Source organism: Notolepis coatsorum, assembly GCF_963971535.1.
Source record: "Notolepis coatsorum genome assembly, chromosome: 20".
NCBI lineage: Eukaryota > Metazoa > Chordata > Actinopteri > Aulopiformes > Paralepididae > Notolepis > Notolepis coatsorum.
In genome coordinates this window covers 7,028,271-7,100,359 of record NC_140184.1, presented here as the reverse complement: position 1 = coordinate 7,100,359, position 72,089 = coordinate 7,028,271, and the positions used below count along the sequence as shown (strand labels likewise).

Genomic DNA, 72,089 nt, shown 5'->3' with positions numbered 1-72,089 from the left:
AGTGGCCCCTGGGAGTCTTGAAGGCGGTCTTCCACTCATCGCCCTCTCGGATACGGACCAGATGGTAGGCACTCCGGAGGTCCAGCTTGGTAAAGACGGTAGCCTGGGTGAGAGGCTCGAAGGTGGAGTTCATGAGAGGAAGAGGGTACTTGTTCTTAATGGTGATCTCGTTGAGCTGGCGATAGTCGATGCAGGGTCGAAGGTCTCCGTCCTTCTTCCCAACAAAGAAGAAACCGGCCGCCACAGGGGAGGAGGAAGGCCGAATGAGTCCTGCTTCCAAGGACTCAGAGATATATTGATCCATCGCTGCCTTCTCAGGGACAGTCAGACTGTAGAGGCGGCTGCCGGGAAGGGGAGCCCCTGAGCGGAGGTCGATGGCACAGTCGTAAGGCCAGTGAGGTGGAAGGGCCTGAGCCCTGGACTTACTGAAAACCTCCTCGAGGTCGTGGTACTCGGGGGGTATGGTCGAGAGGTCCGGAGGCGGCTCACAAACGGATCTCCGGGGCGAGGGACAGGACGCCGCCTGAAGACACTGGGCATGACAGGAGGAGCTCCACCCCCTGATGGTACCGGAGGACCAGGCGATGTGGGGCTCGTGCAGCGCGAGCCAGGGCCGGCCCAGGACTACTGGGACAAGAGGGGATCTGGTGATAAAAAACTGGAGTCTCTCAACGTGGTTACCAGCAATGGTGAGCAGGACAGGACAGGTGCGTTGAGTGATGTCAGCCAGGCGGTGTTGGTCCAATGCGAACACCTCCAATGGCCTCACAAGGTCCTCTAGTGGAATGTTGGCCCGGGTAGCAAACTCGAAGTCTAGGAAACTCTCGTCAGCACCCGAGTCGATGAGTGCCTCCACCGTGGCCCGTTGGTCCGCCCAGGCCAGGGTGACGCTCATCAGACGGCTAGGTGGTGCACGGCTCTGGGAACGAGAAAAACGGCTCACCAGGATCTCCCGGGGTCCCGGCGAGCCTGGTCTTTTGGCCGGGTGGGGCAGTTGGCGATACGGTGTCCCTCCCGACCGCAGTAGAGGCAAAGGCCGGACCTGAACCTCGCCTCCCGTTCAGCTTGGCTAAGATGTGAACGTCCCAGCTGCATGGGTTCCTCCCCGGGCACCGAACGGGAGGGGAAGGAACCACCAGTAGTGTTGGGAGCAGGGCGGACCGCAGTACCGTCACGAGTACGGGGGGTCTGGGGAACCTCTGGAGGACCCGGTCGGGTTCTCTCACGTCTTCTCTCCTGGAGGCATCCGTCGATGCGAATGGCGAGGCTGAATAGGTCTTCGAGGGACTCAGGTTCCTCACGGGTCGCGAGCTGGTCCCTTACAGCGTCGTTGAGCCCCCTCATGAAGGTGAGACGAAGCGCTTGATCGTTCCAGCCGCTTTCCGTTGCCGCCAGTCTGAACTCCAGCACGTAGTCGGTGACCCCGCCACTGCCCTGCCGGAAGGTGCCCAACCGAGCTCCAGGGTCCTGGCCACGGGCTGGGTGGTGGAAAACCCTGCGGAGCTCAGCCACGAAGTCTGGGTAGGAAAAACAGAAATCAGCCCCCATTGCCCAGGAGGCAGTAACCCACTGGGCTGCCCGGCCTGAGAGCAGGTTAGTCATATAAGCCACTCGGGCTCCCCTTGAAGTGAATCGGCTGGGTTGATGACGAAAAACCAACTCACATTGCATGATGAATGTGGCACAATCCTCGAAGTTACCATTGAACAGCCGTGGTTCGGAGAGACGGGGCTCCCGAGGTGCGGGATCGGGAGGCGCAGGGCCTGCCACAGCTCCGGGTGATGCTCCGGCCGAGGCTCCTGAAGTAGGTGGGGTTAAAAGCAAGGTGTTAACGGCTTCACTCAGCGCTTGTAATTGGTGGAGAATATTAGTCTGCTGATTACCCTGGGCTGTCTGCAGGCTAGCCAGAGAGCCAAGGGACTCCTGAATAGGCAGGACCTGGTCTCGGAGCTCCTGTACAGCAGCCGCAGCCGCACCTAGCTGTAGGCTGTGGTCGTTGGTTAACTCAATCTGGACCGCCAACGCTGTTCTGACCCTGTCTGTGTCGGCTGAGGTCGTCATGGTCGGGTCGTAATGTTATGGTTTGTAACCGACCTCAAACGCAACGGCACAGACAGGAAGTTCAGAGTTAGCCAAATGCTAGGGCGTATTTATTTACAGAGTCAAAAGAAGGATAAGTACAATAATCAAACAAATAGGGAGACTGCCTTCGGCAAAGTCATCTGCCGCTCTGCAGAATCCTCCTGGTGATAGTGGTGGGGAATTGGCATGTGACGTTGTAGCGGCTCTGCAGATACTCCCAGCAGATAGTGGTGGGGAATTGGCATGTGACGTTGTAGCGGCTCTGCAGATACTCCCAGCTTTCGCTCAAGGTGGAAAACAGAGAGAGAGAGAGAGATATCAGAAACAGTCCAACGAAACACAGAGGCAGTGTGGTTCCCTCCTCCCTAGCTGGGTCCAGAACCAATTGACAGTGACGGTCTTCAGTGTTCCCCACAACACACAATTTAGAATAATCCAGAACCAATTGATAGTGACAGTCTTCAGTGTTTCTTCAATACACACAATCAGAATAATCCAGAACCAAACGATAGAGACAGTCTTCAGTGTTTCTTTAATACACACAATCAGAATAATCCAGAACCAAACGATAGTGACAGTCTTCAGTGTTTCTTCAATGCACATGTCGTAAATTAATTGAATCAAAAAAGTATGGTACAAGTAAGGGTTTTAAGGAAACACAGGGTTATAGCTAAAAGAGGAAGGACCTCGAGTCAAAAGTAAACAGTAAGGAATGCATTTTTGTTAATGGTTGAGCTAACTGTCCCCACATCCCCCCTAGCGAGGTTAGTGACACCAGGAGGAGGGGTTGGTGTATTTTAGGGTAGGAACAGACCAAACCACGGTACTATTCTCCTCTAGGTGACAGTTTAAGTCTTCTGCCAGGAAGACAGATAGATGGTTACAGGGTCGCATTCCTTAGAACAGTTGGTGGTAGATGTGAGTAGGAGATATTAGAGTCGTAGCAGGAAATAGCGTGCAGCTGGTAAAAACACAGGTTAATGACTTACAAATGTAGAAAGTTAAAACTCTAAAAAAGCAAGTTATTAATCAACTGATAAAAATAAAGGGCAAATTAAGGAAAAGCAAGCACAAGGAGACTAAGAAATGGACTGATTGTCCACTGAGAAGTTGAATAATTTGACTCAGGCGTAAAAGGAAAAACAGCCATAATTAATACAGATCACTGTCAAAAGAAAATAAGATTCTAGTTAAAGATAGTTAAAAAGCCATCACTAGAGAGAAACTAAATTAAATAAAACAGGATTTAGAACTTAAAATAAGTAAAAACAACAGTAAGGGCCTGTTCTCATAAAAACACATTACATGAAAAAAAGGGATTTGCATCAAACAGTATACAAGACTGTTATAAGAAACTGGCCGCAATGATCTATAAATCTGAATTATAAAGGAGTAGATAGTCGAGCACAATCTGGAAATATAACAGTAAAAAGCAATAAGTAAAACTAGAATAAAACTATGTTTCTCATCTGTTGAAAAGTAGTGTGTGTGCCCTGATGTAAACGTTGAAAAAGGGATTTTACAAAGCTAAATCCCGTTGGCAAAGTGGTGTGCTTGTGCTGTGTTGTACCCATTCTGCAATCTGTTAAACAAAGTATTCACTCATATATTTTGATCAAACAATAACTGTTTAGTCCTTGAAAACGGCCCGAAATAAGTCACTTCACCTCCTTATTTGGAGAGGAAGACAGTCTCCTAGAGTGGTAAAGCCAATCACATTGGAGTCCTTGGCATGTGAAAGCACATCTCAGGGACTCGACCACTGGGGGAGGGGTTTTGAGTCCTATATTTACCACAGATCTGGGACCTGAAAAACACACAACCACGGAGACCAGGAGACCACGTCAAGGCACGGAGAAACATCATCTTGAGACGACCCCCAAACCTATGCTGAAAAACCTATCCAATCGAGACGTGCTGCCGATGCTGTTATAGAATAGAAAAGTTAACGAGAACTTTAAGCTGTTTTTGGATCTTCCAATAAACGACGGCGAGACTGTCTTTGTACCCTAAAGCGCCTGGCTCCGACTCCAAATCATTTATAAGACAAACTGAACAGAACGTGTGAGTAACAACTGCAAAGATACTATACAGAGATCCACTATACGATCCTGAGACTTTAGCAAATAGAATCATTGAAAAGACACGTTAATCTGGCGCCGTGACTACCGGTCTGTACATCCGAACGGGACCCAGGACAAGGACAACAGAACTTCAAAAACTCTCAGAGCAGAGCAGCGACGCCTGACTACACCATCCTCGAAGCAACAACAACCAGCAGAGGCCAAACGGTGAGTTGAAGATGTGTCTGTATTGTCGGGGTTTGTTTGGGCAGATTTCGAACAGGGGTAGAGAATGGTTGCATTGGCGCGATCGAATTAAACGATTGAGCGCACAGCCGTATCGGCACTAATGAAATGAAGGGGATTGGCGCGATCGGGTTGGACAATAAAAAAGTTCAGGTCGCGCACTGCTGAGGGGCTAGAGGATTGCGCCAGGTTAGGCGACAGAGACTCTTGTTTAGAATCGTAGGTTCAAATGCAATGACAATAACTGGAGACGTCTGGTTTGTACGTTGCTAAAGACAAATCGACGTCGTACGAATCCGTTTAGTTCTTACGGAACAAGAGCTCTGGAGCGCGTAAGGTAGTCCTCTTAAACCTCGGAAAAATTAGCACTTGTGCACTGGGGGGTTATAAAGATCTGCGCTTATGTTCGAATTAAAAGAAGGGCACTTAGAAGCATTATGAGTTAGTATATAAAGCACTGTTTAGTAGCGGGGCTAATGAGGACCTGTGTGAAGACGTGTAACTATATGGTTAAGGGATGTAGATTGTGATATGCATTAATTCCATGTGATGTAACACCGATGCGCCAGCTTTAACATTGGCGTCGCGAGTTGCTACGGCGGGGACCGTACTAAGAGGTTGCCGTTGGGAACCCGGGGGCTAATGTTAAGTGCTACGTGCTGTGTTGAGCTGCCCAGGGCTGAAGGTTATTATAGAATTGGATGAGAGAATGTGTGTGATTGTGGCGTTGTATGAAAGAAAATGGGGATGAGTTGTTTTAAAGGTTAGGAATGAATGAAATGAAAAGGTAATTTTGTAAACAAATGAAGTCCCGTGACGAAGCCTCGCGTGTTGCTATTCTGGTGTCCAACGAGATCTCAGGAATGGCGGACGTGACGTAGTTTCGGGGATGACGTCTGCAGGATGCCGGCCTGCAAGACGAACTACAATTCGGTGCGGGGGATTCTGGGTGTTGGGGTTAAAATTGAGAGGGCACGTGGTCTGGCGTGCTACGTAATGGTGCACGTGTTGTTAGAAGGTTGAGGGCGCCTCCTACAGGATGTTTGGGGGTACTGTGGTGCAAAAGAAGTGATGTGTGGAAAAATACAGCAGGGGGCGGTGTTATCATAGGAATTAAAATAGCTTCTGTTGTGCCACGGTCCCCCTGGGTGTGTTGTGCGGGATGCTCTCGATCTCTCTCGCCTTTGAGTGCTCCCTCAACTCCCTCCCTCCTTTCCTTTCCTCTCCTCCCTCCCTCCCTCCTTCCCTCTCTTTCCTCCCTCCCTCCCCCCCCCCCTCCCTCCCTCCTCCCTCCCTCCCTCCCTCCCTCCCTCCCTCCCCTCTCCTCTCCTCTCCTCTCCTCTCCTCTCCTCTCCTCTCCTCTCCTCTGCTCTCCTCTCCTCTCCTCTCCCTCCCTCCCTTCCTCCCCTCCCTCCCTCCCTTCATTTCCTCTCCTCCCTCCCTCCCTCCTTCCCTCTCCTTCCTCCCTCCCTCCTTCCCTCTCCTTCCCCCCCCCCCCCCCCCTCCCTCCCTCCTCCCTCCCTCCCTCCCTCCCTCCCTCCCTCCCTCCCCTCTCCTCTCCTCTCCTCTCCGCTCCTTTCCCTCCCTCCTTCCCTCTCCTTCCTCCCTCCCCCCCCCCCCCCTCCCTCCCTCCTCCCTCCCTCCCTCCCTCCCTCCCTCCCTCCCCTCTCCTCTCCTCTCCTCTCCGCTCCTTTCCCTCCCTCCGTCTCTCTCTCTCTCCCTCCCTCCCTCTTTCCCCCCCCCCTCCCTCCCTCCTCCCGCCCTCCCTCTCCTCTCCCTCCTCTCCTCTCCTCTCCTCTCCTCTCCCTCCCTTCCTCTCCCTTCCTCCTTTCCTCTCCCTCACTTCTCTCTCCCTCCCTCCGTCTCTCTCTCTCTCCCTCCCTCCCTCTTTCCCCCCCCCCTCCCTCCCTCCTCCCGCCCTCCCTCTCCTCTCCCTCCTCTCCTCTCCTCTCCTCTCCTCTCCCTCCCTTCCTCTCCCTTCCTCCTTTCCTCTCCCTCACTTCTCTCTCCCTCCCTCCGTCTCTCTCTCTCTCCCTTCCAATCTCCCTCACTTCTCTTTTCCTCCCTATGTGGTGCAGTGTGCGCAGCAGAGGTGTGGTGATACTGGAAGTTTAGTGTGAACTCCCCCTCCCCTCCCTACGTGGCTCCTTCCCTAGGAGTACCCCCCCCTCCCTACATTGGTGCACCCTCCCCTCTTTCCCTAGATGCCCCCTTCCCCTCCCTTCCTAGTCTCTCGTTCCCTCATTCCGTGTATGCTATGGTATGTGCCCCCCGCCCCGCTGTAGGATTGAGATATCAGTTCTCTCCGCCAGAGGGGTGAGACCCCATGCGGAAATGGTGCGCTTTTTGCCCCCCCCCCCCGTCCCTTCCTTATCTCTGGGTCCCTTTTGGGGGGATCCGGTCTGGGTTCTGTGACACTGTGGGCGGGGTCTAGGGTGCTAACAGGGTTGGGGTGTTGAATGTGGGGATTAATTGGGCAATTAAGGTTGTCTAATGCATGACTAATCTGACCAGTTAAAGATGGTGAAAGGCCAGACGGTGGAACGGCGGTCTGCACCACAGGGCTGGTTCGCACGGACAATCGCAAGAATGAGGGGAACCAGTGCGCCATCTGCATCAACAGAGATGACTCGGGGTGCCCTGGTCAGATCAAAAAGACTTATGAGGGAACTTCAGGAGGTCAGACGTCTGGGTGACAGTTTCATTACAGCAGAATTGGTTGGGGATGATCTGTTTAGCTGGGAGATTAGGTTGTTTCAGTTGGATGTGGACTCCTTGTTGTGGCAGGATATGAAGGAGGCTAAGACGGAGTTTATATTGTTGGGTGTCTCTTTTCCACAGGATTTTCCGTTCTCTCCACCTTTTATGAGGGTACTCTCCCCGAGGTTAGAACATGGTTATGTGAGCAAAGGTGGGGTCATATGTATGGAATTGTTGACACAAAGTGGTTGGTCTAGCGCTTATACCATGGAGGCTGTCGTAAGGCAATTTGCGACTAGTCTAGTGATGGGTCAGAGTCGCATGGTTAAGGGGGGAGAGGGAGCAGAAGGGGCGTCTTTGAGTCAGAAAGAGGCAGAGGCAGTTTTTAAAACACTGGTGGAGACCCATGATAGGTTTGGCTGGAGATCTCCACCGAAGTCGGAAGGTTAGGAGGCAACGCCGACCGCCATTTAGACATAGGTAGTGTTGTGGTATGTGGTGGTATTGTTGTTTCGCCCCCCTCTTGTCGGATATTTCTTCCCCCTCCCCTCCTGTCCTAGCTCCTTTCCGAGGTGCGTCACTCCTTCCCTAGTAGTGTACTCCCTCACGGGGCGTTCCCTCCCTTCCGGTCTAGCATAAATGTGCTCTGGTCTAGACCGGGTCTCCTCTCCTCTGGGGGAATTGGGTGTGCTCCCTCCCTCCCGGGCCTTTCCCAGTGTGTGTCCCCATCCCCGGCCCGGGGGCGCCTTTCCACCCCCCCCTCTTCCACTCTCCTATTAGGAATATATCGGAGGGTTGGTTAGGGGGAGAAGTAGGAAGGGGTCAAATGTTGTATAGTGAACAGTTTGTAATAAGGGATGTTGTTGGTTGTTGTCTGTAGGGCGTTGCAGGGAGAGTGGGGAGACGCGCAGCAGGAGGAGGGAAGCGGAGATAACGCAGAGGAGTGCAGGCCGGTCCAAGGATGCTTGGTTTGTCTAGGCGTGCGGAGTGCGTGTTGGTTTTGGGCGCTCTGATAACGTGTTGGTTGCTTGTTGTGGCGGGAGTTTTGTTTTATTTTTGGCCCCCGGCACCCGAACTTATAAATATAGACGTGGACAGGCGAGACTTGCGTGAGCCTCACACGAATATGTTTATAAAAATAGCAAGGGAGGTGGCGAAAAGTGCAAATAAAACTGATTGTTATGTGTGTGGCCTAGCGCCAGAGTCGTCTGCAGCAGGTTTGCCGTTGATGGCCCACCCAGTCACTGAGTGTCATAACTCTGTGCTGAGGGGTTTTAATCTACCTTTCCTATGTAAGGGTGTGAGTGAGGAGAGACAGGAGGGGTATCATAAGGCAAAGGGTTTGTTAGGGGCAATGGCGGAGCAGGCTGTGTTGGATGTTACGCCTATTCCAGTGGCAGTTAGGCCAGAAGAGTTTACGAGGTGTGAAGACGGCGAAAATGGTAGGTATATGGGCACGCTGGGAAATTGTGTAGGAGGGGTGAGCCTGGGGGCTGCGAAGGTGGCGGCACGGGCACCCCCAGGTACGTATTGGATTTGTGGGGACAATTAGGGAGGGGATTAGGCACCCCGAACCTCTAGTTGTCAACAGGCGGCAGTGGGCTCGCAAGAGTCTGGGCGCACGTTAAACACAATCCTATAGTGCTGGGGAGAAACTGAAGGCCCTCGTGCGTAACGAGGTATGAATCAACATACCACTGTGGTACCGTCTAGTCGGCCCTGATGTCGCATGTAAGGTAAATGTTGGCACGGGGTGGTACGTGGGCGACAGTCCACACCTAGGAGTAGGGCGGTGCACCGTAGGGGGCACAGCTCCTGCCATGAACAGGCAAGGCTGGCGAAAACGGTCAATATTTCCATGCCCAGAGCAAGCGGGGTGGGGACAAGACCGTCGGTTTCTAAACTGGGTGGCTGATAGGTACTACGGACGGTCAGCTGCTTGGGGTCCTGACTTGATGACGGACTATGAGGTCGCTATCGACTGGGTCGCCAGCCGGTCAGGAGAGCGTTATGACCCCTGCTTATAGTCACAGATAGCGGGACGGGGACCGTGAGTGACTGGACAGTATGGGCATAAATGCACTTGGCTCAATGTACAGTCAGGCCACGGTAACCTTACTAGCCGATACAGGGTTAGTAGGCGAGCTGTGCTTCTGTGATCAGTGTTTTTGAAAAGAAAATGCTGGGAAGCAGAGGGATGAGGGGTGTCAATCCAGAGGAATCTGAATTGTCTCTCCTAAGATTGGAAAGGGACCCAGCCTTAAACTGCACCTGAAAGTAAGATAAGGGGACTTCTTCTGTTCATGTGAGGAGACCTTAGCCTGGAAGTGGAGGCCTGTATCCTTGGTTGGGTGAGAGGGGGTCCAGTGTAGGCGGCAACGCGGCCCTGAAAAAGCCGGTTTCCCCACACGTGGTATCTCCTGATCCTGGAGGGGAGAGGTGCATCTAAGTAGGGCAAGGAGTGCATCCGAACGGGAGGAGGGTACTCTTAACTGGAAGGAGGTTAAAAGGGTCAAAGCGGCATATGCAGCGTTACCGGCAGGTTGGAAAGGAAGGTGTGCGTTGGGATATCTGGTACCGGCGATGAGGATAACTGATGTTTTGCCGACGCACCCTAGGGCTAGGAAGGCGCGAGCTGTGAGTGCGGATCATTTTTTTAGGGTGGCGCTTCCGGCGTATGGGACATATGCTAATTGGCAGGAGATTGATCACTTGGCTGCATTGTTTGAAGAGATGACGATCACAACGACTAAGGGGTTTAGCCTAGAGAATGAGGAGATGCGGTCGTTGAGATTAATGGAGATGCAGACAAGAGCGGCAATGGATTTCTTGTTGTCAGCTTCAGGGGGTACGTGTGCGTTGATTGGTCAGGAATGCTGTACTTATGTGCCAGCAAATGATGAGATAGGGATGCCAGATGTGATAGAACATTTGAAGAACATTACGAGGGATCTCCATGAGACTCGGGGGACATCGTGGGAAGATTGGGGTCAGGAGCAGTTGGGGTATATGGGTTGGGTGATAGTTAAGTACGTTCTCTGTGCAGTGGTGATATTTGTGATATTGGTCGTGTGTGTGTCAGTGATTAGAGCATGCTTTGGGTATCTGATTAGGACTCTCTGCGCAGCCGGTCCGGCGGTGGAGAAGTCACTCCGCTCGGCTGCACCTGTTATGACTAGGGTAATGGCGGTGAAGGAGGATGACGAAGGGGGCCGAGCGGGGGTGGGCGTTCCGTTGGTGCAAAGGTACCATGAGTACGCCCTGTCTGTCGCTTTTTGATCTGGGCTGCTGGACAGTCTGGGTCGAGGGGTGGGGGATGGGGTGTGCATGGGGTATGATGTTGGGGGACGTGCCTGGGGATATTGTAAAGGTAATGTTGTTTTTGTGAATGAGTTTTGTTTCCATAAATAGGTACAAGGAGGAGGACTGTGTTGATTTGTTAGGTCTCCGGGGTCTGGTGCTGAGTCTGTACGGTTATGCATGATCGTTTAGCAGGGCACTGGGCTTCCTGGGGTGAGTGACAAGGTGGGGTGCCTGGGCGTTGACTACCTTGTACCTGTGGTGAGGTAATCCTGTCCTCTGTGGGGAGTCTGTAATGGACGCTTCGAAAAACAGAGGGTGGGGCCTCGCGGCGTGCAGGGAGTGATGTCGGAAGGTGCGTATAAACAATGTTAGTGGACACGTGTCTGAGGAGGACAAATGTCCACTGGGGGGAAGTAGTATTGAAAAATGGGAACAAGATGATTGAATGAAATGTGATAAGGGCTGAGACACTAATCAAAAACTTTGTGATTTTCGAGGTAAAACAGAACATTGGAGCGGGAGAACGGGGGAAAACATCGGAAAGCGGATATTCAACGAAGGAGGAGTCAACATAGAAGCGGAAATAAGGGAGTAGACACCGAAAACGCAAACACCACTGTCAATCACAACATCTCTCAGAAATTTGAAAAAATTGTATGAATTAAGTAAATGATTATTCATACTGTTGATAACCAATCTCTCAAAAATTAGATGTGGTATGAATGTTAGATAGAAGATATATTCATACTGGAAAAACGGAGTAAAGTGAAATTCCAGTTGAAAAATTAAAAAGAACTGTTGTATTTTGTGCTCTATTTTTTCAGCAGTTCTGCCAGGCAACAAGGGCACCACAAGTCAGGTAAGACTACAGATCACCAGTGAAAAGGGAAAGGAGAGAATAGACAGGGCTACAGGTACCGTTAGCGGTTGTTCGAGTAGGAGATAGTCACACAAGCATAGACACCTACACTTAGACAGGGAATACAAAGATCACTCTTGCCTACTGCCATTTTAAAAATAAAAAAATAAAATAAAATAAAATAAAGTACATGAGAAGAAGAAACGGATATAGAAAAATGACAACAGAGGCAAATAAAGATGCGAGTACACCCATTGGTTGGATGGAGGATACCCCGATACAAGTGCTTGTTAAAAATAATCCTTACACAGAGGACAATCCGTATTATGAGAAAAAACTTATTAAATTATCAGAGAAATGGAATAAAAGATGGACACGCATCACCAAACCCTGGCCTATTGAGGGCTCTTTTGATTTAGAAATAATATCAGATCTGACTGCTCTAATTAGGACATATAGAACGGAAGAGGAAAAAGTGGGAAAGCTGACAAAGAGAGGGGAAAAACGCATGATAGAAATGGACACCTTATCAAAATTCGCTCGGGAAGCTGAGAGAAGGAAGAGTATGGTTGAGGACAGTTTGACTGTCAATAAGGAGGCCCTGCCAATAGAGGAGCTAGCTCCCATTCTGATCACTCCCCTGGCCCCTAAAAGGACAATAGTCATCTCCCAAAAAGCACCTGAGGTAATTATAGCACCTCCACCATATGCCAGCAGGAATAGGGAACCAATCTACCCTATCCTGCCTGTAATAGACATGGAGAGCCAATACGAGATAACCAATAATAACGGCAGTAGAACAGAGATGGGACGGGCAGTGACCACAATCACCCTAACACCTGAAGTAGACGAAACGGACCAGGAGAGAAGAAGGGAGCGAGACGTTCAGTCCCACAGTATTCCTTATCCCAGGGCGGCGGAGAGATATCGAGACGAGGAGAGATATCGAGACGAAGAGAGACATCGAGGCATATACACACCACTCAGTTCCGCAGCCAAAGAAATTCTCTGGGCAGAAGGAGAGGGACGTCGAAGCGATGACATCAGGGAGATAGACGACAAAATAGATAGTCTGTACGTCAGGAGTCGCAGCCACAGAGGAGACTATCCCCGGGAGAGGTCAAGACAAGCTCCCAGCTATCACCGGTCCTATTCCCCCGAAGGCCGTGAATACGCGGAAGACACAGAGGACGAGGACCAGACATGGGAGCCCCAGACCAAGTATCAGGAGAAAGACAGAGAACGAGAGGAAGAGGAGAGAAGGGAGAGACTCATCAAAGTAGGGACGCCGAAGACCTTACCTGCTCAAAGATACCCTTCAACACTCTCCGTGCCCTCACCTTCCCTAGAAGAAAGCAATCGGCGGATGAAACTGACGGCTACCATGGAGGAATTAAAGCGACGACATCATGGGATGAGTAAGGAAAACCGAGAGCTGGAAGCACAGATACAGGCCTACCAAGAGGCAAAAGACATTGATTCCGAGGGATACCGAGCAATCGGCGAACGCTGGAGAAGGGGCACCGAAGCACGAACAGAATTGGAAGACCAAATGAGAGAAGCAAGAGATGAAATCAAAATGTTGAAAAAGGCGGAAGAAAAAAGAGTGACCAGATCCACTACCCGAGAGTCTACGGTCAACATACAACCCTTGATGATAAGACATCAGGGATTGGAGTACCAGCCATGGAATGCTTCAGACATGTCCCAAATATCGGAGAAGTTGCCCTCCCTCCAGAATGGGGCTTTTCCATGGATTGCCAAGCTGGAGGAAATAATGGTAGGCCAACAGCTGGCTATCGGCGATGTCAAGCGACTACTCTCTCACAAAATAGGAGTCGCTGGCATGGAAGAACTACTAACCAAGGCTGCCTTGGTGCGGTATGTGGTGTCTGGAGCCCACGACCAGGACCTCTTCGCCGCTCACCGAGGAGCACTGTGGCGGGTCCTGCGAGAGACCTATCACACCCTGATGCATCCAGATAAGATCCACATTGGTGCGTTGGGACCTGATACCCCCCCCAGAGAGTATGTGGCACAAGCCTACGCCACCTGGAGAGACATGACCGGCCAAGACCCTGCACAAAATCCAATGGGAGAGGCGATGCTAAGAGAGAAAATACAGAAGGGCCTCTCCAATGAGGTGAGACAGAAATTGAATGAAGTGGTGTGTCTGGGAAGCCTTCCGTTAAATGCATACCTGGAGAACGTGAGCCATCAAGTGGAGCTGCACAGGAAGAAGGAACAACAGGCCAAAGACAAAGAAACGGCAAGTCAGCGAAAGCTCATGTACCAACAGCCGGTCGAGGCAGTCAAGATGGTAGAGTACCTCCAAGCCCTGGTACAAGCCACACCACCCAGAGCCGAGACGGGGAATAGTGGACAACTGAACAACCAGGAAACAGCACAGCCCACAAAACAGGAAGCACCGGCACCCATACAACAACAGAATCAGCGGGGATCGAACTGGCAGCCCCGAGGAGGGAATGGACGTCCAAGAGGAGGATCGTCTGGATGGCCGGCATCGGTTGAGTGCTGGACTTGTGGAGAACTCGGCCATCTTGCCCGATACTGTGACAAAGGGTGGCTAGCCAGCCCCAGGGGTCGAGGAAATAACAGAGGAGGTGGCCGAGGAAGAAACGGCCGACTCCAGGATCAGTGGTACGGACCGAACCAATACCAGACCCAAAACCAATACCAGACCCAAGACCAAGGCCAGACCCAAGACCAGAACCAGCAACAGAACATGGGCCCAGTAAATCCATCCAGGGGGCCGGAACAGATGTTCTGACGAGGCCCAGATAGTTCAATGGGGGGGTGCCAGCTGTCATTGTCACACTTAAGGGAGGAACCAATAGTGCACGTAGCGGTGAATAATAAATCTGTCAGGATGATGGCAGACACCGGGGCGGCGTACACTGTGGTCCAACTTAAAGATGCGACACACCTGCCCATGTCCGGTCGATATGTACGGACCATTGGATTTGAGGGAATAAAAAAGCTGATTCCAGTGACAGAACCTGTCACCCTGAAGTACAGAGGCAAAGAGGCGACTGTTTCCATCTTGGTCTCCGACACCGCACCCATCGGCTTACTGGGCAGGGACGGCCTTGGTATGCTGGGGATGAACATTCTATGCACGCCTGATGGTTGTGTAATCGACGTCCCAGAAGACCAATACTATCAAATGATGCAAAGGACGGACCCCCGACCACCGGAAGTATACTGGTTGGGGAACCTAAGCCAGGAGTTGCTCGGACCAGCGTTGGAATGGGAGACCTTCATCACCGCCAATATGCCATCGGCGAGGAACCCAGAGACACCATACCACTGCACTCTACAATACTATAAAGATGCGGATGAAAGACAAGCCGAGGAGTGGATGAGAAATCAACCAGAGGAGGTGCAGCTCAACGCCACCAGCATAGTGATGGGTCCCCAAGGAGCAGCAATACGGCTTGCACGAAGCAACTATCTACAAAAGGAACACGAGATCACAGACAGCGTTCCCCACGTGACGCTAAAAGTGACCGACTCGTGCGACCAACAACACATCGGAAGGATGATGAAAGAGGCAGAAGGAATAAAGTTCGAACAGACGACGGAGAACCGACTCATATGGATAAGCCCGGACAAACGGTTCGTCAAGATAATGATTCAAGGCACAGGGATGGGACGTCCCCAGACGGTGCAGCTGTCACAGGAGACAGTAGAAGAAACCCCCCAGAAATTGAGCCTCCAGGAGGAGATGATGGGGGCCATACCAGAAGTGCTGTGGTCAAAACATAGCACCGACATTGGACTGATCAAATCTGCTCAACCAGTGAGGGTGGAGCTTAGACCAGGAGCAACCCTGCCCTGGAAAAGTCAGTACCCACTGAAGGAAAAAGCGGTGGCCGGAATTGAGCCACAAATCAAAGGACTTCTAGAAGCTGGAGTACTACGAAAGACAAAGAGCCCCAAGAGCAACACGCCGTTGCTGCCAGTGGAGAAACCTGACACCTCGTACCGTCTGGTACACGACTTGAGGGCCGTCAATGAGGTTTTAATTGACTATCCCGCCGATGTCCCAGATCCCCACACACTACTGACATTCATCCCGCCGCAAGCTGAGTATTTTACGGTTATAGATTTGTGTAGCGCCTATTTTAGCGTACCTTTGAGCAAAGAGTGCCAGCATTTTTTTGGTTTTACCTATAAGAATGAGCATTATGAGTACACTAGGCTCCCACAGGGATTAAAGCATTCCCCACACATCTTTAACAAGATCTTGAGAGAGGATCTGGACGGGTTAGACCTGAGATTGAAATCCAGAGTCATTCAGTATATGGACGACATTATCTTGTGTGCCGACGATCAGACAACATGTCACAAGGAATCTATCGAACTATTGCAACTACTAGCAGAGAAGGGACACAAGGTGTCTTTGAAAAAATTGCAGTACTGTCAACCTAAAGTAGCATATCTAGGTCAAACGATTTCAAAAGGCCATCGAGCTATTACAGAGGAACATTTGGTGGCTATTAAGAAAGCTCCAAAGCCAGTGACTGTAAGACAGATGATGATGTTTTTGGGAATCGTCGGGTATAGTTCCACTTGGGTGGAGAATTATACAGAACTAGTAGGGCCTTTAAGAGCTATGATAAAAGTTTGCGGAAATGATAAATTGAGTGCTAAAGTAACCTGGACTGAGGAGGGCCTGAGGGCATTTGAGACCATAAAGACCCGTATGTTAGCTGCCCCGGCCTTGACTTTGCCTGATTATACCAAGCAGTTCATACTGTATGTCTCTTCCTCTTCAGATCAGAGGTATGCATGCGCAGTACTGGCACAAAACACCGGAGTGGGGATCCATCCACAACCAATAGGATACTACTCCATCGCCTATTCAGAGGTGGAAATGGGAATGCCTCCGTGCTACAGAGATTGCGCCGGAGTCTTCCTGATGTACGAGAAAGCTGCAAGTATCATGATGGGGTATCCAGTCAATATTATGGTAGGACATGCGATCCAAAATTTGTTGGAATCTGGTAAATCTGCACTAACGATACCCCGTCTGAAAAATTATTACAGGATTTTGGAACAGGAAGATGTTACTTTGACTAGGTGTTCCATAGTGAACCCAGCGCAGACCCTTCCTAAGCCTGAGGATGGAGAACCTCACGACTGTGTGGCGGCAGCTGAGAGGTACTCCAGGCTTAGAGCTGACTTGCAGGCTTTCCCGTTTAGCAGTCCTGATTTGGAACTATGGACAGACGGCTCATGTTACAGAGTTGGAGAGGACCTAAAAGCAGGTTACTCTGTAGTAAAATCACAAGGTGATGGGTTTGTCGTAGCAAAGGCCGAAGCCTTGACACAACCCTGTTCAGCTCAGCTGGCGGAACTAGTCGCTCTGACTGAAGCGTGCAAAATGGCAGAAGGCAAGAGCTGTAATATCTACACGGATAGTAGCTACGCACAGAATATCAGTTTTCTCTACGGAGCTGTGTGGAAAGGGCGAGGTTTTAAGAGAGCAGATGGTACCGCCATAAGACACTGTAGTCAGATAACCGATTTGTTGGAAGCAATAATGAAACCCAAACGAATTGCGATTATCAAATGTGCTGCCCATCAGTCTGATGAGTCTAAGGTGACCAGAGGTAACAACATGGCAGATGTCGCTGCCAAGCAAGTGACAGGTGCGGACAGAGCAGGTAAGGTATTGGTTATCACACATGAGGTGGAGTTGGAAGATAAGATTACTTACAAAGATGTTTTGACCTTTCAGGAAGAGGCGAGTCAGGTGGAGAGAAATCTCTGGTCAGCAAGGGGGGCTAGTAGAGATGGGACAGGTTTGTGGCGGAACCATGAGGGACTTGTGGTTGCACCAACTGGCCTGGTCGGACTGCTGATCCAAACTGCGCATGAGTTCTGTCATGCCCACCGGAGAGAGGTGAGTAGGAAAATTGAGGAGTATGGGTTTTGGGCGCCAAACCTGCTACGGCAGATTGATTGTGTAATAAGTAGATGTGCAATTTGCTTGAAGAACAATGCACGCAGAGGGATCGTTGTGTCTCCGGGACACATCCCCACCCCAAATGGCCCAATGAGAGAACTTGTGATTGACTATGTAGACATGATAAAACCGATTAACCAGAAAAGGTACATTCTTGTCGTGGTGTGTCGATTTTCAAAGTGGGTGGAGGCTTGTGCGACAAAACATAAGGATGCTGCCTCAGTGGCTAAGTTCTTATGCCGTGAGATAATAAGCCGTTACGGTATTCCAGATAAAATCTGCAGCGATAATGGAAAAGAATTTGTGGACAAAACTGTACGTTTAGTTCTCCAACAGATGGGGATAAAACAGCGTTTCGGGTCCGTTTACCACCCTCAGAGCCAGGGGGCTGTGGAACGCATGAACGGGGTACTTAAGAACAAATTGGTTAAGATCTGTCAACACACCGGTCTAAGCTGGCTGAGCGCGTTACCGTTAGCATTAATGGCTTGTAGATCTAGCGAGATCCGGGGCCTGCGTTTAACTCCGCACGAAATGTTGTTTGGCCGATGTATGGTTGTGCCCGGATTGCGCGCAGCAGGGAAAGGTCCGAGTTTGGATATTCTAGACCACGAGATGCGTGAGTACGTGAAGTACATGTCAAAGCTCCACGGGGCAATCTATGATTATGTCTCTAGTAAACGAGAGACAGAGGAGGAGGAGGATAGGCGGAATGTTCCCCAGATAGTACCAGGGGACTACGTTTATGTTAAAGTGTTCAGACGCAAGTGGTATGGAGCGCGGCGGGAAGGACCGTACGAGGTCGTAAGAGCTACGGAAAGAGCGTTACAGGTAAAAGGATCATCAATGTGGTTTCATCTTTCGCATTGCGTAAAAGCCCTGCAAGATGGGCAAGAATTGGAATCCGAACCCCTGTTCATTGATCAAGAACAGGAGGAAAGGCACGATGAAGGGGAGAATGAAGACGATTATGGGGAACCAGACCGAGGTGAACATGATGGTCCCTCTAGGGGAAATGAAGGATTTTTGCAGGAACCAGACAGAGGAGATCATGAATTGGAATTGGAAAATGATGATTTTTCCTCTGTGGATTTTGGCGGAGTACCAACAGCGGAACCAAGGACGTTGGAGGAGAGAGCGAGTAGCGCAACTGCAACAAAAGAGAGACGGCCAAAAAGGGTTATTAATAGACCTCAGAGGTTTCAGTGAGGAAAACTGGTAAAATTGCAGCTAAGAGGAAATAGACCTCAGAAGGTCTTTTGCGAAGGAGAAAATTAGTTTTTATATGTTTATGGTTTAAGTCTCCTTCGGGGTTTTATTAGAAATGTTAGTCTTCTATTTTTGTGTGAAGTAGAATCTTTTCTTGCAGAGGCCATTACACAAATAGACACAGGTGGTAAGTAAGGACATGGATAAAAATAGTCGTAAACAAAAAGAAACTGAGAATGGTACGATCATCTCTTTGCATAGAGAGACGGACCTAGACTGGATGTCATAATAATAACTGATAATGTGTATAACTGTGCAAGAAGAAGAGGTAAGTGAAATTTTGGATTTTTTGAATTTTTGAAAATTTTGAAAAATTGTTTATATTTTATGGAAATTATATCATTTTTGATTTTGGAAATTTACTGGTTACATAATGAGGGTGGACCCCTCAGAGAAGGGATTGTCGTAAATTAATTGAATCAAAAAAGTATGGTACAAGTAAGGGTTTTAAGGAAACACAGGGTTATAGCTAAAAGAGGAAGGACCTCGAGTCAAAAGTAAACAGTAAGGAATGCATTTTTGTTAATGGTTGAGCTAACTGTCCCCACATCCCCCCTAGCGAGGTTAGTGACACCAGGAGGAGGGGTTGGTGTATTTTAGGGTAGGAACAGACCAAACCACGGTACTATTCTCCTCTAGGTGACAGTTTAAGTCTTCTGCCAGGAAGACAGATAGATGGTTACAGGGTCGCATTCCTTAGAACAGTTGGTGGTAGATGTGAGTAGGAGATATTAGAGTCGTAGCAGGAAATAGCGTGCAGCTGGTAAAAACACAGGTTAATGACTTACAAATGTAGAAAGTTAAAACTCTAAAAAAGCAAGTTATTAATCAACTGATAAAAATAAAGGGCAAATTAAGGAAAAGCAAGCACAAGGAGACTAAGAAATGGACTGATTGTCCACTGAGAAGTTGAATAATTTGACTCAGGCGTAAAAGGAAAAACAGCCATAATTAATACAGATCACTGTCAAAAGAAAATAAGATTCTAGTTAAAGATAGTTAAAAAGCCATCACTAGAGAGAAACTAAATTAAATAAAACAGGATTTAGAACTTAAAATAAGTAAAAACAACAGTAAGGGCCTGTTCTCATAAAAACACATTACATGAAAAAAAGGGATTTGCATCAAACAGTATACAAGACTGTTATAAGAAACTGGCCGCAATGATCTATAAATCTGAATTATAAAGGAGTAGATAGTCGAGCACAATCTGGAAATATAACAGTAAAAAGCAATAAGTAAAACTAGAATAAAACTATGTTTCTCATCTGTTGAAAAGTAGTGTGTGTGCCCTGATGTAAACGTTGAAAAAGGGATTTTACAAAGCTAAATCCCGTTGGCAAAGTGGTGTGCTTGTGCTGTGTTGTACCCATTCTGCAATCTGTTAAACAAAGTATTCACTCATATATTTTGATCAAACAATAACTGTTTAGTCCTTGAAAACGGCCCGAAATAAGTCACTTCACCTCCTTATTTGGAGAGGAAGACAGTCTCCTAGAGTGGTAAAGCCAATCACATTGGAGTCCTTGGCATGTGAAAGCACATCTCAGGGACTCGACCACTGGGGGAGGGGTTTTGAGTCCTATATTTACCACAGATCTGGGACCTGAAAAACACACAACCACGGAGACCAGGAGACCACGTCAAGGCACGGAGAAACATCATCTTGAGACGACCCCCAAACCTATGCTGAAAAACCTATCCAATCGAGACGTGCTGCCGATGCTGTTATAGAATAGAAAAGTTAACGAGAACTTTAAGCTGTTTTTGGATCTTCCAATAAACGACGGCGAGACTGTCTTTGTACCCTAAAGCGCCTGGCTCCGACTCCAAATCATTTATAAGACAAACTGAACAGAACGTGTGAGTAACAACTGCAAAGATACTATACAGAGATCCACTATACGATCCTGAGACTTTAGCAAATAGAATCATTGAAAAGACACGTTACACACAATCAGAATAATCCAGAGGGGTTTGGTTCCACTCACCCAAGCGCAACGCGTAAAGCGGGAAAAACGAGGCGCAGCTCCAAACGGGGAACAAGGTTCTCAACAGCGGTTCTCCACAGAAAGGTCCTGGAGAGAAAGTAGACCAGGAACAGCAACGGGGAAAAAACAGGCAAATGCAGTTGTATTCCAGAACGACCCGACAACGATAGAAGGAAGGTCCCGGTATATAAAGCCCTCTGGGGCGCTAATCACAAACTATGACAGCTGCGTGATGAAAGTGGCAATCGTTCAAAAAGCGTGCGGCGGGGAATGCACCAATCAGCACCATACCTCAGGAGAGCGTGTGGCGGGGAACCAACCAAACCTCACAGTTTCACTATTTAAACGAGGCCTACTTGAGTTAATATGACTGTTTCACTATATTTAAACAAGGCCTACTTCAGTTAATTTGACTGTTTCACTATTTAAATGAGGTCTACTTGAATTAATATGACTGTTTCACTATTTAAACAAGGCCTACTTGAATTCATCTCACTGTTTCACTATTAAAGCGACTTTGGGTCATTGAGAAGCGCTATATAAATCAAATGAATTATTATTATTATTAAACAAGGCCTACTTGAGTTAATATGAATGTTTTACTATTTAAACGAGGCCTACTTGAGTTAATATGAATGTTTTACTATTTAAACGAGGCCTACTTGAGTTAATATGAATGTTTTACTATTTAAACAAGGCCTACTTGAGTTAATATGACTGTTTCACTATTTAAACGAGGCCTACTTGAGTTAATATGAATGTTTCATTATTTAAACTAGGCCTACTTGAGTTAATATGACTGTTTCACTATTTAAACTAGGCCTACTTGAGTTAATAGTCAATTCAAGTCAAGAGTCAAGAGTTTTATTTGTCACGGCATACAAGTATACAATGAAATGCGGGTGGTCTTGCCCGCAACGATGTGCAATACAGTAGTACAACATATAATAGAATCCAATAAAACAACATTGTGCAATAAACAGGTAACATAGTGGGGCATCTCGGTATTTGTACATAGTTATATATCGTATGGCTATCGCGTCCCGCTCTAGCCTAATGAGATACCCCTTATCTCCTAGTACCTACTGTACACCAACACTGTTATGTACTAGAGGCCTGATCACTCCTGTGTCACCGGGCATGCAGGTGAGGCCTGCCAATTAGCCAATTAGTGCTGATTGGTTACCTGCTGGGGAGCTTTAAAGGCAGACCTAGTAACACACATGCAGGGTCTGTGCTTAGAGAAAGAGCTGTTAGGTTCTTCAGTCCTTGTCCGTTGGGTTTGCACTAGTACCTTAGTTACAGTTACCTTAATAGTTCCTTGAGTTAAGGCGGCTAGGTGGTGTAGTGGTCTAAGGCACTCGCCACCAGTGTGGAGACGCTAGGATTCGCGTGTTCGAATCCAGCTCTCCACATTGTTTTTCAGTTTGGCTGGTCGTCCGCAGTAATACACATTGGCCGTATTACGGGGAGGGAAAAACTGAAGGGTGGGGATCGAACGTTGTGAACAAGCGACTCCTACAAGTCGGTTGGTGCGCCTGCGCAGTAGAATCAGGAAGTGTCGGGGGCAGCGTGAGCCTCCCACGCGTTACTCCTCGACACTGAGAGGTCGAGCTGCGCAGGTGAAAAGATGCGACTGCTGTTACCTCAAGTACCGGAGGGGACTTGTGCTATGTATGACTTAGTCCTCACTGCAGCCGGCTTGTGGGAGGCAAGAAACAGCGTTCGTGACAGGGGAGGGTTGAATTGGATGATACGAAATTGGGATGGGAGAAAATATAGAAAAAATGGGAGAAAAAGTGGATCAAAAAAAAATAGTTCCTTGAGTTAGTAGCACTTTGAGTTAGAGCACAGGGTTTTGGTGTTGGTTTGCACATAGGTTGCGTGCCCCTGAGCCAGGGTCGTAGCAAACACGAACAACTTAATGCACCCATACCTGATCGGGCCCCGCCCCTATGGAGGCGTAGCCTATAAGACCATGGTCATGGTCACCAAACACTCTTCCTCTATTTTCGTTCCATCGTATCGGCTGCATGCACCGTATGTAACTAGTAGTATGAAAAAGATTGGAGGAATTGTGTAATGTTGAAAGCTTACCGGAGGTTGCTGGCCCCTGGCATCTTCGAAGAATGTTTTCAGCGACACGACGGGCCTATGTTGATGTTTCCTTGTCTGATGGCAGCAGACCAAGGTTCAGCTGTGCAAGATTGGCTGTCGGGCCAGCTTGTACCCAGGTAGGCCCTGTGTCTTCAGGCATGGGTATTAGTGTTAGTAATGCTGGTTTGTTTTGTTACACAACCATGTTGTGTGTTGGCGCCGGGGGCAGGATGGTTTGGTGGACGTTTCACTGCAGTGAACGGTTTCCAAACGGTCTTGGGCATGCTGTTAAACATCTAATGCTATGCTACATGCTAACGCTAATGCTACATGCTAACACTACTGCTACATGCTAACTGCTACGCTGTTCTAATGTCTCCGCCGTGAGATGTTGTCACTTCTCCCTCCTCTTGCCCGGTTCATCAATGAAGGTCAGTCGGTAGCTGTTGTGGGGGTTTTGCTGAGTCCTATTTACCTTTTTTACGGGTAAATGGGTTGACAACAGGGTAGGCCGTGGCTAGGTAGCCTAGCCAGGTACGTTACCTTTGTGTTCCGGCGGGGTCTGTGGAACGGTGTCCCCATCTGGGGCCGATGCGTGAGCTCGGCGGTGTAGCAGTAGAGCTATACTACTGCAGGATGGGACTTAACGGCGGGTTATGGCTCAGCTGGCTAGTTCCTATCCACATTGGCGTCGGGTAGTGGGGCTATGGGTCCAGCCGACATGGTAAACATGTTGCGTGTCTGTGCGCAGGCGGTTGTTGATCTGGGTCCCACATCGCCTCACGCTAGGCTGTAGTAGTGTAGGGGGCTACTGTTTCGTTCTGTCACTCGTTTCTCTCCTCTCAACCATTTATGCTGACGGTCAATCGGTGTCTACTGGGGGAGTAGTGCGGGGGGGGGGGCTTTGTTTACCTTTTTTGGTAAATGGGCTAAGCTAGGGCTGGTGTGCTGTTGTGAATATTTTTAATGAAGGCGGGACTAGTTCGCTCTGGTCCGCCTCCCCTTAACGTTGTGTATATGGGTTTGCTTATTCTACAGTATTTTGTGGGTTAGTTCTTTTATTCATTTAACCCTTTCATGGTGCACACCACAGTGGAGGTTGCTGTTTGCAACCACCACTGGTGCTCCGTGTTAACATCAGTCCTTTGTTTTTGACATATTGAAACAGTGCCCCGCCCGGCCGACGCCATGGGTGGGTCGGCCTGGCGAGTGGCTGGTGGGCTGCTAAAGCCTGTACCGCCACGGTATGGAATTGGCAGCGATTAGAACTGTGTTCGAATTGCTGTTTTTTTCTATTAAAAAAATGGTGTCTGGTGGCGGGGCCTTGAGGGCCAGCCGACGTCGACACATCGCGCGAGGTTGTTGACGTTATTAGCTTTGACCCAGCAGCAAGCTATAACCGCTCAGGGTTCCCCTCTCCGCAGGGGATTTTGGTCTTCTGTTGGAGCGCGGGCGGTATTGTCCTAGGCCCCACACCGCCTCACACCGCGCAGCCAGAAGAAGAGAGAGCACGGCCTCGTCAGCGGCGATGACGAGGCCCTCGACAGGCGGCCATGTTTTCCCCCGCCGGAGGTATCCTAGGCGTTGATTCGACAGGTGTCCACAAGGCCGACAGGGATCGGCCATGTTGGATGGGTTCGGCTTGAACAAACAAGCCGTCACCGTCCTGCCGCGAGCAGCCCGCTCTCCGATCACTCCCTTCCCCAACACCAGCGGAAAAAGTGGGCTCTGATTGTTTCCTTTGGCTGCGGGCCGCGTGCCTTCGCTGAAGCGCGGGCGGCCCCACTTTTCGCTTCTCATGGGGACAGGGGCTGACACCCAGTTGATGGCTGAGCCTGGGTCTGTCCGTGAGAATGTTGTGCTGTCAAGCGGCTCCCACACCATAAGCTGTGTTGGTTGAGCCTGGTGTTACGTCTGTCAACTTAAGTGTTGTCAGCAGGGGGGCTCGAAACCTTTTGAGGCACACAGTGCGGGCTTCCCCGGCCTCACCTTCGCCAGGCCAGGTATCATGTTGGTGCCTCCCACTCCTGAAAAATTGGCAGTGGTCTCGCAGGCACGCGTGATTTGGGGTGGTAGTAATATCACTGCAGGGCTACGGTGTGTAGGAACCCATGGGGTCCTTACACCTTGCATGTCCGGCTGCAGAACAACTCCTCAGCATGTTCTGGAGGGGTGTTCAGTGGGGGGGCTTTTTTCACCTAGGATGCCCCCCGTATCAAACCGGCCCTTTCTGTCGGGGTCCCCCCTTGGGTGCGATTGCCTCGTGGGTGGTGTCAGGGTCATGTCCCGACACGGAATGGGAAGGTTCAGCATTTTTTGGATCGTCTCCTACCTGTTGAACACTGTCAGGTGGGGGTCTGGTTCTCCTCCATAGACCTGTAGGATGCGTATGCGCATCTCCGATCTTCCATCCTAGGGCTTACCTACGCCTCCTTTGCAGGGTTAGCGTATGAGTACCAGAGGCTGCCGTTCGGTTTTCTCTGGCTCCCCGCATCTTCACCAAGTGCGTGGAGGCCGCACTGGGGCCTCTGCGTCGTCAGGGGTTACGGAGTGTTCTGCCCTGACGCGGTTCTGGTCCTTCACGGTCAAGGTGGATCGTCAGGTCTCGTACCAGGCAGGTCTCTACCAGCCTGGGGTTGCTGTAGACTGGATGTAGAGTACTCCTCTTCCCAGTCAACGGTTGGAGGGCTATGGGCATCCCTCTCAGAGCGTGTTGTCAACACGCTCGGGAGGTTCCGTCCTAGGACGGTTACGGCGCTGTCTCACGTCGCGTTTTCACCGACGCCTCCCTCGCTGGTGACGCGTCGGGCCAACGCAGTAGGGGGCAGCTGGCAAACCATGCTGCCCGGTCTGCGCTACGTTCAATGTGTTGGTGTTGAAAGCGGTCCTTCTGGTCCACGAATGGTGTTGATCAGGACGGACGATACGACGTCAGTGTCGTGTATCGACAGACAGGGAGGGGTACGCTCCCCCCGTCTGCACCAGGCGGCGGGCGGCTGGCTATGGGCGTCCTCCATCTGCGCGGCCTGAGGGCTCCCCACATCCCCGGCAGGGAGAATGTGGGTACAGGTGTACTGTCGCGGGCGGTCCTCATCCTGACGGGTGGGGATTACGTCCGGACATAGCCAGGCAGGTCTGGGACCGATGCCGTGCCGCCTGGGATTCTTCCCCATACATCTGTTAGGTCAGTTGTTGGGACGGGTACGTTGAGGGGCGCAGGTTCTTGATCCTGATGGTGTTACCAACCGGAATGCGCATGCTCCCTCCACTGTCGCGCTTACGCGGGCAGATGACGTATGTTCCAAGTGTGGTGTAAGGCGGGGGGCCGGGACTCAGTCTCCTGCCCCCTGGATGCTGTCCTTAGTTACCTCCAGTCTCTCCTTGATAGACTGTCGGCTTCGACGGTGAGGGTATATGCAGCAGCTCCTATCATGAGGGGTTTGGGGGATGTCTTGTTCAGCCACCCTCTTGTGAAGCGTTTCCTGCTTGGCGCTCGACGCGTTAAGCCGGTGCAACGCTCCTGGGCTCCGACTTGGGATCTTCAACTGGTCCTCCGTCGGTTGTCCTTGGCCCCGTTTGAGCCGCTCGAGCAGGCGCCGTTGGAACAGCTGTCGTTCAAGACCGCGTTCTTGCTGGCCGTCACCTCCGCTGACGCGTGGGTGTGCTTTGTGCTCTCTCGGTACGACCAGAGTGCCTGTCTTTCGTTCCGATTGCGGTGCCACTCTGCGGCCTAATCCTGCCTTCGTGCCTGTAAATATCCGGAGTTCTTCCGCTCCAGTGATATTGTGGTTCAGGCGTTTCATGCGCCTCCTCACGGTGGTGAGTTAGATGCGGGCCTTCACCTGTCATGTCCGGTCCGTGCTTTGGGAATTGCCTCAGCCGTACTCAGGACCTCGGGGTCACCGTTCGGCTTTTTGTCTGTCACGGTGGTTCTCATGCCGGTAAGGCACTATCGAACAACGCCTGTCCCATTGGTTGTGTGAGGGCATTGCCCTCTGCTACACGTTGGCTGGGCAGGATCCCCCTGGGGGCGTGAGGGCGCACTCCACTCGTGGGGTGGCTGCCTCTGCCGCACTCCTGGGTGGGGCCTCGGTGGAGGACATCTGTGCTGCAGCTTCATGGTCCTCCCCGGGCCCCTTTGTAAGGTTTTACCTCATGGACATGACCGGGGGTTCTGTCTCCCAGGCGGTTCTGGGGTCTGTGGCCTTTCCTGCTTCCCGTCCTTTGGTAGGGTAGCAGGAGTGTGTGGGTATGGGCCACAGTGTGTTGAGTCACACGTGGTTCCGCCTGTGCGGTGTGTTCAAGGGGTTCTAGTTCCCTCTTGTTCGCATTCAGGTGGAGTTGACTGCGCCCCCCCTTCATTAGGAAGGATGGGGTGACAAGGCTCCCCGCACCCCTTGATGTGGGCTTACGGGTCCTCAGGGGGTACATCTGTCGGGTCTCGCGTCCGCTCTAACCCATATCTCATTAGGCTAGAGCGGGACGCGATAGCCATACGATATATAACGATAGGTTATGTATATAACCTAGTTATATTAGTATTGGCTGAGCGTCCCGCTCTACGCGGCCCTGAGTTTCCTTTTGAGGGATCTTTTACTGGAACGAGATTTGGCGAGGAAGAGTGTTTGGTGACCATGACCATGGTCTTATAGGCTACGCCTCCATAGGGGCGGGGCCCGATCAGGTATGGGTGCATTAAGTTGTTCGTGTTGGTGTACAGTAGGTACTAGGAGATAAGGGGTATCTCATTAGGCTAGAGCGGGACGCTCAGCCAATACTAATATAACTAGGTTATATACATAACCTATCGTTATTTACAGAGCATGAAGGACATGCTAGGTCCTTTGGTAGTGCAATTACACTGTTACTGTTGCTATACTATTTTTAAAGTGACCTTTCCTTTGTGGCCATAAGTGTGGGCATGTGCAGCATGAGTGTGTGCTTGCTAATGTTAAAGTGGCTGCTAGTGTGCGAGCGTGTACAGCGTGCGTGTCGTGTGTGTGCTCATGTGTGCTTGTGTGTGTGGAGAGTTCAGTGTTCTGTGGCACTCAGTGTTCAGTGTTCAAGGCTCTGATGGCCTGGGGGAAGAAGCTGAGCCGAAGCCTCTCTGTCCTAGTAGCTGGGGTTCGCAGGCGTCTGCCTGACCTCAGCAGCTGGAACAGGCTGTTATTCTTTCATTTATTTGCATTCATCTAAACATTTTTGGACCTTATGGTGTTCTTGTTCTGTTCTTGACTTATTGTTATGTTTTCTTCTTGACTTGTTTAAAGAAGACCTGTACGGCCCATGGGGACATTAACGTGTGTTGTCGGGCCTTATAAATAAATTTTATTTGATTTGAATTTGATTTGATTGGGGTGGTGAGGGTCTTTCATTATTCTGCAGGCTCTGGATTTGCACCTCTTGTTGTATAGAACCTGCAGGGGAGGTAGAGCAATACCTGTGGTACGCTCGGCTGAGCGCACCACTCTCTGTAGGGCCTTCTTGTCCTGTGCCGTGCTGTTTCCATACCAGGCAGTGATGTTTCCAGTCAAGATGCTCTCTACAGCTCCGGAGTAGAAGGACTGGAGTATCTTCCCAGATACTCTGAACTTCCTTAACTGTCTCAGGTGGTAGAGGCGCTGCTTCGCCTTTTTTACGACTGTGTCTATGTGTGTTGACCATGTCAGATCCTCTGAGATGTGGACCCCCAGGTACTTAAAGCTGCTCACCCTGTCCACGGTAGCCCTGTTTATCCTCAGTGGTGTGTGTGTCTCCTGCTGTCCTCTCCTATAATCCACGATCAGCTCCTTGGTTTTACCAATGTTCAGGAGCAGGCTGTTGTCCTGGCACCAGCGTTCCAGTACCTCAACCTCCTCCCGGTAGGCCTTCTCGTCGTTGTCCGAGATCAGCCCCACCACCACCGTGTCGTCTGCAAACTTCACTATGGAGTTGGAGCTGAACTTGGCCACACAATCGTGTGTGTAGAGTGAGTACAGCAGGGGGCTCAGAACACAGCCCTGGGGGGACCCGATGCTCAGGGTGATGGTGTTGGAGGTCTGATCCCCCACCCTGACCGCCTGGGGTCTTTCACTCAGAAAGTCCAGTACCCAGGCGCTCAGAGCGGAGCTCAGACCCAGCTCAATCAGCTTGTCCACCAGTTTGGTGGGGACTATGGTGTTGAACGCTGAGCTGTAGTCAATGAACAACAGTCTCACATAGCCCCCCTTCTGACGGTCCAGGTGAGAGAGGGTGCTGTGCAGTACCTGGGAGACCGCGTCGTCAGTGGACCTGTTTGTCCTGTATGCAAATTGCATAGGGTCCATATCACTGGGGAGGGAGGCACAAATGTGATCCTTGACCAGCCTCTCGAAACATTTCATGACCACAGAGGTGAGTGCCACCGGTCTGTAGTCATTGAGACATGTTGGGGAGGGTTTCTTCGGTACAGGGATGATGGTAGACATCTTGAAGCAGGCAGGGACCACTGACTGAATGTTTCATTATTTAAACTAGGCCTACTTGAGTTAATATGAATGTTTCACTATTTAAATGAGGCCTACTTGAGTTCATATGATTTGTACTCAACAGGTAAAACTACCGGTCCAGTGCATTATGAAATATGGGTCCTTATTTTCAAGGCACTTCTTCCAGATCTTTTGATGAAAATAATGAATGAACAGTGTCAAGTAATAAAGTAAAAGTACAGTAGTTAAGTATCTATACATTACTTTGGTTTTTATATTTAATTGTAGTGGAGAAAAAGGATAATTTTCTTTTTTTAATGATTAACATTTAATGATTACCATTGGACACCTCGTTACTACAAAACAAAATCTGAATATAACTGTCCCATCATGATATTAGATGATGAGGACTATATAAATCAAGGCCTCTAGGTGGCAGTATACACATGAGAAGAGTCCATCACTCCTACAGTACACATGTCGTAGAAGAAGATCATCCACACATTGGGGCATAATATCTCCCACAATAAGACCAGACAGATGGCATTAGTAGTAAATGTCATGAGAATTTAAAATAATATATCAAAAATTGCTTTCATTACCGATGGATGTACCCAATGAATCAAATAATAAACTTTAGGAAGGAGTCGTCAATTGACATGGTCCTAATGCGAGGCTACTTTCATAGTAGGCCTAGTACATCTGGGTACTTAGGCTTTCAGTCATGCGAACACAGATCACACTATTGTATGCTGTATAAAAAACTGTTGGCAAGGATGCTTACGTGGTGTGAAATGTTTGTTTTGTTAGTGCGTGAAGTTGTCAATGTCAAGCAATTAGTGATGCACCGATGTGAAAATTGTGGCCGATACCGATATTAATATTGCTGTTCTGGCCGATACCGATATTTACCGATATTGATATCTCTGTATAGAAAACACTTTGATAATAAAATAAAATAGCTATTTTCCAAATAAATATATATATTTCTTTTAATATCGGCCCGATACCGATGACCATATCGGCCGATATTATATCGACGGCCGATATATCGTGCATCACTACAAGCAATCGACTCCAACACTGGCTGCCATCTTCTGTTGGAGCTATTTTGAAAAGGTATGTTTGATCCGTCTTCAGGCAAGAGAAGGGATCAGGGTACATTTAATAAAGTTTTGGAGAGAAAACAAATGGGTGCCTTTAACTTTTACCAGTCACTTTCAAGTAAGATATATTTACTTGTACTCAAGTATGGCTTTCAAATACTTTATACAACACTAAAGTCACGGGGGAAAACTGAAAATGTAACACACCTTTGGGATTTAAGTTAAATTGAGTTTAATTTAAATGGAGAAAAAAGACTCATCACAATAGGCACATTGACTGATCCCTTACAATCCACAATACCGTGTTAATATGAAGACATTTAACATTTACCCTATTATGAATCGTGCATAGAAAATGAAACCAAATAACAATCAAATACTAAATAATTATGCTGTGCCCATAACATGATCATACATATACATAGTAGTAAAGGTTCTATAACAATACATTTATTATTATTATTATTCTCTTTTATAAAACTATACCCAGAAACAGTGACAGGAGAAATGCCTTGGCATTAGTACATTATTGATGTAAGAAATCAAGAATTAGATCTCCTACATTAGATGTTCCCATTGTTTCCTATTTACATTATTGGTTCTCAAAAGGGGGACTCCACAAGAACAGTATATATAAATAATAAATAAATAAGGTTCCTAATACACAAATAAATCATGAGAATCTTGTGCATTTAGTCTTCAAGTGAAAACAATGATGTCATTTGAAAAGGAAAATGATGACTGTTTTAAGTAAGGCTGCCCCATAGAGATGTTTATTAAAAAGAATTAAAGGTAGGCCATACAAAATTATATAGTTATATCCACACAAAGCACACACATCTCGTAAAATGCAACAGATTTTTTTTTCCGTTTAGTTTGTTGGTCGTTTGTTTGTTTAAATGTTTCTAAATCGAATTGGCCCACTTGCAAAGAGATTAAATTATTCTCAACAGGCTATTTCATACATTCAAACGGATGCTTCCCGAAATATACTGCAATGGTTTGTTGCTCCCTTTTCATCTTGTAGGGTTGTGATCAAATGCAGGACAGCATGTTGATTTTACAGGACAGTAAAGTAAAACTGAATACAATATGTAAGAATAAAGGTTTACATAATGTATAAAAGCATTTGATCTAAATATAAGCATTTCAATTAATTAACACATTTCTTAAACGCACCGTAGGCTAAGTAGTAGGTCAAGTAGACCACATGGCCGAGCAGCCGAAACACTGTCAGAAGATAGATTATACTGATGGAAATGATGTCTTCATAGTTGTTCCTGGATGTTTACTGCTTCCAAAACACAAATCTGAGACAAAGATTTCAGCACCATGCAGGGTAATGTGCACGATATATATACAACCTTTTGAGGAATTAATATTTCCTGCTGGACCGCTCTGCATTGGACTTTTGGTTCTTGGATTGCGCGTCATCAACCCCGCTCAAACAGTGGCTGTTTCGTTAAAACCACTACACCCTCCTACATGCACCTTATGTGGATACTGTGATACTGTGAATAATGTATATTTCAGTGGATACTGTGATACTTTGAATAATGTGTACTCAGTAGATAGTAACTTATAACACTACCTTATGCATACTGCACCTTATGTGACACTGTGAATAATGTGAATATTTTCTTCAGCTATAGTCAGATAGTAAATTATATTGACCAAATTGTTTACACTGCCTGTGTTGTTTTTACTCCCCCCCCATGCTGCTATGATGCCTGAATTTCCCCCAAGGGGATCAATAAAGGAATATCTTATCTTATCTTACATATTATCTGGGGAAAAAGGCACAGATATTTCTCAGGCCCTATCCAGGAGGTACATTGAAAATGGACATCTATGCACATTTCCCTGCACCCGTGCCCAGATTATAGATGGCTTTGTTCTCCAGGATCTCCGTCTTGTGCTCCGACTGAAGCAGCGTGTTGGACAGCATGGCCTTCACCACCGCTTCGATGGGGATGGACATCGCCGTGGGAAAGACAGAAGAGAGGGGAGACAGGAACTTCCTGGCAAGCCACTCAGCAGGCCGGCTCTCCTGCCTGGCCACCATCAGCACACTTTGTTGTTGTGGTTGTTGTTGTTGTTGTTGTTGTTGTTGTTGTTGTTGTTGTTATGGGGGGGGGGGGGGGGTTAATTAGATTAGATTAAAATGTATTGTCATCATTATACAGCACAAGTACAAGTTTGGAAGTTTGGCATCCAACCAGAGCGCAAATGTAACAGTAAAGTGCAATAGTAATATACGATGTACAGGTGGTTAAACTGGGTACAAAATATTGATTATACAAAATATAATAAGAGTAGGTACAAATATAAGTGTAAACGTTTAAAATAACGCACCTGGAACTCACTAGATAAACTTTATTCAAATTCAACCGAAGTAGCTTATGATCACATATCTTCTTCACAATAACACATTTCTAGTGTCAATTTGTTGATGTTACTCATACAGTAGTTATATGTGAAAATTCCAATAAATTATTTGCGGTGCGATGGCTGTTCCAGTCATCGTCAAAGTGCATCTTTGCTATGAAAAGGTTGTGTGCACAGTGGCTTGCTGTTCTCTGTATGCTATGATGAATATCTCAAACCCCGCCCTCTTTTCTTGATTCTCATCCTTAGTGGGTTTGAGATTATGGGACAATTATAGGACAAAAGTAAAATAAGTCACTTACGCTGGTCTATAGACTGAATATCTGTGAAAACCCAGTTCCTCAATATCTGCTTCCACTTGTCCCTGGAAGAGAATATACCGTATTAACACTTGCAACAACTTTATAACTTACTGTTCACTGTTCACTTCTGTGTGTCCACTGTCCAGTCGACTCCTACATACATTAAGCACCCCCCACAGCCCAAATGGAATGATAAAAAAAATATATATTCTATTCTTTGACTATCGGCAAATTTTGGCCAATCAAAGTCGACTATACAAATCCTTAGTCGGGGACAGGCCTAACAGTCTTATTTAGACAATCATTTGGTGAATTACATGTATCCTCTCAGCTGCTCCCACCTTGCCTGAACATATGATCTTGCAGGTCAAAGTTGATTAAATGGTAAATGGTGCATTTATATAGCAGCTATTATCCAAAGCTCTTTACAATTTGTTCCTCACATTCACTCACACATTCACACAGCGATGGAGGAGACAACCATGCAAGGTGCCAACCTGCTCATCGGGAGCAGTTAGGGGTTAAGTGTCTTGCTCAAGGACACTTTGACACACTGCCTGGGAAAAGTGGGAATCGAACCAGGAACCTCCGGATTACCAGACGACTGCTCTACCTCCCGAGCCACTGTCAAGGAAGCGAGGCAGCAGTTTTGTGTGGTTTTGAATGGTGGTGAATGAGAGACAAAGAAATAATGATAATAACTATTTGCACAAATGTGACCACGGGCGTTAGACCGTCTCTGGCATGGCACTTAAAACAGACGTTTGTTTCACAGGAAGTTGCTAGTTTGCTACACCAATAAAAATGTATTTGTATCCTTTTATAACCAAAACAAGACCACTGCCTTTATGAATCACAGGCTTCTTCATATGGGTCTTTGTGAAGACTGTATATGCTCAAACCCGAAAATACTGAGAATGAAATGTTGTAACAGGAAGAGAAGAGGAAGGTCAGCTGAGCAGGCTGACCAATTACAACACACTTCTCTCTTTCTAACACAGACACACACCAAGTGCACAATAACATATGAATGGATGGATGTGGACCGAGACCCTCATTTTCTGAATCATCCATTGAATCATCTCTCTGGTGTGCACCAGACTTCACACGACATGTTCACCCCCGTCAGATGGTCTGACCTTAAAGGAACACGCCAACTTTTTGGGAAATTAGCTTATTTGCCATCTACCCTGGAGTTAGACAAGCAGATACATACCCTTTTCTTCTCTGTGCAAGTGTGCATGCATTAGGCTTAGGGAACAGCCGCACCGTTAGCCTAGCTTAGCGTCATTCACTGGAAGTAGGTGTGCCAGTGTAGCCTACTTACCAACAGTCACGAAATACACTCCAAAACATTACTGTAAACATGTTGTGACCTGTGTATTTACCACATGGAGAAATAATAAAAGAAAAGAAATATTATATTTTCGTTTTCTAAGCAGATATATACTCGGACACCCTAACCTATTTCTCCACGTGGTAAATACACAGGTCACAACATGTTTACAGGAAAGTTTTGCAGTTGTATTTGGAGTGACTGTTGGGAACTACACTGGCACACCTACTTCCAGTGAATGACACTAAGCTAGGCTAACGGTGCAGATGTTCCCTAAGACTAATGCAGGGAACAAACTTAACTTTTTTACTTACCAGCCATTTGGCTGGTAGATTTTAAAAACTACCAGCCGGGCAGATTTTTTACCAGCCAAAAATCCAATTAGTATTTATATTGTAACGTTTGGCCACTTTAAATCATTGAACAGAGAGAGAGAGAGAGAGAGAGAGAGGTAGATAGAGAGATAGAGAGAGAGAGAAGGCAGGCCTGAAAACCTACCTGTTCAAAAAGGCCTTTGACTGTTAGCTTTTTATTTTAATTTTATTGCGCTTTTGTTTTTAAATTGTCTGTTTATACTATGTTTTTAATTAACTATGTTCTATTTTTATCTTATTTTTATTCTGTATTTTATTTTATTTGTTTTACTAATAACTATTTTATTTCTATTTGTTTAACTGTTTTAACCATGTAGTGTAGCACTTTGGGATCCCAGTGAACAAAAAGTGCATTACAAATCCAATCTATTATTATTATTATTATTATTATTATTATTATTATTATTATTATTATTATTATTATTATTATTATTATTATTATTATTATTATTATTATTATTATTATGTGTGGCTGCCGCCCTGGCGGACATCTGTGCTCTACTGAGTGCACCTTTCTAGTCTAGAGAGAGAGCGCTGATTCTCCGTAGCTGAGCAGGGTTGCATTTTGTCAACACAAGTTGGAACCCTGGAGGAAGCGATATAAGGAAACGAATTGCCAATAAATGTGAAGTTATCTTTGAACCTGTTGCAGGGAATATGCCTCCACATATTTGGTCAAATCAAATGCGAAATAGTAAAATATCAGAGCACAATCAAAAACGCGATTGCAGGGTTTTCTTGTAGGCTAAAGAACGGGTGAAGTAAGAAGACCTCATGTGCGTCTCATGTTACAAACTTGACCTTGTGAGCAGAGCGCATCTCATTTACATTTAAAGGTTCATTGTTTGTAAACATTAGAATGGACACACACACACACACCCACACACACCCACACCTTAAATTCTAGTCGCCAAACAATAAATCTACAAGCCAATGGAGTAGCTATTTTGTACCCTGCTAATGCATGCACAGAGAAGAAAAGGGTATGTATCTGCTTGTCTAACTCCAGGGTAGATGACAAATAAGCGAATTTCCGAAAAAGTTGGGGTGTTCCTTTAACAAAAAGTTCATACGGTCTGATCCAAACAATTAAGTGTGAACCTGAATCTCGTTGCTTTATGTGAGCAATTCTTGTTAGAAAATACTTTAAATGGATTAATGTTTAACTCAAATAAGGTTATTTTGTTTTGTGGGGTGTGTAGCAGAGGAGCGAACAAAAGAAATACCTTCACTTTGAGATAGAGGAAGCCACTGGTTTTGTCTGCCCCTTTGGTGGACTCCAGGTTGAAGTGTGTGCAGCCTCCTGCTTTGGCGAGTTCCGCTGACTTCAGGACATAATCATGATCGACGCGGATGAATCCTTCCTGAAATGAGGGGGAATCATTAACTCATTCAGCGCCAGGTATTAGTCGGGTCCTTGTGGCTAACGTGCCACGTTTCCATAACATATTTTCACTGTGCATCACTATGTTTGGAGAGCTATATCTATATTCTATATTATAGCTATGGATACAATAATATAGTCAATTGACAGTGACTTTCTTCCGTCGAACATGCAAGAAATAGATCATTTTTGGGGTGCTCCAGTAGCACACCATGTACCGCGCTGCGTCGCGGAATACCGTGCTGCGTCACGGACCTGGTTGACTCCGAGTTCGATTCCCGGACTCGCCGTCATATGCCGAATGTCTTCCCCTGCTCTCTCTCCCGTTTCACCCTACATCTGTCGGTCATACTTGACCAGAAAAGCGATAAACGCTAAAAAATGAAGTAAAAAAAAAAAATCATTTTTTCATGCATACGTTCGTGCGTTATCCCGTGGTGAATATAAGTATAGTTTAGGAGTGATCCGGGATAATTCATGAAACGCTGAGTTATAGGGCTCTACAGTACGTGTATTCTACTATAAGCGTTGGCGTTTCTTGCCTGGACACGCTACTATTTCCAAATCAAATGTATATAATAGGTATTATGTTTCATCATGAATGCATGAAAGGGGGGGGGGTGTCGTTTTTTTATGCTTTGATGGCTAGTAACGGCATTCATGTTGAACACTACAGAAGCTGATCAGCTGGATGGATATGAAAACATTGTTGGATCAAGCTGAAATTTATGTCAAGATAATCCTTACCTGTGGTCCAGATTCCAAAAAGAATATTCCAATTGTCTGATCGCGATTTCCAGTATTGGTGTCCATCTGGTCCTGGACATAATTTGGCACAATTTATGGATCGAGTGTGCCAGATGCGTTTCAAAGTGGTCGGATGAAGCGACTTACTCGGCTCCATCTAAATATAGCGCCAGGGTTAGATATAAGGTTTGAAAGGGTGGGCGACACTGCCATCTGGCAGGATGCGGCCGGTATTGCACTTTGGCGATCTCAAAATCCTTTCCTATGGCAACACCGAGGTCAGTGGATGAATAATGAATACAAATATTGAATAAAAGAAAAAACGACCAAAACCCGAGATATCTCGGGCGTGGCATCCAACGCATGGCGAGTTAACACGACTTATATCGGGTTTGGCGCTGAATGTGTTAAAAAGGAGAAATGTAAATCTAATCCTTCTGTATATGTACAGGTGCATCTCAATAAATTAGAATATTGAGGAAATATATTGTTTGCCTCCACGCCACGCCGCATTGATTCATGCAGAAGGAACCCCGACCAAGTATTGAGTGCATATATACTTTTCAGTAGGCCAACATTTCTGTATATATATATATATATATATTTCTGTTGGGCTTATGTAATATTATTATATATGTAATATAATATGCACCTGTATATCTAAAATGAGAAATGTATATCTAATCCTTCCATATACCGGTATGTATATATAATTTATCCTGGTCATTAGTCTACTACAGGCTACAGCATATCCTAGTATCTTTTTAGATACTATCTTCTTATCCTAGTAACCTCCAATCAATGGTCTCTAACTACACACCCTCAAGACCCCTACACTCTACACATCTTCTAACTACACACCCTCAAGACCCCTACACTCTACACATCTTCTAACTACACACCCTCAAGACCCCTACGCTCAGCATCTTCTAACTACACACCCTCAAGACCTCTACCCTCTACATCTTCTAACTACACACCCTCAAGACCCCAAGCTCTGCATCTTCTAACTACACACCGTCGAGACCCCTACGCTCTGCATCTTCTAACTACACACCCTTGAGACCCCTACGCTCTGCATCTTCTAACTACACACCCTTGAGACCCCTACGCTCTGCATCTTCTAACTACACACATCCTCAAGACCCCCGCTCTGCATCTTCTAACTACACACCCTCAAGACCCCTACCTCTACATCTTCTAACTACACACCCTCAAGACCGCTACCCTCTACATCTTCTAACTACACACCCTCAAGACCCCTACGCTCAGCATCTTTTAACTACACACCCTCAAGACCCCTACCCTCTACATCTTCTAACTACACACCCTCAAGACCCCTACGCTCTTCATCTTCTAACTACACAGCCTCAAGACCCCTACCTACCCTCTACATCTTCTAACTACACACCCTCAAGACCCCTACGCTCTACATCTTCTAACTACACACCCTCAAGACCCCTACGCTCTACATCTTCTAACTACACACCCTCAAGACCCCTACACTCTACATCTTCTAACTACACACCCTTGAGACCCCTACGCTCTGCATCTTCTAACTACACACACCCTCAAGACCCCCGCTCTGCATCTTCTAACTACACACCCTCAAGACCCCTACCTCTACATCTTCTAACTACACACCCTCAAGACCCCTACCTCTACATCTTCTAACTACACACCCTCAAGACCGCTACCCTCTACATCTTCTAACTACACACCCTCAAGACCCCTACGCTCTGCATCTTCTAACTACACACCCTCAAGACCCCTACACTTTGCATCTTCTAACTACACACCCTCGAGACCCCTACATCTTCTAACTACACACCCTCAAGACCCCTACGCTCTGCATCTTCTAACTACACACCCTCAAGACCCCTACGCTCTGCATCTTCTAACTACACACCCTCAAGACCCCTACTCTCTGCATCTTCTAACTACACACCCTCAAGACCCCTACCCTCTACATCTTCTAACTACACACCCTCAAGACCCCTACGCTCTGCATCGTCTAGCTACACACCCTCAAGACCCCTACACTCTACACATCTTCTAACTACACACCCTCGAGACCCCTACCCTCTACATCTTCTAACTACACACCCTCAAGACCGCTACACTCTGCATCTTCTAACTACACACCCTCAAGACCCCTACACTCTGCATCTTCTAACTACACACCCTCAAGACCCCTACACTCTACACATCTTCTAACTACACACCCTCAAGACCCCTACGCTCTGCATCTTCTAACTACACACCCTCAAGACCCCTATGCTCTGCATCTTCTAACTACACACCCTCAAGACCCCTACACTCTACACATCTTCTAACTACACACCCTCAAGACCCCTACGCTCTGCATCTTCTAACTACACACCCTCAAGACCCCTACACTTTGCATCTTCTGGCCGCCTCAGACCGACTCCTATCCGCGCTCCTCACAATCTGTAAGTCGCTTTGGATAAAAGTGTCAGCTAAATGACTCAATTGTAATTGTAGTACTAAAAGTTGAACGTAATGTATGAGAAGTTAAATACAGTAGCATGCATAGATGGCTGTGAACGGAATGCACCAACAGTGATTCAGAAATCCACCTCTCGTGTAGCTTACATTCACCGTGATGAACCCGCTAAAAGACATGTTTCATGGGTTTTAACTCACAGCCCCTGCTTTAGCTTTGGTCGTTCCCAGGCAGCAGTAGCCAACATCGTGCCCGTTGAATGCTGCAGCATAATCATCCAGCTTCTCAAAGTCCACCACCTCCTGCACCTGGAAGGAGAGTAGGGCTTTATTTAATTTATTTGTTATGGATTAGTTGGGTCTGCACCGCCATGGCCTGTGGTTGAAGCCATTTGATGTAAATAAAGCCTGTTAACAACAGTTAGTTTGTGTTTTATGTTTTTCTTTATTATTTAAACCGTTCAGCAACTTTCAAATATACGTATAAATATATGTATTTTTTGCACTCTTGATGTATTAGCATACAATATTTACATTTAGTTTCAGAACCATCCATATGCAAGTGGTTTGAAAGAGCATTGTACAAGACTACGAATAACATTCGTTTTTCTTTTAATCTGATTAATCGTTTCTATAATCTATAGATTAAAGAGAGAAAATAGTGGTAACTTGCAGCCCTAAAGGAGAGAGAACTTTGTTAAGAAACTTGTGTGTTCAGGTGGTTCTCATTAAACTCATCATAATTTGTAGACCAATGACATTGCCGACCACATGCACATTCTGAAGTAACATAATACATTCCTGCTAATCCCGATAAGGAGTTATGAAGAAAAACATTTGATGTATTTGCTCAATTTGTTTAAAAAAGAAAATGATATTGCTTTATGATCCTTTCTATCGCTAAGCGGCGAATCTGGGGAAGTAGTTTGTTTTGCTTCCATGCATCTAGAAGGTGAATGGTTGCATTCATCACAGCGGGCAAACTGGGATATACAGTGATGTAGCCCCAGTTTACTAGTTACTACTTGTATTTACTAGGTCATTCGAGTCTAATTTACTAGTGATAAACTATGTAAAGTATGTAACGTACCAGTTTATCAGAATACCGTGTTCGCCCAAACGTGCCATTTTTATGTCCCCAAGTGACCCTTATCATGCCCCGCCCTCTTTTCTTGATTCTCCCATCACAGCCTCCGCTTCGGTTTGTCCCGACAGAAACGACAGTTGTGATTGGAGGATCAAAATGGGTGGGGCTTGAGATTTAAGATTTAAGATTTGTTTATTAAGGACAATGCAAATTAATGAACATCATTTACATGTGTATGCATAACATCACAGCATGATAAGGACGTAAATATGCCGGGAATAGCACAGGGCTAATTTCCACCCGTAGTCCTAACATAAAACAAACACAAAAACGGACCATACAACTAGAGCCATATGAAATCCGCGATCACGGAATCGCGGACGGAATCGCGGAATTGAGCAATAAAAATGGAATCAACTGTTTTAATAAAAAAATATATATATATATATATATATAATTTTTTTTTTTTTTTTTTATGTTGTGGGACTTGTACAGCACTTTGTTCAACTTTGTCAGTGCTGTAAAGTTTAAACCTTTTTAAATCTTAGACAAACAAAACACTTTGCTTTCATGAAATATTGTAAGCCGTCATTTGAGGCTTTATAAAAGCAGCACAATGAACACAAATCTGTCAGTGCCGAGTCCGACCTCATCTTGAATAACAAACAGCATTGCTTGTAGTAATTAACAAAGAGAGGCAGAGTTGATTTTGCAAAAAAATATATATATATCATTTATATTTTTATATTTTTTAATAATCAAATTTTATTTTCATATTCGAATCCCATGCCCATCGAACGAAGCTTCGAAGCTTCGAAGTATTTAAGACAGCCCTATTAAATGGACTGTTATATCTTATTAAATTGTGGACATTTATTCATTCCCACTTATTAGACACTATTTCTGATGGTAAAATGAGCGTACAAAGCAAAATACAGAATTCTGAAATATTAAAACGGAAAAAAACGGAATTTGGAAAAAAATTAAATGGAATTTGGAAAAAAATAAAACGGATTTCATATGGCTCTACATACAATGTTCATTCATAAAAACTGACATCACTGACACGACCACACTAACATGACATTCAGTCAGTACAACATCACTAACATCCCTAATGAGTGCATATTTGGCTGTCTAACAGCCATTTCCTGAGTTGGCCCTTAAAGGTGGACAGGGTGGGACATTCCCTTAAGGGGACCGGAAGGCTGTTCCATGTTCCACTTCCCTTTATCGATAGACAATTTTTGCTGAAGGCGGTCTTTCTAAAATGGACCTCACAATCCCCTCTGGTGTTTGATCTAGTGGCTAATCCAGTGTTCCTTTTCTCGTGGATAAACTCCTTGAGAGGGGGAGGGGCTAATCTGTGCAGGCATTTATATACAAAGCAGGAACTTTTATAACGTCTGAGGTTTTCAAAATTTTAAATTTGATGCTTATCCAGGATTTTACAGTGGTGGTATGAGTACTGTTTCCTGTCATATACCTTCAATGCTCTGTTGTAGAGTTGTTCTATGGGTTTCATGGCTGTGGCCCCAGTAAATGACCAGTTTAGAAGGCAATATTCAATGTGAGAGAAGACCATACAGTGTAGGTATGTCTTTGCGGCTTCAAGTGTTAGGGAGGGCCGTATTTGTTTGAAGTTGGAAATGTTGAAGTTGATGGTGTTCCTCACTTTCTTTATGTGTTTCTTAAAGGTCAGGTTTGAGTCCAAGATGACCCCAAGGAATTTGAAGTGGGAAACAAGTTCTAGTTCTATATCTATATCTATATCTATATATACTGTACAATGTCAGTAATTCTAGTGATGGACCGACTGGACTGATCTGCAGGCGACACCGACCAGGTTCTCATATGCTTTGTCCTCGAAGGCGAGCGTCCTCCTGCCGATGAGAGTGATCTTGGAGAAGACGTTTCTCTCCAGCAGCTCTCGCAGCAAACGTCTGCCCGTTTCCCCAGAGGCACCGAGGACGAAGCAGCTCTTATTCTGCTGCCTGAAGGTCTCCTCGAGACTCGCCATGTCCTCAGCCATGCTGTGGCAAAACAAGTGTTGTGGAATATTTTAAATGAGCCAAACAGTGAAACTGTAGAAATTCAGATGAGTCAAATTGTATATATATATATATATATATAAAAAAAATAAAAATAAAATAAAAAAAAACAGTTTATTTCTGTTTCTGTGGCCACAGAAAGAGTATCCTCAGTTTACAATCAGAGAGACAAGTGTGTACACACAAGCGTCTGACCAGAAAGTGAGAAAGAGCTCTGGTCAGACTTACAATTAGGTACCAGGCTGGGAATGACAAATGAAAACAAAGATGAGAAAAATGAAAACAAAGAATGGTTTAGGGGTTTTGTCATGTCTCACACAAGAAAGACTGGAGACAAGGCCAAATGTCATATCTCCTGGGCCTTGGCTGTTGTTTTAAGAACACTGTTAAGACTGTCGCCCTAGTGTCTGAGCTGTATACTAGTTAACTATATTAACTAGTCAAGGCTGTACAGAGAATATGTATTTAAATAGTTTATGAACATGATAATATTTTCTACCACACAAGACAGCAGCATTCCTTTGCATTATAGGGCACAGTCTCTCTTGCAGTGTGTGTACCTTGTTTGTCAAAGTCAACTTTATTTTCTATTTGTGAAAGTTGAAATTACGTTCCCCCATTCCCATGTTGTATATAAGAAGATATAGACAATATAAACAACAAAAGGTACAACAACAAAAATATATATAAGACACAATATACAACACACAATATACAGGACTTTTTGTTTAATGGAATAAATCTGGACCATTACAATATTCCACACTCACGGAAATCAGGAAATGTTTTACATCCTGATTTTGTTTGACAAGCTATTGTAGTGTGATGGTTAGGCCTAACAAAAAAATTGTTTGGTTCCGGTTGCCGACCGACCCTGCCGATTTATGGTAATATAAACACTGATAAGGACTGAGAGCAGGCAGGATTGGTCAGAGAGAACTGTGGAGAGTTTGACATCGATAGAACCATGCTAAAGGTGAAGATCAGTTGACATGGCAGCGCGTCACATAGTAACGAGGAGAGGGGGCGGGCCTGTTGTTAGGGGGAAGAAGTTATGATGAGAGTTTCTTCCGGGTAAGGTTAGACTGAGATACGAAGCAGATGTGGATCAGAGACTTTCATCCCTCCCCACCCTCGCTGGGTGGGGGAGGGGAAATAGTGACACATCATCATTAGCTTCGGCTAACAGGAAATGGTGGTTGGCTACGACGAGAGAGAGAGAGAGAGGACCATTGGATTGAAGAGAATTAAGACTGAACAATGACAATACAGAATGGGTTACATCGGGTACAAGGCTATGTTTATGAAAACAAACATGAAGATCTGAGGAAAGAGATCAGGTTGCAGTGTCGTTTCTTATGACTAACGGATGTACTAACAGGGGTTGATACAAACACAACGCAGAACAGAGAGAGTCACGAAGGAGATGATGAGATGAGATTGGCCGAAAATCTAACACTATGCATGGGGGAGCAACTTTGGTGCCAGTTCTATTGAAGCCTATGCACGGACCGAAACTAAAGCCTGCCGCCCGCCAGGGGCGGTCTGTTTTTACCTTTGGCGCATGACACTTAGAGGGCTGCCCGCCGTGTGGCGTGTAGACGTGTAGTTCATAACGATACTCTTGTGCGAGTACAGATTATAGCCGCTCGTCTTTTTTTTCTCCGCCGCAAGATCGTTAAAAAACTACAAGTCCCACATTGCACTCAAGTCAACGGTCCAATCACAGTAGAGTGACGTGACTGGTTTCATGAGAAAAAAAAGCAAATGACCAATCGGAAGCTCCCATTTGGCTTGTTTACTTCCGTCTGCTCTAGTCTATATCGGACCTCCACGAGCTAACGTTACTGTTTAAACAATGACCCAGTCAACTATTCACTTTTAGTTTAATACATGACGAGGCATTGTCTAACGGTATCTAGCTGGCTAGCTACTGATAGCTGCTGATATCAACAAATGCTCCAGCAATAGTCTACTCGAGTGCATAATACCTCCGTTCCCTCGTTAGCTAGCTTAGCTAGCTCACGTTAGATGATCCATCTGTCCCAGTAAACTAAATTGTCTTAACGTTATCTACCGGGCTAGCAGTAGCTACAGATAGCTCCTGATATCAATGTCTTATAACATTGATTGAATGCGTATTCTAGCTGAGGGCATGTTGAATGTGATTTGACAAAAGAACCGGAATGTAGGGTCTAGCTGAATATAGGGTCTAGCTGCAGGGCCGGAGAATCCTTGCTGGAGCTGGAGGCTACTCAAGTATACACACAGACAGTGGAGCTGTTTGCAGATAGCAAGCATTTTGACTTATTGCGTGGTGGCGATGTCTCGCAGATAATACAACTACAAGTATGATTATATAATATATATTTTATTTAAAAAAAAATTTTTTTATATAAAATATATATATATATTTTTTTTTAATCAAAAAAATTTTGGCAGGTAAGAAATATGCTTGGCGGGTAGACTCTTCCCATCTACCCGCCACTGGCCGGTGAGTCAAAAAGTTAATTTCGCTCCCTGAGCCTATGCACGGGGGAGCAACTTTGGTGCCAGTTCTATTGAAGCCTATGCACGGGGGAGCAACTTCGGTGCCAGTTCTATTGAAGCCTATGCACGGGGGAGCAACTTTGGTGCCAGTTCTATTGAAGCCTATGCACGGGGGAGCAACTTTGGTGCCAGTTCTATTGAAGCCTATGCACGGGGGAGCAACTTTGGTGCCAGTTCTACTGAAGCCTATGCATGGGGGAGCAACTTTGGTGCCAGTTCTATTGAAGCCTATGCACGGGGGAGCAACTTTGGTGCCAGTTCTACTGAAGCCTATGCATGGGGGAGCAACTTTGGTGCCAGTTCTATTGAAGCCTATGCATGGGGGAGCAACTTTGGTGCCAGTTCTATTGAAGCCTATGCATGGGGGAGCAACTTTGGTGCCAGTTCTATTGAAGCCTATGCATGGGGGAGCAACTTTGGTGCCAGTTCTATTGAAGCCTATGCATGGGGGAGCAACTTTGGTGCCAGTTCTACTGAAGCCTATGCAGGGGGGAGCAACTTTGGTGCCAGTTCTATTGAAGCCTATGCACGGGGGAGCAACTTTGGTGCCAGTTCTATTGAAGCCTATGCACGGGGGAGCAACTTTGGTGCCAGTTCTATTGAAGAGACGGGGAAGGCGGGGAAGAATCGAGGCTCTGAATAAATAAACAAGACAAATGAACTCCACGAAATTAATGGAGTGAGGCGTAAAATAGCTTTTAAAAGTAGCTAAGTAGTAAAGTAGAGGAGGCTTATTTGATTGACTAAGAGATTTGCCATGTTTAGGGTCTTGGCGGACAAATATAAACCATTTTAAACTTGGAAATGAATGTCATTCAGAAGATCTTTTTAAAAAGGGATTTTTGTAAAAATGTTGGGACATCAATAAGGACATCACCCCCCATTAATTTTCCCGCCTGTCTTCCCTCTTCCTATATCTAGCCTCTTTGGTTGCAAATATTCATCGATCGTTTGTAAAGTGCAGTGTTTATCATCTCTTCCTCAAACCGAGCGACGTAATCTGACGAGGGTTCCTGTGTGTTTCCCAAATTGAAGTTACCCGTCAGGTAATTTCAATTTTGCAAGTCACCTGATTGATTGATTGATTGAAATCATGCGTAGTGCCGTTTGAAGAAATGCCATGTACGCAAACAGTGCTGGGATTATACAATATTGCATTTTACATACGATTGGCTGAATATTGCAACTGCCAAGGTAGTGTAATAGATTAGATTAGATCAGATTAAAATGCATTTGTCATCATGATACAGCACAAGTACAGTACAACGAAAATAAGTTTGGCATCCAACCAGAGTGCAATTATGTAACAATAAAGTGCAACAGCAATATACAATGTACGGGTGATTAAACTGGGTACAAGATATACAAATTAATACTACTGAGTGTAGTGCTCAATCAGATGTATAATGTACAGAGTTCTAAAATAATAAATAAATACAGTATGAATGAATGAATGAATGAATGAAAACTTTATTTAACAGATTGCAGAATGGGTACAATACAGTACGGCTCAATACATACAATTGTTAAGGGGATGCAGACCTGAGAAAGACGTTTGTCTTGTTTCCATCAGGGTCCCCCATTTTCTACATGACTACTACTGGCCATTGGCCAACAGTGTAACTAGTAAGAGTAGGATAATGTACAGATATATATATAGTAAGGGATTATGTGCAGGTAAGTAGACAGGTGAGGATAGGTATATATATGATAATAAATATATATATATATATATATATACATATATATGTAGTATATATACAGCATTATACATACAGTGCTAAGGGTTATGTGCAGGTGTACAATGTAGGCTACAGTCCCCCCCCCCCCCAACTCCAATGTACAGTTTCTACGTCAAATGTATACTCTCTTTTTTAGACTCTTCTTGTATCACAAACAGTACTGTATTTGTAAATCTGGTATGTCATAAATGTATAGATGTAGCAGTACTGTCTATCTATGTCATGTTATGATGAATTGAAAATGGGGGAGCGTGATGTAAACAAGACAATTGTGTGTATTGAGCTGTACTGTATTGTACCCATTCTGAAATCTGTTAATAACATTTTCAATCAATCAATCAATAACAAAGCCCACAAAGTAATTTCACGTGTTTACATTACGTAACATAACGTAACAGCGTCCAACTTGCGAACATTTGTTTTGTTTACCAGCTAAGTAAGCTAACGTTACTCAAACTGCTCGCTTCCCTTTGGACTTTGATGTGTAACGTTGATTGACACTAACGTTACCTGGGTTTGCCCACATGGAGCCGCTTCCTCAAGCAGATTGAAATGTACGGTGATCTAGCTGCTAGCGATAATAGTTTAGCCATTATTATTACATTCCGTCGTATTTACCTGGCACATGTAACCGAATCTGAATGTTCCAGGTAATGAAAAACCACTACTATAGCAACGGCCAGGAGAGCGAAGAAGCCGGTCGCTATACTCAGGCTGCTTCCCAGCAGGTTCATAACCAACAAGGTGGTACTAACTAAAGGTGAGCTGGGACCGTCGGTGTCCCTTCCTTCCTTCCTGGTGTCCGTCAGTTCCGTGTTAGGGACAACAACGATGAGACTTCCGGTCTGACCTTTTCAAAATAAAAGAACGAACGAACGATTCTGCACAAGTCTAAAGCACATTTTTCAAGTTCACGTTCAAGTTTCTTTATTAGTTGTCATACAGAAATACAGAATACTTTTGCATCAAATGCTTCTTTCTGTTTTGCTCCAGAGAGTGCTAGATAAACATAACAAGATAGTGTAAAATAGTATAATTATATAAGTATAAAATAGAAAGTCAAGTACGTAAACAAGTGTAAACAAAACAACAAAAATGTTCAATATACATATATACAGTATACAGTATATATACAGTCTACTTCTGTACAGTCTATACAGTCAGGTACTATACAGTACAGTGTAGAATGGTGAGGTATAGCTTAGCTTGTGGTGCCACCTTGTGGTGGTGAGGTGCACTGAGTTTGTGCACACGACAAACTAAGCATTGCAACCAAGCTATGCAATACAAATTATGTTTCTGTATGATAATAACTTGTAATAATATGGATACAATTATTCTCAGTACCTAAATGCTGAACAATACATGGATAAATGCTGTTTATTGGAGTGTATTAGGCTACAAATATTGGACACTGTATAATAAAATAAAGAGACTCGTCCCCGCACAGCCATTCCATGCACTGATGAAGGCAATATACACAAATATACCCACCATGTAATTTGCAAGTCACTCAGTTATTACCTATATCCTGAAATATGTGTCATAGGAAAACTGGTCAATATCTATAGTTGTTGAAATGTACATAGAAATCAGATCAGGTTTTTGCTTATACGTACAATATGATACACACACAGAGTATGCACTGTGTGGAGGTCCTCCTGAGTTTGTGGATATGTATCATGTTGCCACTGAGCCAGTACTACTAGGCATGTACACTGTCCGTCTACAAGTCTGCAAATGGCTGTACAGTCTAATGTGTACATCATGTAGTGACATTTTTTAAAATATATATTGTATAAAAAGTTGTATGGCATCACACATTAATCCGACTGTCCATTTGTTAACTTTGATTGTTAAATAAGACTAAATGCATTAAAACATTTATTTTGAAGGCCAAACGTCCAAACCGGACGTAGTTGTTTTTCGTAATGGGAGTATGATTGTCCAGCAAAACAGAGTTGGTCGAACCAGCAGAGAGAGTGCAACAAAGTGCTACAATGACACTTCCGATCAGACAGCAGCACACAGAAGTGATAAAAAAAACTTTTTTTTGCACTTTTTTTTTTATTATTATTATCTTTTTCCCCCTTCTTTTTCCGTTTCTCTCCCCTCCCAATGTTAGTCGTTATGCCAATTCCCAATCCCCTTCCTGGTCGTTGCGCACTCTACCCCCTACCGTCGGTCTGGGAGGGCGGAGACTATCACAAGTATCACATGCTTCCTCCGACACATGTGTAGTCAGCCCACCACTTCACCTGGCAGCGGACTCTCACTGGGGGAGTGTAACGTGTGGAAGGTCACACTACCTCCCTCCAGATCCTTCCCTCGCTGTGCAGGCACCCCGACCGAACTGTACTAGGAGTCACTGTTTACAACGACCCGGACGCTTGAAGCCTTCTTTTCCGGGTTGCCGTTTTGCGCTCTGATTGTGACATGAGCGGCAATCGTGGGACAGCAAGTTTCTACACTGGTTAAGCTTAGGCACTCTTCAAAGTTGGTTAAGGTTAGAGTTTGTCTTAGAGCATGGCGATAGAACGCCAGGTAGTTTGCAGGCTGTTCGACGCGGAAATGGGCAAACACGCTATTGGGCGCACATGTCACATGACCTGGCCAATCAGAGCGCCGGAAACGCGGATGCATTGTAAAATGCGTGTGTACAAGGCGGACATTTCTATCACAGAGCCCGTCGGAGCGAAACCAATCAGAGAGGGTCTTCGCTGTACGCGGGCTAGCCAATCAGAGAGCGTCTTCGCAAACTACAGCTACGAAAAAAAATCATGCAGACGGTGCACATCGTTTCCTTATTCAAACATGATTTTCACGTTATAACGTGAAACGTTTTATGTTAAAACAAGAAGTTATCACGTTATAACGTGAAATGTTTTATGTTAAAACAAGAAGTTATCGTGGGCAGTCAGGTGGCGTAACGGAGATTGCGTTCGTCACCAGCCCCGGAGCTGAGCTGGATTTGCCTGTTCGAATCCAGCTCACAGCTCCGGGGTTGTCACCAGCTTGGCTGGCCGTTCACACTAATACAATTGGCAGTATTAGAGGGTGGGAGAAGCTGGCGGGGTGGGTCCGGGTCGTTGTAAACAGCGACTCCTACAGTTCGGTCGGGGCGCCTGCTAAGCGCGGATAGGACTCGAGGGGGATAGTGTGGTCCTCCCACACGCTACGCCCTCTCAATGAGAATCCGCGCTGCCAGGTGAAAAGAAGCGGTTGATTGGCTGGACGTGTGTCGGAGGAAGCACGTGATAGCCTCCACTCTCCCAGACCGACTGTGGGGGGTAAGTGCGCAGCGACCAGGAAGGGGATTGGGAATTGGCATAACGACTAGCATTGGGATGGGAGAAAATCGGAGGAAAATGGAGGGGGGAAAAGATAAAAAAAAAAAAAATAAGTTATCACGTTATAACGTGAAACGTTTTATGTTAAAACAAGAAGTTGTCACGTTAACGTGAAACTTTTATGTTAAAACATGAAGTTATCACGTTATAATGTGATACAGATATATTTTTTTCTGTTTCTGGTGTGGCAGCAATACGCTTCCGTAGGGTCCCCCATTTTCAATTCATCATGACATTTATGACATACACAACATAAAGATATACAGATATAAAAATCTAATCTAATCATCTAATCTAATCATGACATTTGTGACATACATGACATACAGATATACAGTACTGTTAAACAGAGATCCTACCAGTAAATATATACATACGAGGGGGAGGGAAATGTACATTAGGAGGGGGTGGGTGGCTGGGAGGATGTTCGGACATTTACGGGGGCCAGTTTTGAATTGCAGCCTCCCGTAGGTGCTCTTTGAGGGCACATCAGGCCGACCATAAGTAGTCCCAGGAGTGGTCCTACTCCCAGCTAAACAAGGTAAACAGTTTCCACACGTTGCTATGGTCTTTCTGGAATGGGCGTTATCAGTTAGGGATTCTCTCTGTGCTGTTCTGTGTTTCACACACGTGACACTGTTTTCCACTTGTTGGCTGATGTGGACTGAAAGCCCCGGCCACCACACTCCCTGCTGTGCTCTGGCTCTTCCACTTGGCTGTTCTTTGGTGGCCCTGATGTAGGATGTCAAAGATTTCCTGTCCCATAGAGTATGGGATGACAATCCTTTGTCCCCCTCAAGAGAAGGTTGACAGCCACTGACAGGTTCGCTCTCTCATTCCAGCGTGGTCCAAAATCGGGTGGTAAGTGGGCTTTGTCTGGCCATTCAGTTTGACAGTAACGGACAAATGTGTTACCGATGGGGTCTAATTTCAGTTTTTCAGCCACGTGTTGCAGTCTCCCTTCTGCGGCTGGGAGACACTGTGTGACTGCATCTACGACGACTTGAGCGTCTTCTTCCGATACTTAATGAGCTTGGCTGAACAAGTGGTTAATTAGCTCGGGACTAGTGTGTCCGCTGCTTGCCAGGCACATGCGCACTGTCAAACAAAAAACCTCAGCAATTTCAGCCAGAATGAATCTCAGGATGCGAGGAGGAAGCTCATCAAGAGCTTTGGCGCTCGGCAGGGGTAGCAGGGGTTTGTGGTCCGTCTTGAGGGTGAATCTCAACCCGAGCAGGTATGAAGAAAGGCGCTCACATGCCCAGGTTGCTGCCAACGCCCCGTTTTCAATTTGGGGCGTAATGCTGGTCCGCCTCTGACAGACCTCTGGAGATGAACATGACATCCATTCACCATTTTCTGCCTGTCTCTGTCAGCAAGGCTCCAATGCTGAAGGATGATGCGTCAGCTGACACACATTTCTTCTGCAGTGGGTGAGTACACAGCAAGGGCTTTAGGAGAAGACAGCTCTGCTTTACATTTTTGAAATGCCTCTCGTTGTGCTGCTCCCCAAGACCATCCATTCTTTTCTGACAGGAGATCCTTCAGTGGGCAGGTGAATGATGCCACACTGCGCCAAGTCCTTGTGAAACCGACGGAGCAAGGTCTAACCCTGAACAAGAGCAAGATCCTTCACTCCATCACCTCTGAGGGGGTCCAACCTGATCCGAGTAAGGTCAAGGAAATTCTGGAGATGCCATAGCCAGCCTGCATCGCTGACATCAAGAGAGTAATGGGCATGGCTAACTACCTTGGGAAGTTCCTGCCACACTCTTGCTAGTGCTTTGGCTATTGTTAGCTCGTGTCTAGTTGCAAACTCTCTGACAGCCTCGCGTCACTTATTCCAACTACAATCCTGTCCCGGATAAGCTCTTTTCTAAAAGTTCCAAATTAACAATATTCAGCCAGACAACGGACAGCAGTAATAAATGTCCCCTTATTTACTTTCTCCTTGCTCTTGGTTCCGCTTGGTGAAGTGTGCACACTCGTAATCACATTGCATTTACTCACACACTATTGCTCGAAAGCCCTTTTCACCACTTCATAGGACTTTTTCTGATTAGCATCTATGGCAAGAAATTCGATATATCTTCGTCTTCATCCCCTAATGTGTACATCAATTTGTTATTTGATATTATTCAGTTTGTTTATCCAGGCTTGATGCTATTCTGAAGTTCTCAAAACATCTTATCCACTTTGGCCATTCACTTACATTATTAAAATCAAAGTTAGAAAGAAACTCGGGTCGACCGCCGAAGCAGAGGGCTTCCTGAGGGAAGCGCGGGGGAGCCCAGAAGCTACCGAAGATGCTTGCTAACAACGTGGTTGTCGAACATGTCTACAGTTATGCCAAGCTAAGTTGGTGACGCTCTGAGACTTTCATTGTTGCGGTGCTAAGCTAAGTCAACCAATTAAGCTATGCTAGGTTAAGCTAAACCAGTCAAGTAAGCTAAATCAGATATGTTCTTTTATTAAGCTAGTGAGTTATAGCAGACTGGCTACATTGGCTAACAAGCTCATGTTAAGTTGGCCCAAGACAACTATTCATTCATTAAGTTCAATTATGATGGTTCATGGTTGATGGATAACATACACTATATTGAAGCTAAGGTCGCTTTCACATAATTAGTTTTGGTGGACTCGGTGCGGTTCTGGTGGTGAAGTTGCAACATTGTTGCATTCTTCATTTGGTTCGCCTGCGTTCACACTAAAATCTGTGAGGCGCACCCTATGCACCGAACTATCTGAAGTTAACAATGTCACGCGGTCGAAAAGGGCGCTCGTCTATTGGACACAATGGAGAGTGGAAATACCTCCCTTTCAGGAAGTGAAATGCGCGTCAACACAAACTGCATGAGCGTGATAGAAGCAGAGACGTGGCATTGATCCATCGTTCGATTATAATTCCCATTACCGCCATCCTCTCGCTAAACAACTTGTACACCTCGTTGTTTTTGTGAGTGCCCACATTCCCCACAAGCAGCTGTTTTATTTGGTCTTCAGCCCCCCAAGTCTGTCCACGAGACATGTTTTGCAGTGAATGCGCACCGTGGTAATATTAATAATAATAACAGCTGTGTTTTTTTTCTTCCTTGTTCTACCCCAAGATGCACAGTAGATAGATAGATAGATGCAGTGTGCTTGTTTTGCAGTGAATGCGCGCCGCGGTAATATTAATAATAATAACAGCTGTGTTTTTTTTCTTCCTTGTTCTACCCCAAGATGCACAGTAGATAGATAGATAGATAGATAGATAGATAGATAGATAGATAGATAGATAGATAGATAGATAGATAGATAGATAGATAGATAGATAGATAGATAGATAGATAGATAGATAGATGCAGTGTGCTTGTTTTGCAGTGAATGCGCGCCGCGGTAATAATATACCCAAGATGGTTTATCAGGTGACTTCCTACGTTTGGTTCGATGAAGCCGAACCGAGACCTACGTTTTCAGGCGGACCAGAGTTCGCCTGCTTGGTCCGCGGACCGAGTTCGACGCGCATTCACACAAACCCGAAAAACCGGACTATCGAATTCTGGTCCGAAAGTCCGGACCAAACAGCCCCTGTGTGAAAGCGACCTAAGCTAAGTCAATTGGGTTCCATCATGTTATGACCATCCTACTGTTCAATCAAGCTAAATGGAGCACATGCATGAGGCTAGCAAACTGTACTGCACTAAGCTAGTTATGCTATGTCTTATAGTGTATATATGTAGAGTTCTCAGATAGCAGGATCCCTATTATGGTGTATATATGTAGAGTTCTCAGATAGCAGGATCCCTATTATGGTGTATATATGTAGAGTTCTCAGATAGCAGGATCCCTATGGCGGTTTTACCCCGGTCATTTTGATTTAACTTAGCAGTCTATCAATCAAAGTTGGCCATCTTTATTTTTCTTCTAGAGTCTCTTTGCGCTCTCCTTCATAGTTGAGGATTCATTTGCTAGGCTTCCCTTAGCCGTAGCCACAAGCTGCTGCAATTTGCACCTCTCCTCACTTTTTACCAGTTATCATTTGTTCTATGAAGGCACACCCTTCTCCTCTTGGCAGGTAAGTCATTTATTGTTTTTCTTCTGACACCATGTGACGTTATGTCTAGGGAGAGATAGAGACAAGGTGACAGGCGTGTGCATATTTTGATGAACTGTTTAATACTACAGAAGTGCCGGGCGGCTGGGTGGCGCAGCGGAGATTGCGCTCATCACCAATGCAAGAGACTCCAGTATCGAATTCCGGTGTCAGCATTGCCTCCGGCTTGGGCGGCCGTCATACTGGCTCAATTGGCAGAGCCAGCGGGTGGAAGTCGATGGGTGGTAATTTGGACGTTGTGGACAGCGACTCCTACAGGTCGGCTGGGGGACGCCTGCACAGCAGAGACAGGAAGTGGCGGTGGTAGTGTGAGCCTCCCACGCGTTACACCTCACCAATGAGAGTCCGCGCTGGCAGGTGAAAAGATGTGACAGGCTGCCTCCTCGTGTACCGGAGGGGAGACGTGATGCAAGGCTTCTATCCTCCCTACAACCGACCAGTGGGGGGCATAGTCGAGCAACGTTCAAGGCAGGGGATGGGAGAATTGGAAACACGAAATTGGGATGGGAGAAAAAATAGAAAATAAGGAGAAAAAGTGGATAAAAAAAAAGTGCCGCCCTTTCCCGATTTGGGGTAATGTCCTGACTCGCGGGATACTATTTACTTCCAATGAACCTTTTACAGAACAAATGTATTCATGAAGTTTCATCACGGATCAGAACTGTAGGAGTTGTAGGATGTCGGGCAAAAGTTTTAACCATCCACAACAGACATCCTTGAACATTTCCTATGCGTTATTCATGTTGGAACAAGCCCAAGCGTGTAGCGTGTCACATTGGGACTAGTTCCAAAACACATGCGTCACACAAGGACAGCAGTTTTCTGTTGTGGATGGTTAAAACCTTTGCCTGCATGTCATGGTGTGGATTAACCCTTTCACTACCACACTACCAAATGGTTAACCCTTTCACTGCGACAATACAGAAGTTTAACCCTTTCACTGCCACACGACAAAGGGTTAACCCTTTCACTACCACACTACAGAAGGTTAACCCTTTCACTACCACACTACATAAGGTTAAACCCTTTCACACTTCGTCTCATGACCCTGTTTGCTGTCTGTCTGAAGCTACACTCAGGCGAGAACTCCGACCGCGAGCCTCTGTGAATAAAGCTAATGGATGCATCAACTACACTACTAGCAAGTATTTCATAGCACTTACTGTCCAAACATCCAAATGATCCCTTTAAGTGCATACATTTTTAGTGTGGGATGCCTGTGGGAATTGAACCCCTACCCTTGACAGTGTTCTACCTATCGAGGCCTATCGGCTGTATGCAGTGCTGTGAGCCTGTGATCAGAAATGGGAACATGCTATAATATTTCTTATGTGGCAGCTCACTCAAAATAAATATAAAACATATTTTTCCTTGTGCTATCTATCTATCAATCGAGATAGTTTCGGTGTGGTCTGCAGAGTTTTGGAGATACGTGCCGTAGAGATGTCTGCCATCACTCCGATACGATGGAGCTGAATGACACTTGGTTTGTGGCACTCAATGCAAACAAATTAAAAATACATTTCCAGAAATCATGACATGGTTACTCAAGATAATCCACAGATCTTGTTGTGAACAGTTTCATTTAACAATTTTCTACCGAAGTACACCCCCCCCCATATTAATATGACAGCTGTAATTTAGTAGAGAATAGTTCCTAAATTAAACTGCTCACAACAAGGTCTGTGGGTTATCTTGAGTAACTAAACTCACCTGTCTGTACTTACCTGCATAGCCCTTTACTATATCTGTACATATCCTACTCTTACTAGTTACGCTGCTGGCCAGTAGTAGTCATACCGTCTTTATTTATTATACTACAACTCTGTGTTAGGATTTGGTAACAGGTAGGCTCAAATGCACAACACGGGAGACAGGAGAATGTTCAACCTTGTAGGGCATTTAATAATATGTTGAAAAAAGTGGAAAACACCAGTGTGGTGTGTGTGCGTGTGTGCGCGCGCGCGCATAGACGCCTGGCCATAAGAGCATTCAGAGCATATGCTCTCCCACTATTAAACTTGGGGGAGCAAAGGTATGCTCTTGCTCCACCACTTTTTGATCATATGAAAAATATGATACACCCCCCCCCAATATATAAATCTAACCATAACTACGTAATTTCAATCAAATTAATAATACGCAATGACACTTAATAACAAGTTTTTAAGTTTCCAAAGATTGCGAACCCCCCCCCCCCTGCCCCATTATGGTTTGATCCAGTGCCTCCCATCTCCAGCGCTTAGACCTTTGCGCACAGCGCTGCAGTCTGGCTGCAGGTAGGCTGAGTGTAAATATCAAAGCCCACAGAGTGTGTCATAATATTGGTGGCAGGCAGGCAGGCTTTTCCAGTAAGTTGTTCAAATAAAAGGATTATGTTAGACATGTCTTTACTATTGAGTGGTAGTAGAACTTCTACGGTTCTACCACGCAATACAATAAAAGTGTTTCACGGTCCCAAAATGCGATCTGGTCATACGGTTTCCTCTAATAAATAATAATAACGTTTCCCTCTCTGGTTGGCGTTAGCTTTAGTGCTAGCCGCTAGCTAACGTTATCTAGATATGTGGTGTGAGCTGGATGACGTTGACTTAATTTGCAAACGTTAACGCTATCTATATGGCAGACGAGCAGGGCCGGATTAACGACGGCCGTGGCCCGTGGGCCTTTAGTGACGAGGGGCCTCCATTTTTTTTTTTTTTTTTACTTTTCTTTTTTCTTTTTTCTTTTTTTTGGAGATCGATGTCATGACTGTGCACTGCAGACTCAGGGAGGAGGCAGAGAAGGAGAGAAAGAGACACAAGAGTTACAGGTAATGGAAATATATCTTTTTTCTCTTTCTTATTAAAAACTTGGCCTATTTGAAAGGAGATTGATTTAATAAAAATAAATGAGCGAAACATCAATATACAGTGTATATACAATATATATTAATATATTATTATTATAGTAATTGGCTATCATACTGCAATATAAACTGAGTTTTATAGTGAAAAGAGCAGCTTTATTGGTCAAGATTGAAGGCTCTATATTGCAGGAAATTGCACGTACAGGTTCATTAAATTTAAAAAAAAATCTGCCATGGAGGGGGTCGTGCCGGACCGCCTCCAAACCACCCCTTGCCTGTCAAAAAAAAAAAAAAAAAAAAATCTTGCACCCCCACTTTCAACTATAACTAGGCGGCCATGCGCGCGCGTGTGTGTGTCTTGAGCCTGGCGGGCGGATGACCGTGACCGGTAGAGAGCACGGGAGTGGAGCTGTGAAGACACAGAGGGAGAAAAACTAAACAAGTCTTCACAGGAAAAACGAAGTCAGGCACACGGGGAAAAACAGGCGGACAAAAAACACGATAACATGAGGCGCAGGGGCGGAGCTAGGGGGTGGCTACCTGGGCTCAAGCCCCGGATGTATTCTGAAAAGCCCCGAATCTATTAAATTTTTTTTTTTTTTTTTTTTTTTTTTTTACAATTCATCATTGTTACATGAAAATATGTTTGCACCAGATTTAGCAGAAGCTAATTTCCATATGTGGTCTATCCAGCTGCTAACTGTATTTGAGTGAGTTAAGTCTTGGTGTTATGGTAGACTCAGACCTAAGCTTTAAATCACAATCAACAAGTTGACAAAAACTTAATTCTTCCACCTTAGAAACATAGCTAAAGTACGGCCATTTATAAATCAAAAGGATGCTGAAAACCAGATCCATGCCTTTATCTCAAGCCAACTCGACTACTGTAATGCACTCCTTACCGGCCTCCCGATTAAATACGATGATAACTATTTTATTGCAATGCACTATTGCATTATTTTATTCTATTTTAATAACTATTTTATTGCACTGCACTATTTTACTTTGTATCAGTGAATCATAGACGCCTGGCCATAAGAGCATTCGGAGCATCTCTGCTCTCCCACTATTGAACTTGGGGGAGCAAAGGTATGATCTTGCTCCACCACTTTTTGATTATATGAAAAATATGATATATCCCCCCCCCAATATATAAATCTAACCATAACTACGTTATGGTTAACTGAGTTTTATAGTGAAAAGAGCAGCTTTATTGGTCAAGATTGAAGGCTCTATATTGCAGGAAATTGCACGTACAGGTTCATTAAATAAAAAAAAAATCTGTCGTGGAGGGGGTCGTGCCTGAGCCCCTCCAAACCACACCTTGCCTGCCAAAAAAAAAAAAAAAAAAAAAAAAAAAAAGAAGGGGGCCCATCTGGGCTAAGCCCCGGATCTCCTACAATCCTAAATCCGCCCCTATTGAGGCGTCAAAGATCACGGGAAGGGTGGATACACGGGAACACACCGGGAAGAGGATTAACAGAGAAAAGACGGAAAAAAACATCACGAGACGAAATGTCAAAGGTACTTGCCAGGCCATCTTAAACGAAGATCTGACGCTGATGCATGGAGATCCAGGTATCTTGTAGGGTGGCGTGGTGATTAGCAGACAGGTGCGGAGTCTCCATCCATCAGCGTGATGATTATCACCTGTGCTAACACGGTGCTTACACCGTAACACTCTGTACATACATTTGATTAGCACTACACTCAGTAGTACTCATTTGTATATTTTCTACCCAGTTTAACCACCTGTACATTATATATTGCTGTTGCACTTTACTGCTACATTTGCACTCTGGTTGGATACCAAACTTATTTTAATTGTACTGTACTTGTGCTGTATGATGATGACAATACATTTTATTCTAATCTAATCTGTGTCATAATTTATGCTATGGTGTATTTTACAACTATAGAATGACGGCGGATATCTCCAAAACTCTCTGGATGGATAGCTACATTTACATTTAGTGTTTTAGCTGAACGCCTTTACCCAAAGTGACTTACAAGTTCTGTACAACAAGTCAGCAGGAAGGATACAACTCTGGCAGCTAAGGGTAAGTAACGTTGTTCATCAAACAGTGTTGAACTTAAGTGCTACAGTCTTGAGTGTATAATAGCATAGTAGGTAGTAAAATAGGCACAGTAGATTCCTTAGTAGGAGAGTGCATACTAGTGAAAGACAAGGTTATAATAGCTAGCACTCCCAAGAAAAGGGGAAAATCTGTTTATTTGTCTAAACATTTTGGGTGAATTTCCCAAACCTGTCAAAACCAGGGTGCTTTAAGAGAGTAAAACTACAACCTGGAAACTATACCTTCTCTTTTTTCAGACCTCCAGGGGTTTTCATTAACTAAGACCTTCTGACAACGGAAGCAAGTCCAATCACATGCAATGAATTCATCAACGCCCCATGTTTTTAACACCCCGCCACTTTCGACTACAAGGCATTGACCCGATAACATAGAACGCGGTGGGGCCGGGGATGATCTTTGAGGGATGTCAGCAGTAGGAGACAGAAAGGGAGAGAGGTTGAGAGGAGAGGCCTTTAACTGGCACTCAGCTCAAATGAAATGGTGCCTCTTTGTTCCTTAGCAGTGGGTGCTAATTGGGCCTAGCCGCATGGTGGACGACAGCCACATGGGCTCCTGTCTGTCACACCTGTTGAGTCATTGTCTCCCGGGCATCGATCGGACGAGGGAGTCGAAACAGGGAGGTACTGTATAGAGGCTTTACGTCGGCGGTCGGTGCGTGGCTGAAACGTGGTTAATTTTCCTTTCAGACCTCCGCTGCTGGAGGCCAAAATGCCAATGGTGGTCAGCGGTCAAATGGCTTTTGACTGGCCATTGATTGAGTCGCTCTAAAGAACATATGGATAATAAAGGGAAAGTTTATGACGGCGAGGCTCATGCCTTATGTCCTTGTCAGACGGAGGCCCTCCCCCCTCTCTCCGTTAGGCCAATAGCTACATGATGTCTTGGAAGATGTATGGACTGTTAATGTGCATTAGTAATATTATTTGTTTGTGTAGAAATGAATTATCTACTGTATATATATATATACTTATGTAGATACAAGAGATTCCCATTTGCAATTTCATATATTATACACAATGCCATGTACTATGTACGCTTACATACACTAACTTTTTTCTTGTCTCCATTATTTTAGCTGTTTGTCTGCATACACATATCTGTTTTTTTCCCTATGAATAAAAATTCAATAAATGTCGTCAACAAAAAAACATCCAAAGGCTATTTCCAACCAGAATGAATCTGTCTGACTAGTTTGTATAATTTATCTATAATATTATATTATCTTATAAATATGACACAGAAACGCATGCATGCATGGATGTGCAAAATGTGGACCCACAAGCAACACGCATCAACACACACACACGCACGCACGCACGCACGCGCACACACACACACACACACACACACACACACACACACACACACACACACACACACACACACACACACACACACACACACACACACACACACACACACACACACACACACACACACACACACACACACACACACACACACACACACACACACACACACACACACACACACACACACACACACACACACACACACACACACACACACACACACACACACACACACACACACACACACACACACGCACACACAGATTAAGATTTAGGCCTCTACAGGTCCACAGACTCTGGAGTGTGATGCTAATGATGGCAATTAATGGAGCCTGACAGCACAATCTGCTGCCCATTGTCTCCCAATCAACAGCTTTACTGTCCTCACGGGCCACAGAGGAGGCCGGAGCTTTAAGCCGAGGGAAGTGAAAGAGAGACGGGCGAAAGGGAGTGAGAGGGAGACGGAGGTCGAGGGTCATACCTCATGGGACGGTCCTGTAACAGCTGATCCTGAAGTGGGGATTAGCTCAATTAAAGCCGAGGGAGAGAGGGACCGTCTGATCTGGAGGCAGGGTTTGATGGTTCAGTGGTCCCATCGTGTGTGTGTGTGTGTGTGTGTGTGTGTGTGTGTGTGTGTGTGTGTGTGTGTGTTTTATATCAGAAAGGCCAACGTCATTAGACTTCACCGTTCCCAGCATTTGTTGCTGTCCCTCCTGATAGAGCTGGAAGGAACAATAGTCAAGATGATGCCCTTTTTGATTTCCTCCGACCCCTCTGATGGGATATCCATTTATTGTCATATATTTCAATACTAATTATAATCTTCATTGTATTTTCATCGTCCGTCCTCAAGTCTTACCTCAGTGAGGAGGTTCCCATGGCTCTATGAATATCTGAGTGCACATGACTCTTGATCATATTTGTGGTTGTGTATTCATCATATTATTTTAATTAAAAGGGAACATACACAATTATATTGGCCTTAAGATAAGAGGAGATATTCCTTTATTGATCCCCTTGGGGAAATTTGGGCAACGTCTTCGCCCAAGAGGGCTTGCATAAAGACCCTCATCTGCACCTTTGATTACGCTGTTTACCTTCTAATTCTCTTATATTCAGAGTTCATTATATTGTTTACACTGTTTATTTGTATCTTTATTATAATTTGATTATAATTTGATTGCCTATATTCATGTCTTTCTACTATTACCCTGCCCATAGCTGTACCCCCTCCCCCCCTCCCCCAAATAAATGTTTATTTGTATGTTTATTATAATTTGATTGCCTATATTCATGTCTTTCTACTATTACCCTGCCCATACCTGTACCCCCCCCCCTCCCCCATGCTGCTATGACTCCCGAATTTCCCCAAGGGGTTCAATAAAGGAATATCTTATCTTACATTCGGATTTCTTGGATAAACATGCATGCACCATCATTTCAAAGATGATATTGTGCAAAGTATCTTTTATTTATCTGTTAAGTCAAAATGGGATGTTTTCTTTATTTAATTTTTTTTACTTTCAATAACAGGCGATACAAATGTAGTAATAGCCAAGCAATCAACATATGTCTGGAATCTTCAGAGGCCGCGCCACCTGTCAGACGAATCAGACATGAAAGAAAGATACAATAAAGGAACTCCACGGGAACAATAGAGCAAAACTCCTTGTGCTTTTACAACAACGGGCTCAGACTTCAGGCACGGAGCCTGGCGGCGCGTCCAGGAGCTGAAGAGTATCAGTGCTGCTCAGAGAAGCTTTCAGAGTCTAAGCAGGACTGAGACCCGGGGAAACAAAAAGGTCATTATTAGAGCCAACAGCTTATCACAGCCTTTCAACAGATCCAGGATCAGTCTGGGGTTCCTATAGCAGCTCTCCGCAGGTAGAGCTAAAGACTTACACTGACACATCTGGCCAGCCTGCTGCCATCTATTCCTTTAAATGTTTGTGTCATTTACCGTCTCCCACTGTTTTGTCCTTGTTATTCGGGAATCACTGAGTGCCGCAATGGATTGAGTGCCGCATTGAGTGCCCCAATGGATGCATATTGGCCGATTTAAAATGCATGGTGTCGGTATCCATGATATAGGACGGTGCACTGCGACCTGGCGTGGGTCCATTTCATCTACATTGTTCCCCGACAAATGGGCTTTTTCAAGTCAATCAACATACTGGGTATTGGCTGGAGGTTTCTTTCCCCCAGCGGTTGGCAATTCAAAGATGGACCACGAGAGCATCATGTCGTCGTAGTTTACATGTAGTTTATTCTGACCGGCTGGCATCTCTTACCTCACCGTTGAAGAGCTCTCTGGCTTATATTTTCTCGGAGATTATAAAAGCACATAACCAGACACGATGAGACTTTCCCAGGAGAAAGAGAGGGAAAAAAGAGGGGATCGGTTGAATCTATGGTTTTGTATGAGAACAGCTTAATACACCAAAGCCTCTTAGTGGATATTTGTGTTTGGCTTTTGAGTTTTTCCACTATCACTTCTGTTTGCTGTTTTAAATCTCCTCTTTGTGGCAGGACTGGTGAGGCCTAATGACTCTTTTGAACCACCGACATCCCCGGCAGAATGGCTTTAGGAATGTCAGCCAACTAACCTTTAGTCTCGTTCCCACATCCAGCCGTGGTGGCGGGCACCTAGCGGCTGGCACCAGCACTGCTACCGGAGTCTCAAGAGAGAGAGAGAGAGAGAGAGAGAGAGACACAAAAGTCTATCTAAAACTTCTAAAGTCTAAAACTTAGTCTAAAACTTCTATCCCCAGGCCAATAGTATGTTCAATGTGGACTTTATGTAACACTAACTCATCCATTCTACATTAATTGCACACACACACATCCACACACTCACTTTAAACATTCACCTTTAACATTCACTTTAAACACGTTAAACACTTTTTAACACTACACCATATTTGATCTGTTTATTACTAAAAGATTTGCACTACATCTCTACCTAATTTTTGCATTTTGTTTTGCATAGTGTTTGGGGCTTTATTCTTTTTACTTTTACTGTATGAAGCACAATCTTAGGGGGCTCATACAGAACCAAGCATTTCACTAATGTACATTTACCTTATATGTGACAAATAAAACAAAACTTGAAACTTGCTCCCAGCCTTCATCTCATATCCACCTCCTACTATGTATTCCACTGTCTTTTCTCTTTTCTCACACGTAAGCCCACTGTGATCACATATTTATATACACAGTAAACAGAAATATATTTTGGGGTTGGTTGTTTTTGTTTGTCGGTAGCCTACACAAATTGTTACTGGATAATAATGTAACACACATACCACAATATTATTGGCACTTGATATGTCATATCAAAAAACATTAGTACTATATCTATATTTGTACATTATCCTACCTAGTTACGCTGCTGGCCAGTAGTAGTCATACCGTCTTTCTTTTCACTCTGGTTGGATGCCAAACCTCTTTTCGTTGTACTGTACTTGTGCTGTATAATGACAATCAATTTGAATCTAATCTAATCTAATTAGAGCAATGTGGTGTATTCACAGGGCGACAGTGGCTCGGGAGGTAGAGCAGCCACTAATCCGGAGGTTCCGGGTTCGATTCCCGCTCCTCGCAGTGTCCTTGAGCAAGACACTTAACCCCTAACTGCTCCCGATGAGCAGGTTGGCACCTTGCCTGGTCGCCTCCTCACAGGGGTAAAATGTGAGGAACAAAATTGTAAAGCGCTTTGGATAAAAATCTGCTATATAAATGCACCATTTACCAATATGCTGAAACATCTTTCTACGCCACACAGGCTTAAACCAGTTCGTCTCAAGTCACTGAAGACAAGTGCAAAAGGTACGAATGAAAAATACGAGAAATACGGAAAGCGCAGGAAAGGAGGAGGTGTATGAGGCCAGGTGTATGAGGCCAGGTGTATGAGGCCAGGTGTATAGGCTATCTCGACAACAGCAGAGACGGTCCTCTCCCGGTGCTGCCTGGTTGCCTCTGGTCCTGGTCCCTCTAGCTCTCACGGGACCGCCCGAGCGTGCCTCTAGGACGGGGCCCTGATGTCCAAGCAAGCAGCCCACAGGGAGAGACTGAAAGAGATGAGAAGGGAGATCATGGCGGATCATGGCGGACCTACCACAGTACAGAGAGACCTCCCTGCCGATGAACAAACATCGCTACAAATGGCAGAGCCGGCTGGACAATCGCTGGCTGAATGGAAGCTAATTAGCTGGAGGCTAATGCCAGTTTACTAACACCTGTATTAGCGCGCTAGCTCGGCGGGGAGTCAGGGCCGGCCAACAAGCGCTAATCCTTCATAAGCCCAAACTACTCCTCCCTGAAACCAGCATTAGCATATTCTCCATTAGCCAGCAACGGTTATTTAAACCTGGAGCAGGCAGACTGTGGAGAGAGATATAAATACAAGGGTACAAATGTTTTATGTATGCCGTGACCACTGAGAGTGACTTTTTGCTCACGCATCTATGTGATTGTTTGTGTGTGTGTGTGTGTGTGTGTGTGTGTGTGTGTGTACATTAGGCCTTTTTTCAATCCCATTCCTTCACTCTCACAGTCTCACTGCTTGGGTGGTTGAGTGATTAACCGATATCCGTGTGTGTGTGTGTGTGTGTGTGTGTGTGTGTATCAGTGAGTGCAAGGCGTAGTGTGTGTGAGTAAAGGATTAGCAAGCCTTAGCATTAACATTATGACTGGACTAGCTACATTCCCGTGCTTCTGCCAATAATTTGAGGGGAGGAGAAGGAGGGCCGGTCCATTAGCCCTAGTCTGTTTGCTCAGGAGTCGGGCTGCTCTGATCCCCCCCCCCCCCAATCCCGATAGCAGGAGGATCTCTGGCTTTTGTGAAGAAAGGAGGGATGGATGGATGAAGAGATAAAGGATGGGACAGAGGGAGAGAGGGGGGGGGGGGGGGGGTGCATTGATCCTCGGGACATTCTGTACACTTACCAAACTAATCAGTGTGTGTAAACACGGCACGGCGTGTCGGGGTTTAGCCGGTAAAAGGAGAGGAGTTGGCCGGGTCTCAAGGGCTGATTGAGATGGAGGCGTTTGTCTCGGACCACACTCTGTGTCTCTCCACGCCGTCTGATCTGGTCCGCCGACCGATCACGGGCAGGCAGGCAAACCCCGGGAACTCACACGTCTCGCTCCCACACGATTCACTCACTTTGCATGATCTTCTAGGTTGTTATCGTAAAAAGGGAGAACGCCACTCAAATAAAAACATTTAGTGTTTTTTTTACAATAAGTGTTATTTCCATGGTTATTTCCATGCATGCACTCACTTTAAACATTCACCTTAGACACTTTTGAACACTACACCATAGTGTAGTCCGTGTTACGGATAGTGTTGTCGGAGGACCCAATTGCTGAACAGAACGAGGATAAGAGGCAACAGGCAATACAAGACGTGGAGCCGGGGGTGAATAGTATAAAAAGTCTTTACTTCAAAAGGCAGCAGCAAACAAAACAAGGAATAGCTCAGCTAAGACTGGCAGAGGGCAAAATACTGAACAAAGAATAATCTCATAAATGAGAGCAAGTCCAAAGGCACAACGCAAATTCACTGCAAGGCAGGCAAAGAAAAATAGAACAACTGACTACAAATAAAACTCTAACAAACTAGACGAACTTTACACGAAAACAAAGAATGGTGGAACAAACAAATTGACACTTAGGAAACTTACTAGGAACACAGGAGAACAGCACATGAACAAGGACGTGGACATCAAACATGGAACCGAAACAATGAACCGACAACAAGAGAAGGGAACACACACCAGATATAGGGGGAACAATTAACACTAGAGAGACAGCAGGGCAATTAGCAAAACGAGACGCACATGAGAGGGAAAGCAGAACTAACACACAGGGCTATAGGAAAACACAAGGCCAAACACACTGGGGAATAAACTGGGAAGCACACAGGAAAAGACTGAACACTAGACAGAGTAAACATAACAACCATACAAGGAACTAATAAACATAACAATCAACAAGGGAACAAGAGACAATGTAGCAGGGGAAGGGCACGGAGAGACATGTAGACATTAAAGATACACCAGTGCACCAGGAGGGTATGCATGAGGGAGATAAGGGGAAGTTCAGATGAATGTCCAGCAGGGGGAGGTACAGATGGGGAAATGTCTGTGCAAAGGTGGGGGTAAAGGTGGGGGTTGTTGAGGAGTACAGAGAGGAGAGAAGGGTCCTAGAATAGGCAGAGGAATATTGTTCATGAGTGGAGGGAGACCATGGGAGAGAATGTGAAAAGGTGGGGGCTCTTGAGGAGTACAGACAGGGGAGAAAAGTCCTGGGAATTGTGGGCCCTTACAGGGCGCCCCTTCAAGGAAATGGTAGGGGAAACACTGGAACATGTACAGATGAACTCAGAACACTCCCCATGGTGCTCTAAGTGTCATCTATAACAAGTTTCAAGGTTTGTTCTATTTGTCACATATAAGTATACATTATAGTGAAATGCTTGGTTCTGTATGAATCAAATCAAATCAAATTAATTTGTAAGGCCCGACAACACATAAAATACAAAAAAATACAAAATGTCCCCATGGGCCGGACACGTCTTCTTTAAACAAGTCAAGAACAAAACAAAAACACCATAAAGTCCAATTTTTCTTTTTAAATAAATGCAAAATAAATGCAACACTCCCAGACATACCCCAAGCGAAGGAAGGAAAAACTCACTAAAACCTAGCAATAGGAAAAAATGCACCACAGGAAATGTGGAGGGGAGAAACCTTAGAAGGGCCATTCAAGGGGGGATCTCCCTTCTTAGATGTCGGTGATAGTAGTGTTGCAATAGAACAGGCGAACAGTTGGTAAGCATGCACTCATGTGTGTAGTGAAACACAGATAAGTGCATGCGATAGCAACTGAACATTTTGAAAGATTAAAGATAGAGCTGATAGCGGATCTATTTGAGGCAAAGGGGCGGTGCAGAGAGGGTCACATCCTCCCGGTCATCATCACGGGACGTCCAACACTCCGGTCATCACTCAGAGACAGCCACTCACAGGGAGACGGGACAGGCGTTAGACAGTTTGCGTGATTGTGATGGGCGGACATAGCAATAGATACAAGTGGTAAGCATATTATGTGAATAGAATAGATATATGTAGTAAGCATATTATGTGAATAGAATAGAAGTACTTAACCCAGCAATGAACTCCACGTCTAAACCACATTGACAGACCACGGACAGAAGACGGTAAGAAGCTGATCCATGGACTTGGTGGTGCACGTAGAACAGTCACTGCAATCTTGGCCAAGACCCCGAGACATCCACCACCTTGGTCAGCACTACGAGACAACCACTCAGAGAGATGGGGGGGGGGGGGGGGGGGGTCGGTTAGAGAGTTCCCATGTTTGTAGTGGGCGGAGATGGAGCAATAAATACATGTAGTGACTGAGCATATGCATACATGGTGACAGTAGAATCATAGTATATAAGAAAATTGTGAAATTTAGTAATATAGATAGAACTACTGCAAGTGGATACAGGATGAGATACAAGACAATAGCTCAGGGCCGTATGCCCCGGGGGGCAGGAGAAGCCACTCAGAATTGGTCAGGGCGGAGCAGGTAAGGTTCAGCACTGCAGGCCAGACAGAAGGCGGTATATGAAGCTGTTCCATGGGACCGGTTGAGACAGAGACAGAGGTTAAAAAGGTTATTTTCTGCAGACATGGGAGCAAATAGACATCCTAATTAAACTAGACAGATTAATCTAAGGGTCAGTCCCCGACCAGGTGAGATCAGGGTAGGTTGAAGGAGAGAGAGAAAAGATGGGCCTTAAGCAGGGATTTAAAAGCTTCGACAGAGCAGACGCCCCTGACGACGGCAGGTAATTTGTTCCACAGGTAGGGAGCGCAGTAGACAAAGGCTCTGTGGCCGGCGGATTTCTTTTTAACCCTAGGATTCGATAGAAGCCCTGCATTTTGTGAGCGCAGAGCACGAGCGGGCGAGTATCAAGAGATGAGATGACCCTCCTGAGATTGTGCTTCATACAGTAAAAGAATAAAAGAATAAAGACCAACACACACGCTGCTCCAGTGCATGCATTTCCCCTCGCTCTCCCCCTCACAGACCTGTCTTGTCAACAAATCCTCTCATTCGCTCCGAAGATAGCAAGTGCAGAGCCTCCGCAACTTGTCGTGACAGCTCCTCTTTCAACATCACTGAAGCATTAAACAAAATGGCCAAGTAGTTTAATACATGAGGCATTGTCTAACGTTATCTAGCTGGCTAGCTACTGATAGCTCATAATATCAACGGCTGATAACATCATTGGCGTTCGTTGTGCAGTTGTTGGCTAGCTATCGTTCTTCCATTGGCTAATGTTAGCTACAAGCTACTATAGCTAGCTAATACTGGCTGGCTGGCTACCTTTTAATTCGCAATGGAGTGGCTAGCTAACTAAACAAATCGATGTGATTGGCTGAGACCGTATTTTGTACGGTTGGCTGGCTGGCTGACCGTTGTGTTGTGGATTGGGGGTGGCCATCTGGCTAGCTGGCAGTTCGTAGTGCAGTAGCTGGCTGGATAGCTGTTGTATTGTGGGTTAAGGGTAGCCAGCTAGCTGGCTGGCAGTTTGTAGTGCAGTAGCTGGCTAGATAGCTGGCTAACGTTGACCAATATAGCTGTAACTGAACGCCAATGATGCTAGCCTTATGTGATATTATGAGAGTCAGTTCATAGGAAATACTTTGACTATAATGGTCAGAAGTAAATTAACTTAGATGCTGTTATGCTTAACACTATTAACTTTACTTAATTTCTAAGATTATATTAAATCATTTAGTTATTTTTAAATGTCTGATCTAAAGAGAAACAAAGGGTTTTTAAAAGTGTTCTATTTCTCTTCTCTTAAAGTACCAGAGAGAAGCTGAGGAGAATCGACCAGCAACAAAAGCTAAATTTAGTTTATTTTTTAAAACAAAATAAAATATATATTTTTTACATTTTAATATTTAAAATGTTTCCCTGTGGTATCGAATATCAATGCTTTTCAAGGTATCATATCGAAGTTAGAAATTCCAGTATCGTGACAATACTAGTCCATCCGTTCTCCGTATTTTATCCTGTTCATGACGTGCTTTACTTTAGTAAGCTTTTGAAGGCCTCTGCAGTTCCATGAAATATATTCAACTAAGGTATCTACCATTTTGCATTAGTTATTTTGTCTTACTGAAATTGTTGTAAAGATTCAGATGGCAAGGCGTAACAAAAAATAAATAAATAAAAAGGTTGGCACCATAATACACAGAGATAGAGTTGAACACCCATAACCCTTACTAAATAGCTTCCTTTTCGTGCTTGAAATATGTCCACACCACTGTGAGGAATCATCTTTCTACAGTCCTCCTAGATTAAATGTCCCGCTCATATTGCTTACAAGTTTAAACGTAATCCACAACCATTTTCCCTTTAAACAGCACTTTGTGTGTGAATTTTCTTTAAAAAAAACAACAGGTCTTTTGAGGTGATGAAATCACTGCGCCCAGGCAGCAGTGGTTTGGCAAAAAGAAATTCAGAGTATAGGCCTATATCTGCTTAGAAAACGAAAATGTCTAATTAAAAAAAAGAATTCTCCACGTGGTAAATACATAGGTCACAACATGTTTACAGGAACGTTTTGGAGTTGTATTTGGAGTGTATTTCGTGACTGTTCGGAAGTAGGCTACACCTACTTCCAGTGAATGACGCTAAGCTAGGCTAACGGTGCGGCTGTTCCCTAAGCCTAATGCATGCACAGAGAAGAAAGGGGTATGCTTGTCTAACTCCAGGGTAGATGGCAAATAAGCAAATTTTCCAAAAGGTTGGTGTGTTCCTTTAAGTAAGTATAGTTAAATTCAGGATTAGCATCAGAGCGGGAGTAATCACGACTGCTCAGCACGTCACCATGACCGGACACCATGTATTATGTTTTTTAATGTTTAAATATCAACATTATCTGGCCATCCTCTGTAAATATGGTCAAACTCCTCTGACCTCGTCTGGTCTTTCCAAAGACCCAAGAGACGGGACAGTAATATCTATATTTGTGGAAAAGGCTCCCTCTTGTCTAGTATATTACACTCTTATACTAAAAATTGTCGTACAGAACTTGTAAGTCACTTTGGATAAAAGCTTCAGCTAAATGACTGAATGTAAATGTAAAGGTTCCCAAATTTGGTACGATTAAAAGTACAGAGTTCGGTGCCCAACCCTATCTATCCCTAGTAAACAACTCTTAGTTAAGATAAAGCGGATGATTTATTAAATGTATTATACTCTGTTACACCCTGTAATTACAGATACAGAGACAATTTAAAGTAATATTAGTATAAATTAGGGTTTTCATGTTTTATTGTTTTTTTTTACAATGATACTTGATACTGACATGAAATTGCTTTGCCCTGATCCATTGTTTGTTGGCTCACAGGCCACGTGTATATTCGCTACCTCTCGATGACTTGGAGACGGAGACCCGGCCAGGCTAGATGTAGCAGCCTGTTACTATAATAATAACCCATCAATCATCTCAACGTAACCGCTTGAACAGCCACGTCCCCGTGGAATAGTCCTGTGACAACACAGAGTAACTCGACATTATCTTGATTTTAAGTGGACATCAGATCAGATGTCACCGTCAATTCCCCGTAGCCGCGACCTTGCCCAATACCCCTCACCGGCAATTAGGGAGAGACGACGAGGCAATAGCAAACCTTCAATGGCAACGCTCAGAGGATGGAGGAGGGCTACACATGCTACCCTGCTAGCGTCAGTGGGGACCGGGGCTAATGGGCAATCACAAGGGGGGCTTATGTTGCAAATCAGCCCCCCCCGATCTGCCCCGATCCCTTTCTTGCGGCGCCTGGGCCTGGAGCTTATGATCCAGTAATGGGTGCTTTGGTGGGGATCTGAGACGGGCCCACGGGGGAATATAGTGTCAAACTAGACTAGGCTTCCCCAGGCTAAAAGGGTCTTTGATAGGCAAAGTAGTGTGACACAGAGGAGTCATCCACGAACAGGTCCCCCCGTAGGATGTGTCAATAGAGGGCGACTCTGGGCCCAGCCTGTGAGCAGACAATGCTTGGGGGAAAGGTAAGGCAAGGGATTGACGGTAAGATGTTAACCCTTTCACTGCCACGCGGCAACGGGTTAACCCTTTCACAACCACACTACATAAAGTTAACCCTTTCACTACCACACTACAGAAGGTTAACCCTTTCACTACCACACTACAGACGGTTAACCCTTTCACTACCACACTACAGACGGTTAACCGTCTGTAGTGTGGTAGTGAAAGGTTAACCGTCTGTAGTGTGGCAGTGAAAGGGTTAACAAAGCTACACAGCAGCACCATGGAGGTAATTTTTTTTATCAAGTTTCAAGTTTTATTTGTAAGGTGTTTATGGTACATGTACATTATAGTGAAATGCTTGTATGAGCCTCCTAAGATTGTGCTTCATACAGTAAAAAAAATAAAGTTTCAAAGTTAAAAGTTAAAAACTAAGGACCAAACACTATACAAAATATACAATATACAAAATTAAAATGTACAAAATGCAAAGAACAAAATGCAAAATGAGGTAGTGAGGTAGTGAAAATTGTACGAATAAATATGGTGTAATGTTAAAAAAAAAAGGTGGGGGTGCTCCAGTAGCACACCATGTTACCGCGCTGCGTCGCGGGACTCCGTGCTGCGTCACGGATCTGGTTGACTCCGAGTTCGATTCCCGGACCCGCCATCATTTGCCGAATGTCTCCCCCTGCTCTCTCTCCCGTTTCACCCTGCAA

At 45.4% G+C, this 72,089-nt stretch overlaps 1 protein-coding gene across 2 annotated transcripts; it reads right to left on the bottom strand.

Annotated features, from left to right (window-relative positions):
* Positions 1-30,908: 30,908 nt before the first annotated feature.
* htatip2 (HIV-1 Tat interactive protein 2) lies at positions 30,909-47,375 on the bottom strand. 2 transcript variants are annotated; one of them, XM_084337300.1, is made up of 6 exons: positions 47,203-47,375; positions 42,085-42,274; positions 39,356-39,463; positions 35,784-35,921; positions 32,848-32,909; positions 30,909-32,229 (listed from the first exon to the last, which is right to left on the bottom strand). In XM_084337300.1, exons 1-6 carry the CDS (start codon positions 47,316-47,318, stop codon positions 32,007-32,009), a joined length of 837 nt encoding a protein of 278 aa, XP_084193426.1. In that variant the 5' UTR covers positions 47,319-47,375; the 3' UTR covers positions 30,909-32,006. The 2 variants fall into 2 exon arrangements, with proteins under 2 accessions (XP_084193426.1, XP_084193427.1); XM_084337301.1 differs by having other exon boundaries at positions 47,095-47,228.
* Between the last annotated feature and the right edge of the window lie 24,714 nt (positions 47,376-72,089).

Coding starts and splice junctions, on each gene's coding strand:
- htatip2 (XM_084337300.1), bottom strand. CDS start 47,318: ATGAACCTGCTGGGAAGCAGCCTGAGTATAGCGACCGGCTTCTTCGCT. Junction 39,464..42,084: donor ACAAAGCATATGAGAACCTG/GTCGGTGTCGCC, acceptor CTCTCCTTCCAG/GTGCAGGAGGTGGTGGACTT. Junction 32,230..32,847: donor TATTCAGTCTATAGACCAGC/GTAAGTGACTTA, acceptor ACAACAACAAAG/TGTGCTGATGGTGGCCAGGC.